The sequence below is a fragment of the Rutidosis leptorrhynchoides genome, chromosome 9, assembly GCF_046630445.1.
Source record: "Rutidosis leptorrhynchoides isolate AG116_Rl617_1_P2 chromosome 9, CSIRO_AGI_Rlap_v1, whole genome shotgun sequence".
NCBI lineage: Eukaryota > Viridiplantae > Streptophyta > Magnoliopsida > Asterales > Asteraceae > Rutidosis > Rutidosis leptorrhynchoides.
Genome location: NC_092341.1, coordinates 61,031,608 through 61,103,696, shown reverse-complemented (window position 1 = coordinate 61,103,696; position 72,089 = coordinate 61,031,608). Strand labels below are relative to the sequence as shown.

Sequence of the window (72,089 nt, the reverse complement as noted above, 5' to 3'; positions counted from 1 at the left end):
CACGGTCGAAGTCCAGACTCACTAATGCATCCTAACAAACTCGATAAGACACACTAATGCAAATTTTCTGGTTCTCTAAGACCAACGCTCTGATACCAACTGAAATGTCCCGTTCTTATTGATTAAAAACGTTCCATATTAATTGATTTCGTTGCGAGGTTTTGACCTCTATATGAGACGTTTTTCAAAGACTGCATTCATTTTTAAAACAAACCATAACCTTTATTTCATAAATAAAGGTTTAAAAAGCTTTACGTAGATTATCAAATAATGATAATCTAAAATATCCTGTTTACACACGACCATTACATAATGGTTTACAATACAAATATGTTACATCGAAATCAGTTTCTAGAATGCAGTTTTTACACAATATCATACAAATATGGACTCCAAATCTTGTCCTTATTTTAGTATGCAACAGCGGAAGCTCTTAATATTCACCTGAGAATAAACATGCTTTAAACGTCAACAAAAATGTTGGTGAGTTATAGGTTTAACCTATATATATCAAATCGTAACAATAGACCACAAGATTTCATATTTCAATACACATCCCATACATAGAGATAAAAATCATTCATATGGTGAACACCTGGTAACCGACAATAACAAGATGCATATATAAGAATATCCCCATCATTCCGGGACACCCTTCGGATATGATATAAATTTCGAAGTACTAAAGCATCCGGTACTTTGGATGGGGTTTGTTAGGCCCAATAGATCTATCTTTAGGATTCGCGTCAATTAGGGTGTCTGTTCCCTAATTCTTAGATTACCAGACTTAATAAAAAGGGGCATATTCGATTTCGATAATTCAACCATAGAATGTAGTTTCACGTACTTGTGTCTATTTTGTAAATCATTTATAAAACCTGCATGTATTCTCATCCCAAAAATATTAGATTTTAAAAGTGGGACTATAACTCACTTTCACAGATTTTTACTTCGTCGGGAAGTAAGACTTGGCCACTGTTAATTCACGAACCTATAACAATATATACATATATATTAAAGTATGTTCAAAATATATTTACAACACTTTTAATATATTTTGATGTTTTAAGTTTATTAAGTCAGCTGTCCTCGTTAGTAACCTATAACTAGTTGTCCACAGTTAGATGTACAGAAATAAATCGATAAATAGTATCTTGAATCAATCCACGACCCAGTGTATACGTATCTCAGTATTGATCACAACTCAAACTATATATATTTTGGAATCAACCTCAACCCTGTATAGCTAACTCCAACATTCACATATAGAGTGTCTATGGTTGTTCCGAAATATATATAGATGTGTCGACATGATAGGTCGAAACATTGTATACGTGTCTATGGTATCTCAAGATTACATAATATACAATACAAGTTGATTAAGTTATGGTTGGAATAGATTTGTTACCAATTTTCACGTAGCTAAAATGAGAAAAATTATCCAATCTTGTTTTACCCATAACTTCTTCATTTTAAATCCGTTTTGAGTGAATCAAATTGCTATGGTTTCATATTGAACTCTATTTTATGAATCTAAACAGAAAAAGTATAGGTTTATAGTCGGAAAAATAAGTTACAAGTCGTTTTTGTAAAGGTAGTCATTTCAGTCGAAAGAACGACGTCTAGATGACCATTTTAGAAAACATACTTCCACTTTGAGTTTAACCATAATTTTTGGATATAGTTTCATGTTAATAATAAAAATCATTTTCTCAGAATAACAACTTTTAAATCAAAGTTTATCATAGTTTTTAATTAACTAACCCAAAACAGCCCGCGGTGTTACTACGACGTCGTAAATCCGGTTTTACGGTGTTTTTCGTGTTTCCAGGTTTTAAATCATTAAGTTAGCATATCATATAGATATAGAACATGTGTTTAGTTGATTTTAAAAGTCAAGTTAGAAGGATTAACTTTTGTTTGCGAACAAGTTTAGAATTAACTAAACTATGTTCTAGTGATTACAAGTTTAAACCTTCGAATAAGATAGCTTTATATGTATGAATCGAATGATGTTATGAACATCATTACTACCTTAATTTCCTTGGATAAACCTACTGGAAAAGAGAAAAATGGATCTAGCTTCAATGGATCCTTGGATGGCTCGAAGTTCTTGAAGCAGAATCATGACACGAAAACAAGTTCAAGTAAGATCATCACTTGAAATAAGATTGTTATAGTTATAGAAATTGAACCAAAGTTTGAATATGATTATTACCTTGTATTAGAATGATAACCTACTGTAAGAAACAAAGATTTCTTGAGGTTGGATGATCACCTTACAAGATTGGAAGTGAGCTAGCAAACTTGAAAGTATTCTTGATTTTATGAAACTAGAACTTTTGGAATTTATGAAGAACACTTAGAACTTGAAGATAGAACTTGAGAGAGATCAATTAGATGAAGAAAATTGAAGAATGAAAGTGTTTTTAGGTGTTTTTGGTCGTTGGTGTATGGATTAGATATAAAGGATATGTAATTTTGTTTTCATGTAAATAAGTCATGAATGATTACTCATATTTTTGTAATTTTATGAGATATTTCATGCTAGTTGCCAAATGATGGTTCCCACATGTGTTAGGTGACTCACATGGGCTGCTAAGAGCTGATCATTGGAGTGTATATACTAATAGTACATACATCTAAAAGCTGTGTATTGTACGATTACGAATACAGGGTGCATACGAGTAGAATTGTTGATGAAACTGAACGAGGATGTAATTGTAAGCATTTTTGTTAAGTAGAAGTATTTTGATAAGTGTATTAAAGTCTTTCAAAAGTGTATAAATACATATTAAAACACTACATGTATATACATTTTAACTGAGTCGTTAAGTCATCGTTAGTCGTTACATGTAAGTGTTGTTTTGAAACCTTTAGGTTAACGATCTTGTTAAATGTTGTTAACCCAATGTTTATAATATCAAATGAGATTTTAAATTATTATATTATCATGATATTATCATGTATGAATATCTCTTAATATGATATATATATATACATTAAATGTCTTTACAACGATAATCGTTACATATATGTCTCGTTTAAAAATCATTAAGTTAGTAGTCTTGTTTTTACATATGTAGTTCATTGTTAATATACTTTATGATATGTTTTCTTATCATAGTATCATGTTAACTATATATATATACATCCATATATATGTCATCATATAGTTTTTACAAGTTTTAACGTTCGTGAATCACCGATCAACTTGGGTGGTCAATTGTCTATATGAAACATATTTCAATTAATCAAGTCTTAACAAGTTTGATTGCTTAACATGTTGGAAACATTTAATCATGTAAATATCAATCTCAATTAATATATATAAACATGGAAAAGTTCGGGTCACTACACATGCCACCGGTAACAACGAGACGACGTGCCCGAGCAAAAGTGCATATCGGCACCGGTCTCCTTCGTTTATCACCATGAATAATTAACTCTCCCCCACTTGGGGTCTTCACCCGAATAGATTTTTCATGGCATGCAATATCGGCTCTATTATGATCGAGCCAATCCATACCAACTGTAGTGACCCGGAAATTTCCGATCAAATTTAAACTTTAATCTTTAAATGTTTCCGACACGATAAGCAAAATCTGTAATGTTGAGTCACGAAAAGTTTGAAAACTATATTCATGTAATCAATTACCCTTTGACCATGTCTGACGATTCACGAATAAAAATGTGTAAATAGATATGTATGTGTATGTACATATGTGTGATTATTAAACTAAGAAATATTAATAAAACATTTAATGGTTTGATTGATACGAAAATAAGTTATGAGATTATTAGGTGACTTGAAAACATTAATAAAGTACTTGAGGATTAATACTTTACATAAATGTATTTTGTTTCTAAGTTTATTATAGATATCAACGAGATTAAAAGAAGATATCAAATGATTGATTTATCAGATACATTAAATTATGATTACGAGTCTCTGTTATGAGGTCCACTTTGAATTAGAAAACTCTTACTTCTAACGGTATTCGGAAATAATGGTGAAGTGATCTTCAAATAAGAACAAGGTGTCACTTATCGAGAGTTAGACAAAAGTTAGTGGAGAATTGAATTTCATAATACATTGATTGATCTATTTTCAAACGTGTTAAAACTTTTTTTTGATATAATAGAGCTGGTTATTAAAATATATTTATTTAAATAACGTAGGTTGGTATTTCTATTATTAGTCATATATATAGAAAACCTGCGACTTGTATTTAGAATATATGTTTTCTAGATTCATTAAGCACACGATAGTAACACTCTCTTAGTGATGCGGTTGATATTTAAAAACGTTAGTGCATAAAGAAATTGGATCTATTTAAAGCCTTAAAGAATAAACAAAACGTGTTATAATATCTTCTAAACGATTATAAAACAAACTTTGAAATATAATTGATTTTGAAAAGTTAACTAATATGTTATTAGATAAATTTTAAATATATATCTATATTTTAAATTAGTAATAAAATGTTTTGATTTTAAACTAATATTAATAAATGGGCTTTGATAAATAACAAGATTATGAATTATAAAAGGAAATGACCAAAACACTCAAAAGATTAAGTTACACTTTGAGTGAGTTAGTTTTTAATTAATTTAAGTCTAGTTATTAATAAAGGTACATGTCACAAAACGTTTAATTTAAAATAAAATATTTTGACAAACAACGAGACTTTGATTTAAATAAGTAAATGACCACAACGCTAAATTTTATAAGTGATATTTTTATAAAGATAAATTATTGATAAGTAAGTCTAATTTTTGTAAAAGGTACACGTCACGTAACGTAAAAGGCTAGTTTTCTACACGCATGAAAATGCGCTCGAAAAACCGAAAGTGGTACATAAGTCGTGAGACCACGACCGTGTCATTTTTGTAAAAATTATATTTTTACCATGAGCGTAAATATAATATAATATTTAATTAATTATAAAGATTAATTATATTATATATAAAATAATATATAAATTTCATAAGAGTGATACGTAAATGGTGTGAATTGTAATAGGAAAAAAAAACGAGGTGTCGGCAAGCATTTAAAATGGATACCAGCTGTAAACCTTTGTCAAGCGACCACTTGATTAAATAGGATTTCACAAAAGTTATAAAGGTTGATCATACGCTGGCCAAATCTATTCTATCTATATCTCGATCTCACACACATATATACAGAATATATATTATATATTATTATTATTATTAAGATTATTATTATTAATCTTATTATTATTATAAATATTAATCTTATTATTATTATTAGTAATATTCAATATACATAAAATACTACAACGGAGTCACGAGTGGATTATTTCAAGACGAGTTTTGCGAGTAGGATAGGGCTAAGGAAATTATGGGTTATAGCTATGGAGGTGATGGGTATGGTTCATGGGTATGCTCGTGAGGTCAATTTATTATTTATCATCTCTTTTGCGTCTACGTACCTTTCCTGCAATATTGAATCTCAATATTGATACGTGAGTACTCGTAAATTAATTTTTACATATTAATAGTGTATCCCTGACTAGTGCTCGAGAAAATAGGATTATGCATGTTTGTACTTTTGATATTGCCTTAGATAGGTTATGTTGAATCTTAAATTAGTTACACATGCGGGTGAGATAAGATATAAGATATGCATGTCCTTGAAAAGCTAGCGAAAAATTGAGAACTTTTCTTTTAGATATCAAATGGTTTTGACAGATGGATTAGAAGTTATCGTCAAATGAATTTTTGTATTATTATTAAAAAATGATTATTATTATCGTCGTTATAACTTTTATCTAATTATTATTATTATTATTATTATCATTATCTATAAGAAGTAGTATCATTAAAAATTGTTATTTTATTATTATTACTATCGTTAAAGTTATATTATTATTATCATTACATAGATATTAGAATTACTATTATTATAATGTTTATTATTTTTAGTATTATTATAATTAGAACTAATATTAGAACACCTAGTTATTATAATTATTATTATCATTAACACTAAAACAATATAAAAGACGATTAAAAGCTAATAAACGAATAAATTAGGAAATAATGAGTATGAGTATCATGATGAAATTTAAAGATATTGAATTAAATAAAATTATCATCTTTCATTACTTTTATCACTATTATTATTAAAAGTATTATATTTAATAAATAAATAAAAATATATCATTTTTACAAAAATCATTATTCTTAATTTGAATATCATTGTTAATATAGAATTTCATTAGTAATAAGAATTATCATATTGTTATAATACCTTTTTCGTAAATATAAATATTGTTATTATTATTAGTATAATAATAATAATTATTAATACAAAATAATACAACTTTTACTTATTATTATTATCAATGTTATTTTATCAAATAAAAATGTAATACAAATAATATATAAATACCTTAATAAAACCTATCATAACAGTTTATGATATTCAATGAACTATATAAATTTTATTATCTAAGATATATAAAAGTATATTTTATTATATAAATTTTAATATAAAGTTTATTTATTATTTACTCTAATTAAATCTTTTAAAAATATTTAAAAATATAAAACGACGATATTTGAACTATATAATCATCATGTATAAATTTTGGAAATCATTTTGAGTTAAATTGACTTTTGTTGACTTCTGCATATTAGACTCGAGCATTAGGATGGTGGTACACTAGGACATAACCTAAATTGTTAAGACAAATATTGACCAACATATAAATGTATATAATTAATATAGGTTCGTGAATCCGAGGCCAACCTTACACTTGTTCAATGATGTTATATGTATTTTTACTACGAAATACAGTATGGTGAGTTTCATTGATCCCCTTTTACTCTCTACATTTTTGGGGCTGAGAATACATGCAAATGCTTTAGTAACTGTTTTACAATAATTATATGCGTGAGTTTCATTTGCCTTTTTACCCTTTATATTTTTGGGCTGAGAATACATGCGCAATTTTTATAAATGTTTTACGAAATAGACACAAGTAATCGAAACTACATTATATGGTTGAATTATCGAAATCGAATATGCCCCTTTTTATTAAGTCTGGTAATCTAAGAATTAGGGAACAGACACCCTAATTGACGCGAATCCTAAAGATAGATCTATCGGGCCCAACAAGCCCCATCCAAAGTACCGGATGCTTTAGTACTTCGAATTTTATATCATGTCCGAAGGAGGATCCCGGAATGATGGGGATATTCTTATATGCTTAATGTGAATGTCGGTTACCAGGTGTTCAATCCATATGAATGATATTTTTGTCTCTACGCATGGGACGTATATTTATGAGAAATGAAAATCTTGTGGTCTATTAAATAATGGAAATGATTATTTATGTTAAACTAATGAACTCACCAACCTTTTGGTTGACACTTTAAAGCATGTCTATTCTCAGGTACGAAAGAAATCTTTCGCTGTGCAATTGCTCATTTAAAAGATATTACTTGGAGTCATTCATGACATATTTCAAAAGACGTTGCATTCGAGTCGTTGAATTCATCAAGATTATTATTAAGTCAATTATAGTTAGATATTATAAAATGGTATGCATGACGTCCACTTTCGATGAAATGAAATATTGTCTTTTCAAAAACAAATGCAATGTTTGTAAAATGTATCATATAGAGGTCAAGTACCTCGCGATGTAATCAACTGTTGTGATTCGTTTATAATCGATATGGACTTCATCCGGATGGATTAGGATGGGTTTTCACAGTTGGTATCAGAGCAGAGGTCTTAGCAAACCAGGTCTGCATTAGTGTGTCTAACTGATAAGTCGTTAGGAGGCATTAGTGAGTCTGGACTCCGACCGTGTCTGCATATCTAAAGTTTTGCTTATCATTTTTGTCAAAAAAAAAAAAAAATCATCTACTTATCATCCTTAGAAAATTACCTGCTTATCATTCCTAGTCTAGACACATATTACTGCATTGATTGCATGAATAGTGTATAGATAAATTCATATCTTAGCGTATCTGACAATTCATATCTTAGCGTATCTGTTACTGTAGACCTTGCCTGATATCTCTCGTAAATTTCTCCTTAATTTAAGGGATCCTGGTACTATATATATCTATGTAATTTATGCATTGAGAATATCATCCAACCATCAATTGCTGTCACTAAATTCTTTGTACCAAAAACCTTTCCTGAGATCGCGTAAGATGGCCTCTACGAATCGACCAAGTTCCTCTAACTCCGAAGACAGCGTGACAGGAGCACACCAACCAATCAACTACCGTGATTACTGGAGAAAATGGGGGTGGGTTCGTGACATACTCACCCTATGGAAAAGGGAAGAAGGTACTCCATATCATGAATCGAATCTACCACCTAACCTTAGAGTACTCGACCCGCTCACCGGCGAACCTGTTCGCAACACCGTTTATACCCTTTTTGCCAGAATTTTTCGTCTTGAGACTACCATTAACGGAACTAGAGAAGATATCCAATCACTACCTCACACTGATAACCAACCAGGGTTAGTAGAAGAAGTTAAAGAACTCCGAGCTCGAGTGTTAACTTTAGAGAGCACGGTACACAGTTTGCAAGCACCAGCAGTATCACCAACACCAGTCACATCACCAACCTTAGCACCAACAGCATTAGTACCACCAACAACAACATACGCATCACCAGCTTCAACATCTCATTCTGTACCTCGAGTATAATCGTCATTCTATATGATGTTCTACTTCATTTATCTTCGTTCGACATGATGATTATGTAAACTCTAATGTTTTAGAGATTATATATTCTTGTTCAAACGGTAAATCAAATAAATTTAATAACATATTGACTCATTAAATCCATGATTACATCTGAAGAAAATATATATGTATATATATTTTCATAAAGATTGTTATTAAAAATTCTTGTGTACAAACTGGTAATGGTGAAAATATTTTAACGGGTAGGTAATACCCGAGGAATATTTAGATCTCACATTAATAGGTTACACTGTACATTCTTTGAAGCCAATTCAACGGTCATTTATTATCCTACTTACATCCACCGATATACGAACCTGATTCACCGCAGAATAACCATATCCATCCAATTTCATATTTGGATTTTGATTTATCAAAAATCAAGTGGCATAATGAAGGAAACATTCGACAAAATAAAATTTGTTAGAAACAAACAAATTAACTATGAGAAATTTTGTTAAGAATCCACGCTAACTGTTCCGAGCTAATTGTTCCCAGCTAACTAATTACACTTTATTTATCGCAATTTAATTATCACAATTTACATTCTCACAATTTTATTTATCGTCATTTAATTTCTATATTTATTTTATGCACTTTAAATATCGGGTCACGATACGTATTAATTAATTCGAATATTATATATTAAACTATATATGAATTATTGAATTGCTAACTGTGGACTATCAACTGAGGACTACCAACATTGGACAATTAAAATGAATTAAAATATTGATTATAACATATGAAACTAAACAATTCTTCAAGTTTGCCACTTGATTTCATTTTAAACCTCATTATATCTCGACAATTACAATCTGCATTCAAACCTTTCATGATTCTTGAAAACACCTCAATCAATAGGATGAATCAACTGCACTTCATCTACGGAAGGAAAGATTTATGCATATAGTTATGCACCAGAGAAACTCTCAGCAACTGAGTAAAAGTTTAACACGTAGCCGCGTCAAATCCTTTGGCATTTATTAGCAAAAATAACTTTGCGACCCCTTTTCAAAGTAGCAAATTTTGTCACAGCTCCAGCAAGTCAACTTCGACTTTTCATTCGAAGTAGCCTTACTATAATCATGAGATATACAATTACCCTTTTGATAATGGAGAATTCTTTTATATTCCACCATATTACCAGAAGACGTACCAACAACCTCGTTGTTTTTGGCTTAAATCTCTCTGACAAATCATTATAATTATTCATTGAAACCTTTTCATATACTCATCCGCATCTTGTAATGAGAACTGCCATAACAGTTACCGAGAATCAGTAATCAGTACTTTGAAAACTCACAGCATATCTACATCAACAGTTATATGTATGACATTTATCTCTTAGAATTATGATCTCTTATTCTGAAATTCTGAGAAGCACTCAGTCACAAATCAATACTCTGAATGTTGAAAAAGTTGAATGAAGCAACAGAAACCATAGACAACCGTAAAACGACCTTAATCATCGAAAGTTTGATGATAAAGAATAGTATGTTGGAAAAACTCAGAAAAGTTGGAACTAGAAAACGGATTGAGCTAACCACGAAGAAGACCAAGGACAAATACAAGGACCATACCCTGTATTCAAAGAATCCGGATAATTATGGATCCGTTGAAATCTTTAGAGAATATCTTGCTCCAAAGTCATGTTAAAATCTTGCGGAAAATCTTTCTCCATCAACCATCAAACTTAGAAATTCCAAAATATCATCATCAATATCTTTGATATTTCTGAGGATATTTTCATAAATATTCTCGCCCAAAATTATATACCTCTTCGTGCTTCCCGTGTATCATTATATTGGAAACATTCAATAGAAAAATTTAGTACCTGAAGGCGGATTATGCGAAACTATGAAGGAAACCGTGGACAAATCACAAAGAATAAGTTTGACTTCAAAGAATCTAAATGATTCAATATCTGCTAAAGTATTTAGCAAATATCTTGCTCGTTACTCTAAACCCTTGCAGACAATAGTCTCCATCATTCTCTGATCTTAGATATTCAAAGATATTATCGTATCTTTCATAATAAATATTCTCCATATTTTTGAAGATATTTTCATAACTATTCTTATCTGAAATCATTAATCTATTCGTACTCTCAGTGTTACATCATATAGAAACTGTTAGTTTCTATATTCTGTAAACTTTCGAGTTTAAAATATGAATGTTATTGAAGTAATGTTGGGACCTGATGCATGAGTTAGTATAATATAATGACACTTGATCAACGTGATTATATTACAGTAAGTCATGCTGAGTTTCTAATGAAACGTGATGATTCTCAGTACCATCATCATGTGCCATGTTACATAACTCTTTCATTCTACTTAACTCCTGAACAAATCAAGAAAATGTATTCTTGATGGTTCTATCTTCCGTGATGTTGATAAATTTGAAAATCAAATCGTGCTATCACGTTCCTTCCTGCTTAGAATATTATAATCATTCGAAACACTATAACTACGAATTCTGGACCATTATTCGCTTGACTTGAAGTCGGGAAGAGAAAACAAAAGCATAGAGCTTTGAAATATAAGGGAAGATATAAAACCCAACAACAACCCAGAAATTACAAACCGTATATATCAATGCATATAGCAACATAAAGACACGGGAGAACTAAAAACACTATAAACCTAAGGGTATAGTAGAAGTAAATAGATTCTTCTGGTGGCAGATTAAAAAGAAGAATGACAGATATGAAAGTTAAGAGGATATCAAGGATCAGGATGGGATGGAGCATATTGGTAAATACTTTAAAGTATGAATCAAGAGAGAAAGAATAAAAGGCATGAGTTGTGGAAGATAAGGAAAAGAAGGGGGTGGATTTATTGTGAAATATCCGACAGATCAATCGAAACAGATTATTGTATTTAATCAAAGGAGATCCTGATTTCCTTAATCGCCGAAGAACCAAATCTTATTACAAAGATTTTCTTTAAAATTCCGCGAATTCCGAAAATCAATCGTAGCTACGTCATCGACTAAAACGATTCTATATTTACTCATATCACACTCTTGCGATAGTTTCACTTATACTTTTCACATAATCGAATTGGGTTAGCTATATTACTCAATGATGATAAAGCTCTATGTATCAGCTTATATTCGTCATAATAACATTTTTACTGTTAGCCATGACAACCTCTATCAAATTTTGGGACGAAATTTATTTTAACGGGTAGGTACTGTAGTGACCCGGAAATTTCTGATCAAATTTAAACTTTAATCTTTAAATGTTTCCGACACGATAAACAAAATCTGTAATGTTGAGTCTCGAAAAGTTTGAAAACTATATTCATGTAATCAATTACCCTTTGACCATGTCTGACGATTCACGAACAAAAATGTGTAAATAGATATGTATGTGTATGTACATATGTGTGATTATTAAACTAAGAAATATTAATAAAACATTTAATGGTTTGATTGATACAAAAATAAGTTATGAGATTATTAGGTGACTTGAAAACATTAACAAAGTACTTGAGGATTAATACTTTACATAAACGTATTTTGTTTCTAAGTTTATTATAGATATCAACGAGATTAAAAGAAGATATCAAATGATTGATTTATCAGATACATTGAATTATGATTACGAGTCTCTGTTATGAGGTCCACTTTGAATTAGAAAACTCTTACTTCTAACGGTATTCGGAAATAATGGTGAAGTGATCTTCAAATAAGAACAAGGTGTCACTTATCGAGAGTTAGACAAAAGTAAGTGGAGAATTGAATTTCATAATACATTGATTGATCTATTTTCAAACGTGTTAAAACATTTTTTTGATATAATAGAGCTGGTTATTAAAATATATTTATTTAAATAACGTAGGTTGGTATTTCTATTATTAGTCATATATATAGAAAACCTGCGACTTGTATTTAGAATATATGTTTTCTAGATTCATTAAGCACACGATAGTAACACTCTCTTAGTGATGCGGTTGATATTTAAAAACGTTAGTGCATAAAGAAATTGGATCTATTTAAAGCCTTAAAGAATAAACAAAACGTGTTATAATATCTTCTAAACGATTATAAAACAAACTTTGAAATATAATTGATTTTGAAAAGTTAACTAATATGTTATTAGATAAATTTTAAATATATATCTATATTTTAAATTAGTCATAAAATGTTTTGATTTTAAACTAATATTAATAAATGGGCTTTGATAAATAACAAGATTATGAATTATAAAAGGAAATGACCAAAACACTCAAAAGATTAAGTTACACTTTGAGTGAGTTAGTTTTTAATTAATTTAAGTCTAGTTATTAATAAAGGTACATGTCACAAAACGTTTAATTTAAAATAAAATATTTTGACAAACAACGAGACTTTGATTTAAATAAGTAAATGACCACAACGCTAAATTTTATAAGTGATGTTTTTATAAAGATAAATTATTGATAAGTAAGTCTAATTTTTGTAAAAGGTACACGTCACGTAATGTAAAAGGCTAGTTTTCTACACGCACGAAAGTGCGCTCGAAAAACCGAAAGTGGTACATAAGTCGTGAGACCACGACCGTGTCATTTTTGTAAAAATTATATTTTTACCATGAGCGTAAATATAATATAATATTTAATTAATTATAAAGATTAATTATATTATATATAAAATAATATATAAATTTCATAAGAGTGATACGTAAATGGTGTGAATTGTAATAGGAAAAAAAAACAAGGTGTCGGCAAGCATTTAAAATGGATACCAGCTGTAAACCTTTGTCAAGCGACCACTTGATTAAATAGGATTTCACAAAAGGTTATAAAGGTTGATCATACGCTGGCCAAATCTATTCTATCTATATCTCGATCTCACACACATATATACAGAATATATATTATATATTATTATTATTATTAAGATTATTATTATTAATCTTATTATTATTATAAATATTAATCTTATTATTATTATTAGTAATATTCAATATACATAAAATACTACAACGGAGTCACGAGTGGATTATTTCAAGACGAGTTTTGCGAGTAGGATAGGGCTAAGGAAATTATGGGTTATAGCTATGGAGGTGATGGGTATGGTTCATGGGTATGCTCGTGAGGTCAATTTAGTATTTATCATCTCTTTTGCGTCTACGTACCTTTCCTGCAATATTGAATCTCAATATTGATACATGAGTACTCGTAAATTAATTTTTACATATTAATAGTGTATCCCTGACTAGTGCTCTAGAAAATAGGATTATGCATGTTTGTACTTTTGATATTGCCTTAGATAGGTTATGTTGAATCTTAAATTAGTTACACATGCGGGTGAGATAAGATATAAGATATGCATGTCCTTGGAAAGCTAGCGAAAAATTGAGAACTTTTCCTTTAGATATCGAATGGTTTTGACAGATGGATTAGAAGTTATCGTCAAATGAATTTTTGTATTATTACTAAAAAATGATTATTATTATCGTCGTTATAACTTTTATCTAATTATTATTATTATTATTATTATTATTATTATCATTATCTATAAGAAGTAGTATCATTAAAAATTGTTATTTTATTATTATTACTATCGTTAAAGTTATATTATTATTATCATTACATAGATATTAGAATTACTATTATTATAATATTTATTATTTTTAGTATTATTATAATTAGAACTAATATTAGAACACCTAGTTATTATAATTATTATTATCATTAACACTAAAACAATATAAAAGACGATTAAAAGCTAATAAACGAATAAATTAGGAAATAATGAGTATGAGTATCATGATGAAATTTAAAGATATTGAATTAAATAAAATTATCATCTTTCATTACTTTTATCACTATTATTATTAAAAGTATTATATTTAATAAATAAAAAAATATATATCATTTTTACAAAAATCATTATTCTTAATTTGAATATCATTGTTAATATAGAATTTCATTAGTAATAAGAATTATCATATTGTTATAATACCTTTTTCGTAAATATAAATATTGTTATTATTATTAGTATAATAATAATAATTATTAATACAAAATAATACAACTTTTACTTATTATTATTATCAATGTTATTTTATCAAATAAAAATGTAATACAAATAATATATAAATACCTTAATAAAACCTATCATAACAGTTTATGATATTCAATGAACTATATAAATTTTATTATCTAAGATATATAAAAGTATATTTTATTATATAAATTTTAATATAAATTTTATTTATTATTTACTCTAATTAAATCTTTTAAAAATATTTAAAAATATAAAATGACGATATTTAAACTATATAATAATCATGTATAAATTTTGGAAATCATTTTGAGTTAAATTGACTTTTGTTGACTTCTGCATATTAGACTCGAGCATTAGGATGGTGGTACACTAGGACATAACCTAAATTGTTAAGACAAATATTGACCAACATATAAATGTATATAATTAATATAGGTTCGTGAATCCGATGCCAACCTTACACTTGTTCAATGATGTTATATGTATTTTTACTATGAAATACAGTATGGTGAGTTTCATTGATCCCCTTTTACTCTCTACATTTTTGGGGCTGAGAATACATGCAAATGCTTTAGTAACTGTTTTACAATAATTATATGCGTGAGTTTCATTTGCCTTTTTACCCTTTATATTTTTGGGCTGAGAATACATGCGCAATTTTTATAAATGTTTTACGAAATAGACACAAGTAATCGAAACTACATTATATGGTTGAATTATCGAAATCGAATATGCCCCTTTTTATTAAGTCTGGTAATCTAAGAATTAGGGAACAGACACCCTAATTGACGCGAATCCTAAAGATAGATCTATCGGGCCCAACAAGCCCCATCCAAAGTACCGGATGCTTTAGTACTTCGAATTTTATATCATGTCCGAAGGAGGATCCCGGAATGATGGGGATATTCTTATATGCTTAATGTGAATGTCGGTTACCAGGTGTTCAATCCATATGAATGATATTTTTGTCTCTACGCATGGGACGTATATTTATGAGAAATGAAAATCTTGTGGTCTATTAAATAATGGAAATGATTATTTATGTTAAACTAATGAACTCACCAACCTTTTGGTTGACACTTTAAAGCATGTCTATTCTCAGGTACGAAAGAAATCTTCCGCTGTGCAATTGCTCATTTAAAAGATATTACTTGGAGTCATTCATGACATATTTCAAAAGACGTTGCATTCGAGTCGTTGAATTCATCAAGATTATTATTAAGTCAATTATAGTTAGATATTATAAAATGGTATGCATGACGTCCACTTTCGATGTAATGAAATATTGTCTTTTCAAAAACGAATGCAATGTTTGTAAAATGTATCATATAGAGGTCAAGTACCTCGCGATGTAATCAACTGTTGTGATTCGTTTATAATCGATATGGACTTCGTCCGGATGGATTAGGATGGGTTTTCACACCAACCACGATATCAAAATGACCCAACGTCATCGGAATGAGATCAATATTAAAGTTCTCGGAACCAAACAAAACATTACAATTCTTACACACATCAACCACTAGCACCGTCTTGCCATCCGCTATTTCGACTTCTACCGGACGACTTAACTTAGCTAACGGTTTATTAAGTTTAGGCACAAATTTTGGAGACACAAACGATAAATTTGCACCACTATCAAATAGAATCCTTGGCGGATTAGAGTTAATCATGAAAGTACCTGAAACGACTTCATTGGATTGCTTGGCTTCGTCATTTGTCATCAAATAATTACGTCCCCTAGCCGACCCAGCCGCCTTCTCTATTCTCTTAACTTGATGATTTCGGAGTTCGGGACACTCCGACTTTCGGTGCCCTTCTTGTTGACAATTAAAACATGTGATCACATTAGTACGCGGTTTTGGGCAATCACGAGAGTAGTGACCTTTTTGCCCACAATTGTAACATGTGGTCACGTGAACACTAGAGGCACCTTTCTTTACACTACCAACACTTTCGGATGCTCCCCTACTCTTCTTGTTCGAAAAATTAGAAGCTTCAAACTTTCATTTACTCGGCGCATAACTAACCGGACTCGGAGCTTGCGCTTCAAACCCTTTCGCCACCTCCAAAAGCTTAGCCAAAGTCTCAACTTGACCAATACTAATTTTACCCTTCAAATCGTCTCTAAGGGTCGCATGAAAGTCTTCCATTAACAATTGATCATTCCCCACATACTCGGGGCAAAAACGCGCCTTAGCGAGAAAGTTGGTTTTGAGAATGTTTAGGTCCAAAGACCCTTGACGTATGTTCCTTAACTCGTTGCGCAATTTGGAAAGATCCGCTTGCGTACGATATTCAAGGAAAAACTCTTTCTTGAAATCCGCCCAAGATAACCCTACAAAAGCCGCATCACCCACCATATCAATTTTACCATCGAGCCAATCTTTAGCATGACCCCTCAACAAACTAGTAGCAAGTCTAGTCTTCTTCTCGGGTGGGCACTCGGTCGTGCGAAAATAACCTTCAACATCGGAAATCCAAGCCGCACTCTTCATGGGGTCGGGATCCCCGTGAAAGTGAGGAGGCTTAGTCGCCAAGAAGTTCTTATAGCTAAACTCCAACTCTCCCACATTTTGAGGTCTAGGAAACCTCCTTTCCACTTCTTCTTTAACGTCATTAGTCATCCGTTCTTGAATCATATCAACAATTTGTTCTGAAACCGACTCTTCGAATAACCGAAACATAGTTTTCTAAAGCGGTCTCGATCTTGGTAGTCATCTCATCTTCCTCTACATGAGAGGGACCACCATTGTCATTCGTATTCGTTCCCTTTCTCGTCTTCATTCTAAAGGTTAAAAATGGATTAGACATCGTCAACAATTTCATACACATATATATACCTATGCATATGACCGCACGCACACCACATCTAGCTCGATACTTGTCGCACATCCTTACTTGACTTGACTTGCAACCGTAATAGTGGTCGCGATTCACTATTACGCTCACATGCCATGCCATGCTCAAACGTATCACAACCATCTTTCTCGATGTTCAAAACAATATCACATGATTAGTAACATAATAATATAGCATAGTTAGTCCACCTATGCATCAAAGAACTAATCAAACCCCGCACTGACCCGTAGTCCTACAAGTCCCGCGTAAAATTCTGCAACACAAAAGTCTAAGTCTAGGCGCCTATCTCAAGTCACCTAAATCTCTCAGACCATGCTCTGATACCACTTGTAACAACCCAACCCGCAATCCATACGATAATTTTTTTTTTATATACAACACAATTACACGCTAAATAGATATGTAGCCTATTACACGAGTTCCATTTAAAACGCACAACATTTAGTTGTTTACAAAAGGCACGTGGCCACGAATAAAGTTTTGTACAAGTTTGGCCCATTACAAAATGATAGTTTACAATCCAAACGACACTTCAAGCATGGTTTGGGACTAAACTACCCAAAACGTTGGGCCCACATCAAAACTCCAACAAAGCATCATCACGGAACTCCTAATGTCCGATAACCCCCTTGCCCTTAACTGCGCCTGCATCTAAAAAGATAAACAATGAGAGGGTAAGCTAACGCTTAGTGAATGCAATAATTATACATATACATATATAATACACCTACTTACAAGCACTTACACAAATACCTCATACACGCTAACAATATACATAGCATACCATCGCAAGTATAACTCTAAACCCTTCAAGGTCACAAACTAGAACAAACCATCGCATATATATATAACCCAAATGATATAATATACTACAAGACAACGCGTAATTAAAGTTAACCAACACACAAGGGAATGGTACTTCGAATTTCCCATCGGTGTTCATAACGACCGTTAGTGTACAACGAAATATATCACTAACCCCAAGGCGACACGAACAACGAAATATCCGTTTAAGAAATCGTTAGTGTACAACGAAATATATCACTAACTCTTGGGCAATTTGGACAACGAAATATCCATCATTAGTGTACAACGAAATATATCACTAAATCTTGGTGGTATAAACACATATACCCGGCCCCATCCCCCGACCTACAAATAGATACATTATATACACACATGTATAATCATTCCACTCACCTCAAGACTCTTGTGGAAGCTAACCGAGCTTGCAAACCTTCAATGTAACGTACCTATTACATTATGCATTTATTAACATACAAACTAGTTGAATTAAATGCCAACCACAACCCTTGAGCATTTAATGACCCGTTTGCATTAAAAGACTCAACTACACCAAAACCGCCCATTAATGGCCATGCCTCGTCATAAATCACTAAAAGCTAGTGATTAGGGTTTAATAACATCAACTAACATAAACTTGGTGTATTTCATAACCATTTCGCCCGATTAGGTCAACTAGTGCTCTTTTGACTCTTTGACTCACAAATCAAGTCAAACTTACATAATAACAACTCTTTCATCATTTTAAAAGTGCATTAATGACTAACAACATCATTTAGCACTTACAACCTCAAATCACAAGACCAAACCCTAGATAATAGCTATTTAGGGTTTCCTTTAACAATCCAACCCAAAATCCACCCATTTAACCCTCAAATGGGTCACACTAGTTCCATATGAACCAAACCCTAGCTTAAATTAGATAAAACTCAAAACATAGAGTTAAGACTTACCAAGACTATGAACGTGTAGCTAGAGATACGATGAACAACTTTAATTCTCGCTTCTAGGATGGATTCACAAAACTTCACCTTCAAATCTCAAGATTAATCTTAGTGGGTTTTATGTTTTGGGAGGAAAATGTGAAAGAAATTGGAAAAGAAAATAAGAAATGAAGATAAGTGGTGGATATTAAAGCTCCAACCAGATCTACATGTAAAAAGACCAATTTGCCCCTAAACCCTATTAAATTTGAGCTGAATTCGGAGTCTGAACTGCAGACTTGCCGCGGCGCGGCAGCTTTGTCACGGCGCAACATAAAGAAGGAAAAAAGACCCCTCTTAACTCAAGTTCTGAACTGGATTTGCTTTGTTTGTCGCGGCGCGGACCCGTTTGTCGCGGCGTGGCGTTCGCCTGTTCCTGGTCACTTCGACAACAAATCATAATACAAGGTTTCAAACACAAACACAACAACTTCCACCCTTCCTATGCACGTCTAAACCTCAACCTTAAGTCTCACACGACTTGAGGCCAATCACGACACATTCATATACACGTATACGCACGCATTCGAATATACCCATATATATATATATATACATATATATATATATATATATATATATATATATATATATATATATATATATATATATATATATATATATATATATATGTATATATATATATATATATACACATATACATATATGCACTCACACCTAACTAACACTTTAGTTCATTTAATCACATAACGAGTAAGTTATAAGCGTACTATTGATTAAGTACATACCTTTAGACGTGCACGGGAAAACAGGGTGTTACATATCTTCTCAGAATTTGAAGTAAAAGCTGTTTATTGCTGGGCGTGTTTAATTTCAGATGAACCAATTTCTTGAAAGGACCCGTTCATATACATTATAAACGATTCACAATAGTTGATTACATCGCGAGGTATTTGACCTCTATATGATACATTTTATAAACATTGCATTTGTTTTTAAAAGACAAACTCTCTTTACATCGAAAATTAACAGGCATGCATAACATTTCATAATGTCCAACTATAAATGACCTAATCTGTGATTTACTTAATAATAATCTCTACTGAACTCAACGACTTGAATGCAACGTCTTTTGAGATATGCCATGAATGACTCCAAGTAATATCTTTAAAATGAGCAAATGCACAGCGGAAGATTTCTTTAACACCAGAGAATAAACATGCTTTAAAGTGTCAACCAAAAGGTTGGTGAGTTCATTAGTTTATCATAATCATTCATTTTCATCATTTTAATAGACCACAAGAATTTCATTTCCAGTTCTCATAATATACGTCCCATGCATAGAGACAAAAATCATTCATATGGTGAACACCTGGTAACCGACATTAACAAGATGCATATAAGAATATCCCCTATCATTCCGGGAAATCCTTCGGACATGATAAAAATGAATTCGAAGTACTAAAGCATCCGGTACTTTGGATGGGGTTGGTTAGGCCCAATAGATCTATCTTTAGGATTCGCGTCAATTAGTAGATCGGTTTACTAATTCTTAGGTTACCAAGCAAAAGGGGCATATTCGGCTTCGATCATTCACCCATATAATGTAGTTTCAATTACTTGTGTCTATTTCGTAAAACATTTATAAAAATTGCGCATGTATTCTCAGCCCAAAAATATAAAGGGTAAAAAGGCAAATGAAACTCATCATATTGTATTTCGTAGTAAAAATACATATAACGTCATTGGACAAGTGCAAGGTTGGTCTCGGATTCACGAACCTAAATTAATTATATATATATATATATATATATATATATATATATGTGTTGGTCAATATTTGTCTAACAAATTAGGTCAAATCATAGTGTGCCACAATCCTAATGCTCGAGACTAATATGCAAACGTCAACAAAAGTCAATTTGACTCAAAATGATTTCCAAAATTTATACATGATTATTATATAGTTTAAATATCGTCGTTTTATATTTTTAAATATTTTTAAAAGATTTATTAGAGTAAATAATATAATTCATTTATTAATAAATAAAATTTTTATATTAAAATTTATATAATAAAATATACTTATATATATATATATATATATATATATATATATATATATATATATATATATATATATATATATATTAAGTAATAAAATTTATAGAGTTCATTTAATATCATAAAGATAATATGATAGATATTATTAAAGTAATTTTATTACACGTAGTAAAATATGTTTGTATCACATATTTATTTGGTAAAATAATATCTATAATAATAGTAAGTAAAAGTTGTATTATTTTGTAATAATAATAATTATTATTCTATTAATAAAAATATCAATATTTATAATTACTAAAATGACATTATGATAAAATGATAATTCTAATTATGATAACTTTAATATTTACGATACTTTTTAATATTATCTTTAAAATAATAATTCTATTTAAAATGATAATAATAATGATATTTTATAATAACAATGACATTTCTATTAAAATGATAATTTTTGTTAAAATAATAGTTTTAATACTAACGATACTTTTAATAATAATAGTAATGATAGAAATAATAAGAACGATAATTTTATCTAAATCAATATCATATAATATTTTAATTTCATCATGATACTCATACTCATTATTTCCTAATCGTTTCGTTCAATAGTTTTTAATCGTCTTTTATATCATTTTCATAATAATGATAATAATAGTATTCAAAATAATTAGGTGTTACTAATATTAGTTTTAATTACAATAATACTAATAACGATAATTACTATGACATTATTAACGATAATACTAATAATTATTTTAATGATAATATAATAATAATAATAATAATAACAATAACCACTTTTAAATAATGATATATATATTAATAATGATAATAATAATAATAATAATAATAATAATAATAATAATAATAATAATAATAATAATAATAATAATAATAATAATAATAATAATAATAATAATAATAATAATAATTAGATAATAATAATACTAATTATAACTTTAACGATAATAACGATAGTAATAATAATAAAAATAACAATTTTTAATGATAATTCCTTTTATTGATAAAGATAATAATAATAATAACAATAAGGTAAAACTAGAACGACGATAATAACGACGATAATAATAATCATTTTAATAATAATACCAAATTTCAATTGACTATAACTCCAAATCTGTTCATCGAAACCATTCGATATCTAAATGAAAAGTTCTTAATTTTTTACTAGCTTTCCAACGACATGCATATCTTATACCTTATCTTAACCGCATAAGTAACTAATTCAGGATTCAACATATCCTATCTAATAGCAATATCAAAAGTACAAGCATGCATAATCCTATATTCTCGAGCACTAGTCAGGGATACACTATTAGTATGTAAAATTTAAATTATGAGTACTCACGTATCAATATTGAGATTCAATATTACAGGAAAGGTACGTAGACGCAACGGAGATGATAAACACTAAATTGACCTCACGATCATACCCATGAACCATACCCATTACCTCCATAGCTATAACCCATAGTTTCCTTAGCCCTATCCTACTCGCAACACTCGTTTGAAAAGTACACGAGCAGCACTTCATCGTAGTATTTTATGTATAATACTAATAATAATACTACTAGTAATAACACTAATACTCATAATAATATTTTTGGATTAATAATAATAATTAATAATAAAATAAATAAATTACATACGGAGTAATATGAAAGATCAGAGAAAAGAGTGTGCACACTGAAACAATTCGTCGAACTTTAAACACTTGTGCCACCAACACTAGCCATGCGATTGCATGGATTTGGTGTGGCTACACCATGCGATCGCATGGAGCCATCTTACAGCTCATTTCCATTATTTAAGGGCTGCCGACACATTTAATTATTATTATAATTAATTGATTATTTAATCTATATAATTATTTATATAATATATTATATTTACGAGCATGGTAAAAATGTAATTTTTATTCCAATGTCTCGTACGTTGTCACTCGACTCATGTTCCACTTTTGGTTTTTCGAGCGCACTTTCGTACGTTTAGAAAAATAGCCTTTTACGTTACGTGACATGTACACTTATTAATAATTTGACTTTACTCATCAAAAATTTACCTTATGATAAATGTAACCTATAAAATTGAGTGCTGTGGTCATTTGCTTCTATAAATCAGAGTGTCGTAGTTTATCAAAATGTATCATTTTAAATCATCTGTTAAAATATTATATTTTGTTACTTGTATAATATATATATATATATATATATATATATATATATATATATATATATATATATATATATATATATATATATATATATATATATATATATCCTTATTAAAATATATATTTGTTCATATTGAAATATGTAATAATACAATATTTAGTTTTTCAAAACTAATTATATTTTTAAAGTCATTTTGGAATCGTTTAGATAGTAGAAAAATATTATATGAATCACGTTTACATTTTTGAAACGCTTTATCTACTAGTAATTTATAATATAAACTTTATTTAAATTCTTCAAAAGTCATATACAAATTATCCTATAAAACGTCCTAATTAATAAAGTTCTTTTTAAACTGAAACATTTTTATACATTTAAATCAAATATGATAACTTTGTTTTTTCTAAAACTATATATATAAAATAATCATTTTATTAAAAGGTTAAAATAGAAGAAGTTGTTTTATCGTAAAAATGTTTTAGAAAAGTAAGATTAAATATACTTTTAATAGATTTCAAGTTTTAACGTTTGTTGGTGCCACGTGATATAACGTCTAAAGGTTAGATAAACATATAAAATCATTTTAATGTAACACGTTAATTTACTTAACTTGTCGATATCCATCTTCTAAGTTATCTATATTCTACAATTTTACTTTCACGTTAATTAATATACAAGTTTAATAGTTTATCTTATCAAAAGTCACGAGACAATTATTGTAAAGCATAAATTGAAAATCAAACGGGAATCTCCACTAACCCTTGTCTAGTTTCCGTTAATTGACACTTTTGTTCCTTCTAATAAATCACTTTACCAATTATTCCGAATACCGTTAAAAAGAATAGATTTCTCAAATCATAGTGGACCTCTTAACAGAGACTCGTAATTATAATTCAATGTATCTAATAATTCAATCATTTGACATCATCTTATAATTCCATTGATAACTATTAGAATATATTTTGAAACAAATACTTTTATATAAAGTATTATACGTCTAATACTTTGTTAATGTTTTCAAGTTATAATATATACACATATACATATATAATCATGTTCGTTCATATAATGGTTCGTGAATCTTTGGAATTTGGTCGAGGTTAAATGAGTGTATAAACACAGTTTAAAATTCTTGAGATTCAACTTACAAACTTTGCTTATTGTGTCGGGAATATATATAAAGATTAAAGTTTAAATTTGGTCGGAAAATTCCAGGTTGTCACATTTCTGGAGCCTTATACTTCACAGGATTCTGAACAGTCTCTAACCTCTTCAACCTTTCTTGAAATTCTAACTCCTTTGCCTGAAGCTTAGTAACAAACGCACTCAACGAATTATCCATGATAGCAAAGGACTTCTCAATCTCAACAATCATTGGATCCCACTTAATTGGTAACCCCTCACGAAAGCATTGGACAAGCTTCTTAGTCGAAAAAACAATATCAACACGTTTGAGTTCAGTTAACCAGTGACGATATCTAGCAACAGCATCTTTTAAAGATTCATCGGGCTGAACGGCAAAATTCTTCCACTCTTTCTTCAGAACCTTGCCTTTTGTTTTTCTATATTCGGCTGTCCCTTTATTACCACTCTCTAGAGCATTCCATAAAGCATAGGTTGTCAAATGTGTTTCAAACTGATGGAATATCTCTTTAGACAATGCTTGAGTAAGATGGTTGTATGCTTTACACTCAAGATTATAGTCCTCAAGCTCAGTTGCAGACAATTCCATGGGTGTCTTGGTTTCTCCATGAACCTTAGTCGGAAAGACATATTCAACCTTCAAGAAATTATATAACCTAGAGTCTATGCCGTTTAACGAAATCAAGAACCTAGGCTTCCATTCTGCAAAATCATCCAAAGATTCCAGTCTAGGTACCCTATATGAGCTACCAATCTCATTTTCTGTCTTCAACAAGTGATGGAGACCTGACGACGAATCACCAACAAGAGCTGATTGCATTTCAGGAGATTCAAACGCATCTGACATTGTAACCGTACAGTTGCACGACACGGTTGCAGAAGTTTATACGGTTGCAACACACGGATGCAAGTGATGTGACACGGTTGCAAGATACACGGTTGCAAAGTGTAACCGGATAAGATTGTACGGGTGTAAGGTATAACCGGACGGATGCAGAGTGTATCCGTACGGTTGTGATGTTATAGGGTTGTGATTTAAGAGGATGGAGATTACACGGATGCAAGACGTATCCGTACGGTTGTGGTATCCGGATGGTGTACCCGTGCGGTTACAGTGTGCAACCGTACGGTTGAATGCTTAGTCGAATCTGGGCAGAAAAACTGCACAGAAACTAGGGTTTAAGGTTTTGGTCGATCTAGCACTCAATCTTGAGAAAAACCAGCGTATGTTTGACGTCCAAAATAAAGTTTTAGACCAGACTAACACGTTTATTTCAACAAAAACACGAATTAACACTGAAAAGTCATGATTCAAATGGGTTTTTGACAAAAACACTAAAAACACAATTTCTTAACAAAGTTTGACAAAAACCAATCGTTTAATCAGTCACACAACCTCTGAAACCACTTGTAGGATCGTGTAAACAGGATTAAACGATCTTAGATTCAATAACGAGTGCGAAAAATCTCGTTATTGGGTTTTATACTCAAAACTCAATGAAAACCTTTGATCTTAATGATAAAATCGACTTAGATATGTTAAAGATCGACTATATTGAAAGCTAGAGCACCAGGGAATCGGATTGTACGTGTAGTATATGCTAGGATTCATAACCCTAACAATGACCATGAAATCCCCTTTAAATATACATAGCACGTTGCAACCGTGCGGTTGCACCTTGCAACCGTGCAGTTGCCTGTCTAACCGTACGGTTGCATCCTGCAACCATGCGGTTGCATACCACCAGAGAAAGCTAAACGATTAAGCTTATTAACTTGATCATAATGAGCTCGGGGACTAATTTATGCACCAACAATATACTTGATACAAAATCCTAAAAAAAAAATTGTTTTGTTATTTTGTTATACTCTATAAACATTTTATATTTTATAGAGAAAAATAATGGTTTTATTTTTTTTTTGAAAAGCAAGTAACGTTTTTTATTAATGTATCAAAAAATTACAAAGCCCTACAAACTGTACAATATATTGAATCAAAAGGAGAATAATACATACAAATTCATGGCAATGGGGCCATTAAACACCACGGAACTTGAAAAAACAAGTTGGGAAGAGGCAACCAAACAGTACCGCAAGTGCGATGACAAAGTTGGCACCAACTACCCATTTAACCAAGTGAGAAATGAAGACCCGTGCCATGAATGTACTACGAGGAAACCGAGGGGGCTATTGATTCCGATTAGCCAATGCCTGATCTTTGATGATTTGAGGAGGTGTAGTATGAGGGGTTGACTAATCATTGGTGCCACTCAATTTTTGATTTTTTATATCTTTTGGATAACCAAGCGAATGATTGTGTTTGGATTTCGGATAGGATTGTGGCAACACACCAATCTTTTTTGCTAAAGACCTTGAGATTTCGGTATTTCCAAATGATGTAAGATGAGGCCCATTAGTGGCTTTCCAAATGGAAGCGCCATTTTGCAATATAGTGAATGATTGGGCATTTGTGGTTACGTCAAGGATGTTGGTGAAGGTGTTAGTGGGAAGGTTCCACTAGTGTAGGATTGAGTTCAAGACATTTGACGTTGCCGTGCAATGAAATAGAATATGTTCAATGCTGCGTTTGTCGAGCTCTACGCGAGTCGGGATTCTACCATTTACAACCCTCCAAATGAAAATATTGATTTTTTGAGGTATGAGTTTGTTTCTAGGTGTTTTCGTGATGGTGGACGGGTTGTCAAGCTTTAAGTTGTCAAGAATGGAGGCTAAAGCTTTTGTTGTAAAGATGCCGGATTGATCTAAGGACCATTTCCAAGTGTCGGGTTTGTCAGAAAGGCTGATGGATGCTAAAAGGTTATTTGGTTCCGTTAATTCGTTGAGATTACGGCCGTTAGGTGTTCGAGACCAATTCCATGAGCCGGTTGTTATCGAGTTGTTTGTTGTGAGGTGTTCCGCCACTGAGACGTTTTTATTGTTTTCAAGCATGTAGAGTCTTCACAATTGAGTACAAAATTTTTCCGTTCCGCACCAATTGTCATGCCAAAATTTGGTGTTGGTACCGTCACCGATGTTTTTGATTATCGAGTTTGTGAAGTTAGCTCCGAAATTGTACGCAATTGTTTCTGCTTTGATGATTTCATTCCAAATTGTGCAACCTAAAACAATTCTAGAGAAAACATTAGTACAAACCCCCTCCCCGTAAATGCTCGATATGATTTTGACCCAAAGTGCGTTCTTTTCGTTAAAAAATCTCCACCACCACTTACATAGTAAGGAAATGTTTTTCCAAATTAAGGATCCGATGTTCAGCCCACCTTTTTCATAAGGTATGAGGATATGTTCCCATTTATCCAATTGATTTTTTTGTCCGCATCCGAACCGCCCCAGAAAAATTTACTTTTTTTTTGTTTCTAGTGTGTTAATTATTTTAATGGGTGCATGAAATAGGGAAAAGTAGTATAAAGGGATACTGGTGAGAACGGATTTAATTAAAGTTAGTCTTCCACCGTATGAAATGGATTTTGCTTTCCAATCCGAGAGTCGTTTATCGAATTTTTCAATGATTGATTGCCAATTGGATGCTTTTGTGGAGGGAGTACCGATGGGTAGTCCTAGATAGGTGAAAGGAGTTGAACCGGCCGAGCAATTAATATAGTTAGCCATGTCTTCTACGTCTTTTTTGAAACCCCAATTCCATATAGGTTACTTTTTTTAAGATTTACATTTAGACCGGATATATTTTCGAAGCATTTTAGTAGTTTAGAGACATTTTTTTGCGTTGCGTTTGCTCCATTCATCAAAGAAGATTGTGTCATCCGCATATTGGAAATGGGACACCACAATTCTGTCATGGCTGACGCCAATACCGCGAAATCGGTCGTTTGCGATTGCACGCTTTACGAGGATGTTGAGGCCTTCAGCCGCGATGATGAAGAGGAAGGGAGAGATTGGATCTCCTTGTCGAATGCCCCTGCCGGGGGAATATTCCTTGGTTGGGGATCCATTAATGAGTATGGAGATGGAAGATGAGGAAAGGCAAGCTCGGATAAAATTGATCAATTTGTCGCCGAATCCCATGCATTTCATGGTGTCGAAAAGAAAATCCCATTCAATGCAATCGAATGCCTTTTTGATATCAACTTTGAAAAGAGGCCTTTTGTTTTTTTCTTTTGAGTTCGTCGATTATTTCGTTTTCAATCAAGACACTGTCGAGGATGTTTCGACCTTTCAAGAAAGCAGTTTGTTCGATACCGATTATTTTGTGAATAACTTTTGAGATGCGGTTGGAAAGGATTTTCGTGAGTATTTTATAATAACTTCCGAATAACTTTTGAGAAACATAATGGTTATAAGATGTTTGTATCTGGAGGTAGGGGTGTTAGGTGTGGATCGTAGAGAACTGAGCCAAACTAGTTCGATTTATTTTTGTACCAAGTTTCAATTTATAGTAGAAAGTCGGATTGAAGATCAGACTATATATTTTCGGCTCAGTTATTTTTGGTGATATTTTCGTGTTCATTCCCCTTCGAACGGAAGATCGAAAATCTAAAAGAATTTAGACCGAGGAAATATCGTACAGAAATAATTTGGTTTAGTTCAAGACTGGGCGTTGAAAAAAAAGATTGAGCTTTGAAAGTTTGAAATTGAGCTACTGAATTCAATTATTCATGAATATTTATAATATTTATAATTTATATGCATGATAGATATTTTTAAATAATATTAATATATAGCAGTGATATTATTAGATTTTTTCATAAAAAAATGAAGCATATATATACTATTAACATTTCTTATCTTTAGCGGCAACATTGTCGTCGCAGTAAACTTGGTTAAGTCTTTTTTATTATGGAGAGAAATTAGATTTTTTAAGAAACTTTTTACGACGACATTGTTAATGCAAAATAGAAAGTCAATTTTTTTATATACTTTGCCAAAACTAATACTAATAAACTTTAAAAAATAAAATTCAAATGTAGTATTTGGTATAAAAAAAAAAAGTCATGAAAGTTGATTTTTGTCCTTTTTTATTTATTTAGCAACGATAATATGTCTGTCACAGAAAACTTCGCATAAGGTTAATTTTCTTGTGTGATTATATATATAATACTCCCTCCGTTCTATTACAAGTGTCTCACTTATTTTTTGCACACAAGTTTAGGAAATCCCACTAACTCCCTTCCCCACTAATCAGAAATATTCTCTCTCCAGAATAACTCTTCTCATTGGTTGAAATACAAAGTGGACACTTGAAATGGGACATTCCAAAATAGAAACGTGGACACTTGTGGCGGGACGGAGGAAGTAACACATAAAAATCTGTAAAATTAATTTTTTTCCACAATTCTGTAATTTTTTTTATTCTTGTTTGTTTACTTTTTGATATTTTTGTTATTTTCCTATGTATGTATGTCTAACAATGTTCTCTGTATATCATCATCATCATTATGTTCATACTCGAGTATTCCCTCGGGCCTCGGTTTAATCGACAAGTTTCAGTAAACAATCATCCTAGTCGTATTTGTATTTTGCAACTTTTGTGCATATGGAGCAAAATTTGATTAGTTTCAAGACTTAAGGGGGGTTAAACTGCACAATTAGCATATACTAGAGATAACGTACCTACTAGTAGTAATTTTAGTTTATCATATAAAATGGGTACACAATCAATTTTTATTCATACACAATAAAATATGCTTTGAATTATTATACTGTACAACATAATAAAGTATGTTTGGTTGTGTATGGATAAAAATTGTTTGTCAGAATCAGTTCCGAAAATTTTTATACTTAAAACGAGGTGATAAAATGTCCTTAGCTCTAACAAATATTATAAGCATTTTAAAGAAAAAAAACTCTTTGAACTTGTTAGAATGTTAGTGGATTTTTTTTTTTTTTTTTTTTTTTTTTTTGAGGCAATTGATTATTATTTTTGGGTCTATTGTGTTTCGCTTTTGCTACTCCCGTTGTATTTCTCTAATTCACATATTTCTCAAATCTCCGACTATATCTTTATATATAAAAAATTGGACACCTGAAAACCTTGTGGCCCGAATAGTCGATCACCTTGTTTTCCGTTCGGACCTCCCCCATAAGTTGTGTTACTTGTGTACTAGATAAAACGAAGTATAAATGTTGAGGGAGTTACATAAAACGAAGTATAAATGTTGGAGGGAGTTACACTGATTTATATGAATATGAAAAATATCGTATATATGCAAATTGATCGAACATGTATTTGTATTTGTCACAACTCACAAGGACTAAATACATGTCTGATTGAAATTAATTAAAGTGTAAGAACTTAATAGTTTTAACTCTTCGATCCGATTACCGTAAATAATACTAATCGAGATGGCGATCTGGATATAGTTGTTAAATAAGTCCACCATCGTCTCGTGTACTAGATTAATGACCAATGGTTTCCACTTTCCATAGGTTTTATGTTCTAGAAACATGCCTGTAACCATAAGTAATTAATTGTGACTTGAAAACTATTGTTGTTCGAGTATCATGCCACCGTGTGTTTAGTGAGGATTAGGGTTTTGTATTTATAGTGAAAAACCTTAACCGAGGATATCTTAATTTGGCCCGAGATCCTCTATAACTATTTTCCTTAATCATCGATCATTTAAGTAGGAATGGATTGACACCACTTTAAGATAAGATCGTTTCTAATATAAACTAGTGAAATGACCCGTGAAATCACGGGTTTGTTTAAACGGAACAATTTAATGATATATTTTAGGTATTAATTGATTGTAAATGCTAGTCATTTAGTTTAATGACCCGTGAAACCACGAATTCCTATTAAGAAACTTGTCGTTACTTTTACAAATAAACATGAAAAGAAGATTGATTAAATAATAATTATATAAACATAGTATTATCATTAAACTTTATAAAAATGTAGTATTAGCGCCAAGAAATTTCAAACCTGGATTACATTATATTGCTTCTTTCATAATTATATACAGTTAGATAATAGCCCATTTCATTAGCTCGATCTTTATAAAACACTCCATGATAAGTACATAGACTTGACCCAACTTATAGGTTCACCAGCCCATTTGGGTCACTTTCATTGCATACTTCCATTTAGGTCAATTTTGATTGCAAATTCTATATGGTTCTCAGCTTCACTAAAAGCCTTGAAGGCCGGTAGAGTATTCACCACTTGTCTTCCCTAAGCTATATGCTTTGGAAACTGCAGTTGTTAGTGATATGAAAATTGATGCTACAAACTCAAGTCTCCTTAAGGAAAAAAATACTATATAAAACATTTAAGAAAATACAAAAGGCAACATTAAACCACAAAAGACAATACTAATACTAATATACACCATAGTAGCGTGTGAATATGAGTAGTAATGGCTTATAACATTACACCAGTTAATTCCATATAAAAAGAAGTCATACAACATAAAAGTATAAGAGTAAGAAAGAATCATACTTCTTACGTATTCCTGATTAATTTATGTTCTTTCCATGAAATATTTACCTTTACTCCTACAACGAATCAAACCTTTGACTAAAAAAACAATCATGACATTAGAGGTGACAATTTTGACACACTTACTTATGAATGGGTTCAAATTACCAAACGACCCCTTCTTTTAACTTATGTTCAAACCTCAAAGACCCTTTTGTTACCATAACCAAAACAATATTGACAAATATATGAAGTCGTGATATCAGTATCAAATAAAGACAATGATCCACAAAAAATGGAACTCTCACATAAGCTTATAATTGTTGTCATGCATTTATATTATCTATAGCAAATAATGAACTTTGATCTCAATCACATGAACTCGGGAAGATATTTACCTGAATGGAAGAAGGTTGGCGTCACTTTTATCTCCTCTGTAACAGTACTTGTGAATTTGACAAGCATCCATAATGATGATATAAAGACGTTCAATACATGAAAATGTTATATTAAAAACTGCACAAACTAACTCTTATAAAAAGTTGACATGGACACCATATATATGGGCCTTGTCACACAATATAATACATGTGAATAAAGGTTAAGCACGCATTAACAATAATCGAGCTAAATATTGGTATGCAATAACCATACCAATAACAGTAGGAATAACATGCATAATGTAGATTTGAACACAAAATATTATCACTATGTAATATGATCTTGTATATTGAAAAAAGCACAATACTAAAGGGTCAATACTAACAAAACGATACAGATTATTAGTAATTTAATACGACCATAAAACTAAACAAATGATTAAGAGGTTATACCTTTGCAAAAATGAATCGGAAGTGGGGGATGTGTCTCGTAGATATATCACCTGGAGAATAAATAAGTAGGTCAAATGAAACACTAACAGAGAATAGCGCACGCAATATAGGAATGCCAAAAATCTAAAAACTCACATGGCTACAAAAATAATTAGAAAAAAACTAACATGGGTCAAGATTTATATATTCAAAACTAAATTAAAAGTAGCATGCTAGTCTATTTTTTTACAAAAAGTTGAAGAATAAATTGAATTCACAGACTGGGATAATGTGTTCTTATCTTCATCCCCATGCTTTAAAGAACCAACTTCAGTCTTTTTAACATATCCCCTTGCCCTTCATCTCCATGCTTTAAAAAATATTAGAGTTTATTAGCATGATTAAATTTTTCCAAGCCTACTTGGAAAATTCCTAAGCAATATGCACCATGTCTAAAAGCACACAGAAACACACACATCTGAACAGTTTTTATATATGTACAAAAGCACACAATTTGGGCTAGTTGTTTTGTTTAGCTAAATTTTGAAAGCGTTATACATCTAACGACATTAAAGTAAGTCATACATACATGACGGAGACCTTTTAGACCTGCTTGTGAACTTGAAACCAGGAACCCTATCGATGAAATGTATGGGTCTTGCCATGAATATCTGGGTCTTGCCGTAAATCTGTCCAATTTAATCTGTTTCTTGCCAAGGGTCCTTGTATAAATCGAAAATCTATTTTTTTTTTTTAATAAAATGGAGATGATGGTTAAAGAAGATCAGTCCAAACCTGCATAAATCTAAAAGCGGAAAAGAAAAAGAATTACTCAAACAAAATTTTTTTATAAGAGACACAAAAGTTATTTTTTGTTTACAATCTAAAAAGAAGCTAAAAACGAAATCTAACCTCATATTGAAAAATCCATCTTACTACCTATAGGACCCAAAAGAATCGATCGAAAGGAAAATTCAACATGCCAGATACATCCTATCTGTAATTTTCTTGCAGTAAAACAATCACAATTGAATATGAAGAAATAAGAGTCAACAAAACTAAAATAGAGAGTAATTAATGGTCCAACAATAAATCGAAGACAAAGAAGTTAGTATATAAACTAAACATAATGAAAAATTCAACTTCAACTGAATAGATCAATTAAACCAAGCAAACCACAAGTTCAGTCGAAGAAACCCTAAGTTTAGTTTTCAGATGACCTGTTCTATGCATCTGTAAATACAGAAACGATAAAGATGAGATTTTGAAATTTTAGTGACAAACACCCAATTACATATTTATGATTAATACTTTTAGAACAAAATTGAATCACAACAGATCTATTGATACAAATGATAGATATAATATATACCTCAACAATCCAAATAAAGGAATCAAGCTCCTATTCTGATCGTTCTTTGCTCATCTCACGAAATCATCAAACCCTAGAATAAGAAACTAACAGATGGGAGATGATTAAGATCGAGAAGAGGGAGATGAAGAGCAGCGATGCATCCTTGTACCTGGAACAAATCGTCTCGTTGAGTTTGAATTGATTCGTCTGGCATAGGGATAAGCGATGAAGTAAACAGGCGATTTTTGGAAGAAGCAAGAGGCGTGCAAGATATAGAAATATTTAATAAATTCTTAATTAGGTAAATTAAAAAAATAAAAATTGTATTATGACATCAAGGATACTTGAAAATTTTTCTTTTTAATTTTGATTTATTTTATTTTTAAGCTTAAAATAGTGTTATTTATGACATCATCATTTTAGCAATATAATAGAATTTATAGATTATCGTGTTTACGCACACCATGCAAAGATGCGTCTCGAGCCTTATCAAATGCTAATATAAATTAGCATCATACTTAATGAGTAAGCGTGCGCACACACGTGATACGCAAAAGCACTTTATCGCGGATGTACGCGTATCATTATTAGATATAATTTTTAATTTTTAATTTATTGTAAGCGGTGGAGATTAATCATCATTATTTTAATTATTATTATAAGGACAAATTACATATTAGTAACCGAAATTAGAATAAACTAGAATAAGGACAGGCCCGCTTCACTGAGTCAAAGTGAGTTGCTACTGCCAGGATGATTATCGCTATAAAAAATTATATGTTCCTCGTTAAAATATCTCATACCGTGATTAACAAAATAAATAAAAATTAACAAAAAAAAGGCTCAGTCAAACCTAACAAATGCGCATAATATTTATTTTCAGAATTTAACAAATAAAATACACAAAATTGATTTGTTTAAATTATTTGTACAAAAGAAAAATTGATAAACAAAAGTAGATATGTAACACCCCATTTTTCAGTTACATGTTATTTTGGACGTCATTTGAGCTACAAGGTATGTAACCATATATTTTGACCCCAAATAAAGTTTGAGTTAATGTTTTAGAACCTTACCATTGGAAAGTATACCTTATTACATTTCCAACAATATTTGATTCATAAAAAATGGAGTTACTGTCTGAAAGTTACGACCAAAACAAGTTTCACAAATATGCTGAAATGGGGGACATTGCGGGCGCGAGATTTGTAGTGACCCGAACTTTTCCATGTTTATATATATATTAAATGAAATTGATATTTATATGATTAAGTGTTTCCAATATGTTAAGCAATCAAACTTGTTAAGACTTGATTAATTGAAATAGGTTTTATATACACAATTGACCACCCAAGTTGACCGGTGATTCACGAACGTTAAAACTTGTAAAAACTATATGATGTCATATATATGGATATATATATATATAGTTAACATGGTATTATGATAAGTAAACATATCATTAAGTATATTAACAATTAACTACATATGTAAAAACAAGACTACTAACTTAATGATTTCGAAACGAGACATATATGTAATGATTATCGTTGTAACGACATTTAATTGTATATATATCATATTAAGATATATTAATATATCATAATATCATGATAATGTAATAATTTAACATCTCATTTGATATAATAAACAATGGGTTAAGAACACTTAACAGGATCGTTAACCTAAAGGCTTCAAAACAACATTTACATGTAAAGTCTAACGATGACTTAACGACTCAGTTAAAATGTATATACATGTAGTGTTTTAATATGTATTTATACACTTTTGAAAGACTTCAAGACACTTATCAAAATACTTCTACTTAACAAAAATGCTTACAATTACATCCTCGTTCAGTTTCATCAACAATTCTACTCGTATGCACCCGTATTCGTACTCGTACAATACACAGCTTTTAGATGTATGTACTATTGGTATATACACTCCAATGATCAGCTCTTAGCAGCCCATGTGAGTCACCTAACACATGTGGGAACCATCATTTGGCAACTATCATGAAATATCTCATAAAATTACAAAAATATTAGTAATCATTCATGACTTATTTACATGTAAACAAAATTACACATCGTTTATATCTAATCCATATACCAACGACCAAAAACACCTACAAACACTTTCATTCATCAATTTTATTCATCAAATTGATCTCTCTCAAGTTCTATCTTCAAGTTCTAAGTGTTCTTCATAAATTCTATAAGTTCTAGTTTCATAAAATCAAGAATACTTCCAAGTTTGCTAGCTTACTTCCAATCTTGTAAAGTGATCATCCAACCTCAAAAAATCTTTCTTATTTACAGTAAGATATCTTTCTAATACAAGGTAATACTCATATTCAAACTTTGATTCAATTTCTATTGTTAGGAGATAACCTGCGAAAATAATCTCACACACACAATAGCCGAAAAAATAAAACACATAAAATAATAAAGACACGAGAATTATAGTGGTTCATTTTCGATGTGAAACCTACATCCACTTTGGAACTAGAGAGTATTATTAATTTGGAGGTGATAATTTACAAGTACAATGAGAGAGTATTTATAGAAAAGGATTAAGCAAAACCCTAATCTAAGTAACCCTAAAATCGGCCCAAACAAATTAGGGCTGGCCAAACCCTAACTTGGTCATCAAGTAATCTACCGATTAAAGAAGCCTACACCTCAACAATCTCCCACTTGGAGGCTTCGAATATCATCGATCTGCACTCTTGTACTTTTGTAATGCAAGACTCAACTCATCTCTTCTCTCTCTAGTTCCTGCCTTCTCTTCAATGTTCCTGAAGGCCAGTTGAAGCTATGCACAGCTTCAACTTATCCAGCGTTACTGGTTTGGTGAACATATCTGCTGGATTCTTTGAACCTGGAATGCTCTCCAGATTAAATGTTCCCTTGCTTATCCGTTCTCTGATAAAGTGATACTTCATGCCAATGTGCTTCGTCTTAGCATGATAGACTGGATTTTTTGCTAACTTGATTGCGCTCTCATTATCACAATATAAGACAAATTCTGTCTGTTTGCTTCCCAGTTCTTTCATGAATGTCTTCAACCACACTAGTTCTTTACTGGCTTCAGTCAAGGCCATGTATTCTGCTTCAGTAGTAGATAGAGCCACGCTCTTTTGAAGCCTAGACATCCAACTCACTGCTGTTCCTCCTATAGTGAATACATACTCGGTGGTGCACTTGAAGGTATTATTGCATCTACCCAGATCTGCATCAGAATAACCCCTGAGAGTAGTATCCCTGCCCTTGAAACATAACCCAACTTTGGGAGTACCCTTTAAATACCGCAGTATCCACTTCACTGCTTCCCAATGTTCTTTCCCTGGAGCTGACATAAAGCGACTAACCATCCCAACTGCATGTGCTATATCAGGTCTTGTACACACCATAGCGTACATTAAACTACCTACTGCAGATGCATAAGGAACCTTAGCCATTTCTGCTTTTTCTACTTCAGTTTTAGGAGACTGATATTTAGAAAGCTTTAGATGACTTCCCAACGGTGTATTTCTTGGCTTTGTAGACTCACCATTCATTCTGAACTTTTCAAGAACCTTCCGAATATATTTTTCTCGAGATAAAGAAACTGACCCATCTTTATTCCTGCATATACTCATACCGAGAATCTGCTTAGCTGGCCCAAGATCCTTCATTTCAAATTCTCTAGATAATTGCTTCTTCAAATTGCGTATTTCAACCATATCAGAACCTGCAATTAACATATCATCGACATAAAGAAGCAATATAATATAGGAGCTCTTGAACTTCTTCAAATAACAGCAATGATCTATAGAACTTCTCACGAATCCTGTCTTCTCCATGAAATTATCAAATTTCAAGTACCACTGTCTGGGAGCTTGTTTCAAACCATACAAGCTTCTCTTTAGATTACACACAAGACTCTCCTTTCCTTTGACACGAAACCCCTCTGGTTGAGACATGTAAATGTCTTCTTCGATGTCGCCATGCAGGAAGGCTGTTTTAACATCCAACTATTCTAAGTGTAACTTCTCGGTTGCAACCATACTTAGAACCAATCTGATAGTCGTCATCTTCACTACTGGAGAAAAGATTTCAGAATAGTCGACTCCTTTCTTTTGTTGAAATCCTTTGACAACTAATCTTAATTTGTATCGTTTAGAACCATCCCCTTCATCCTTGACTCTGAAAACCCATTTATTCTGTAAAACCCTTTTTCCTGGTGGTAACTTGGTCAACTTCCAAGTTTGATTTTTCAATAAAGATTCCATCTCGCTTTTCATAGCCTGCTCCCACTGGAACGAATCTTTCACCTTCATTGCCTCAGAATAACTTTCTGGTTCCCCATTTTCTGTCAAAAGAAGATAGTTTACTATTGGACTAAACCTAACTGGTTGTCTCGTGACTCGTGTAGATCTCCTGACCCAATTAGACTGGTCAGATTGTGGTGGGGACTGTAGGGTCTGCTCATCATCAGACTCTGAGCTCCCACTATCTGAAGTCTGCTCGTGATCAGACTCAGAGCTTTCACTGTTAGGAACTCCCACTGGAACTTCAGTTTCATCCTCTGGAGTTTCCCTTTCATCTTCTCTAGTTATCTCTGTATCAACCTCAAATTCAACTGATTCTTTTTCTTTTGGTGTTGAGTTGAAATCCTTGTACAATTCTGCTTCATTGAAGGTGGCATGTTTACTTCTGATAACATGTTTTCCCTTGTTATCCCATAACCTGTAACCCATGTCGTCTCCCCCATAACCAATTAACACGTACTTCTTTGCTTTTACATCAAGTTTGTCACCATCTTTATTAATATCATATGCACTGCACCCAAAGATTTTTAGATGCTCATAACTGATTGCTTTACCTCTCCATTCTTCTTCGGGTATTTTGAAATCAAGCGGAGTTGATGGAGAACGGTTGATCAAATAAGCGGCAGTGCTTACTGCATCAGCCCATAGAGTCTTTGGTAGCCCACAATTAAGTCTCATGCTACGTGCTCTCTCATTTAAAGTACGATTCATTCTTTCTGCAACTCCGTTTTGTTGTGGAGTACCTGGAACCGTCTTGATCATCCGAATGCCATGATCAGCACAATAGTTAATGAATTTGGTGCTGATGTACTCTCCTCCATTATCCGACTTCAAGCATTTTACCTTCAAATCACAAGATAATTCAACAGCAAATTTCCATTTCTTAAAAGCTTCAAATACATCAGATTTATTTTTAAGAAAGTAAACCCATACCTTGCGTGTTGAATCGTCAATGAAAGTAACATAATAGCGTGCTCCTCCCAATGAAGAAACAGGAGTAGGCCCGAACACATCTGTGTGTACTAGCTCCAACTTCTGAGCCTTTAAGGTTCTGCCTGCTTTTGCAAAGGTGACCTTCTTCTTCTTTCCTAGAACACATGACTCGTAAAAGTCCGATTCAACTCTCTTTAGACCAGGAATTTTACCATTAGACACTAGCATTTTTATTCCTTTGTCACTCATGTGACCTAAACGTTGGTGCCACTGACTGGTTAAGCTACGATCATTGGAAACTGCATTTACTTCATTAGCTGGAACTTCTGCCATATAAAGAGTGCCTCTCTTCTTACCCTTGGCTATTACTAAGTTCCCCTTTATTACTTTCCACTAACCTTCACCAAATAGCACACTATATCCTTGATCATCAAGCTGTCCAACAGAGATTAGTTTCTTCTTTAGGCCAGGAATAACTCAGACATTTTCCAAGGTCCAATTAGTACCCAAAGAGGTCTTTAACTCTAAGTCTCCAATCCCTGTAATGTCAAGACAATGATCATTAGCCAAACGAACGTTACCAAGGTTACCTGTTCGTAGATTCTTCATCAAATGTGGACTTGGGGTAGCATGAAACGATGCTCCTGAATCCATAACCCATGCATCAATTGTATTCTCAATGCAGTAAACAAGGACGTTATCATAATCATCTGTTGCAACTGCAGCATTAACTTCCTTTGGCTTTGATGATGTTACTGAAATGTCCCGTTCTTATTGACTAAAAACGTTCCATATTAATTGATTTCGTTGCGAGGTTTTGACCTCTATATGAGACGTTTTTCAAAGACTGCATTCATTTTAAAAACAAACCATAACCTTTATTTCATAGATAAAGGTTTTAAAAAGCTTTACGTAGATTATCAAATAATGATAATCTAAAATATCCTGTTTACACACGACCATTACATAATGGTTTACAATACAAATATGTTACAACAAAATAAGTTTCTTGAATGCAGTTTTTACACAATATCATACAAGCATGGACTCCAAATCTCGTCCTTATTTAAGTATGCGACAGCGGAAGCTCTTAATAATCACCTGAGAATAAACATGCTTAAAACGTCAACAAAAAATGTTGGTGAGTTATAGGTTTAACCTATATATATCAAATCATAATAATAGACCACAAGATTTCATATTTCAATACATATCCCATACATAGAGATAAAAATCATTCATATGGTGAACACCTGGTAACCGACATTAACAAGATGCATATATAAGAATATCCCCATCATTCCGGGACACCCTTCGGATATGATATAAATTTCGAAGTACTAAAGCATCCGGTACTTTGGATGGGGTTTGTTAGGCCCAATAGATCTATCTTTAGGATTCGCGTCAATTAGGGTGTCTGTTCCCTAATTCATAGATTACCAGACTTAATAAAAAGGGGCATATTCGATTTCGATAATTCAACCATAGAATGTAGTTTCACGTACTTGTGTCTATTTTGTAAATCATTTATAAAACCTGCATGTATTCTCATCCCAAAAATATTAGATTTTAAAAGTGGGACTATAACTCACTTTCACAGATTTTTACTTCGTCGGGAAGTAAGACTTGGCCACTGGTTGATTCACGAACCTATAACAATATATACATATATATCAAAGTATGTTCAAAATATATTTACAACACTTTTAATATATTTTGATGTTTTAAGTTTATTAAGTCAGCTGTCCTCGTTAGTAACCTACAACTAGTTGTCCACAGTTAGATGTACAGAAATAAATCGATAAATATTATCTTGAATCAATCCACGACCCAGTGTATACGTATCTCAGTATTGATCACAACTCAAACTATATATATTTTGGAATCAACCTCAACCCTGTATAGCTAACTCCAACATTCACATATAGAGTGTCTATGGTTGTTCCGAAATATATATAGATGTGTCGACATGATAGGTCGAAACATTGTATACGTGTCTATGGTATCTCAAGATTACATAATATACAATACAAGTTGATTAAGTTATGGTTGGAATAGATTTGTTACCAATTTTCACGTAGCTAAAATGAGAAAAATTATCCAATCTTGTTTTACCCATAACTTCTTCATTTTAAATCCGTTTTGAGTGAATCAAATTGCTATGGTTTCATATTGAACTCTATTTTATGAATCTAAACAAAAAAGTATAGGTTTATAGTCGGAAAAATAAGTTACAAGTCGTTTTTGTAAAGGTAGTCATTTCAGTCGAAAGAACGACGTCTAGATGACCATTTTAGAAAACATACTTCCACTTTGAGTTTAACCATAATTTTTGGATATAGTTTCATGTTCATAATAAAAATCATTTTCCCAGAATAACAACTTTTAAATCAAAGTTTATCATAGTTTTTAATTAACTAACCCAAAACAGCCCGCGGTGTTACTACGACGGCGTAAATCCGGTTTTACGGTGTTTTTCGTGTTTCCAGGTTTTAAATCATTAAGTTAGCATATCATATAGATATAGAACATGTGTTTAGTTGATTTTAAAAGTCAAGTTAGAAGGATTAACTTTTATTTGCGAACAAGTTTAGAATTAACTAAACTATGTTCTAGTGATTACAAGTTTAAACCTTCGAATAAGATAGCTTTATATGTATGAATCGAATGATGTTATGAACATCATTACTACCTTAAGTTCCTTGGATAAACCTACTGGAAAAGAGAAAAGTGGATCTAGCTTCAATGGATCCTTGGATGGCTCGAAGTTCTTGAAGCAGAATCATGACACGAAAACAAGTTCAAGTAAGATCATCACTTGAAATAAGATTGTTATCGTTATAGAAATTGAACCAAAGTTTGAATATGATTATTACCTTGTATTAGAATGATAACCTACTGTAAGAAACAAAGATTTCTTGAGGTTGGATGATCACCTTACAAGATTGGAAGTGAGCTAGCAAACTTGAAAGTATTCTTGATTTTATGTAACTAGAACTTTTGGAATTTATGAAGAACACTTAGAACTTGAAGATAGAACTTGAGAGAGATCAATTAGATGAAGAAAATTGAAGAATGAAAGTGTTTGTAGGTGTTTTTGGTCGTTGGTGTATGGATTAGATATAAAGGATATGTAATTTTGTTTTCATGTAAATAAGTCATGAATGATTACTCATATTTTTGTAATTTTATGAGATATTTCATGCTAGTTGCCAAATGATGGTTCCCACATGTGTTAGGTGACTCACATGGGCTGCTAAGAGCTGATCATTGGAGTGTATATACCAATAGTACATACATCTAAAAGCTGTGTATTGTACGAGTACGAATACGGGTGCATACGAGTAGAATTGTTGACGAAACTGAACGAGGATGTAATTGTAAGCATTTTTGTTAAGTAGAAGTATTTTGATAAGTGTCTTGAAGTCTTTCAAAAGTGTATGAATACATATTAAAACACTACATGTATATACATTTTAACTGAGTCGTTAAGTCATCGTTAGTCGTTACATGTAAATGTTGTTTTGAAACCTTTAGGTTAACGATCTTGTTGAATGTTTTTAACCCATTGTTTATTATAACAAATGAGATATTAAATTGTTATATTATCATGATATTATGATATATAATATATCTCAGTATGATGTATATACAGTTAAATGTCGTTACAACGATAATCGTTACATATATGTCTCGTTTCGAAATCATTAAGTTAGTAGTCTTATTTTTACATATGTATTTCATTGTTAATACACTTAATAATATATTTACTTATCATTTAACATAATTAACCAAGTGTATCAATATCTTAATATGATTCATATGTACCTAGTAAGACGTTGTTATAACGATAATCGTTATATATATCGTTTTCGAGTTTCTTAAATTAATAGTCTCATTTTTATGTATATAACTCATTGTTAAAATACCTAATGAGATACATACTTATAATAAAAACATGTTAACTATATATATAACCATATATATGTCATCGTATAGTTTTTACAAGTTTTAACGTTCGTGAATCACCGGTCAACTTGGGTGGTCAATTGTCTATATGAAACATATTTCAATTAATCAAGTCTTAACAAGTTTGATTGCTTAACATGTTGGAAACATTTAATCATGTAAATATCAATCTCAATTAATATATATAAACATGGAAAAGTTCGGGTCACTACAGTACCTACCCGTTAAATAAATTTCGTCCCGAAATTTTAAGCTGTTGAAGGTGTTGACGAATCTTCTGGAAATAGATGCGGGTATTTCTTCTTCATCTGATCTTCACGCTCCCAGGTGAACTCGGGTCCTCTACGAACATTCCATCGAACCTTAACAATTGGTATCTTGTTTTGCTTAAGTCTTTTAACCTCACGATCCATTATTTCGACGGGTTCTTCGATGAATTGAAGTTTTTCGTTGATTTGGATTTCATCTAACGGAATAGTGAGATCTTCTTTAGCAAAACATTTCTTCAAATTCGAGACGTGAAAAGTGTTATGTACAGCCGCGAGTTGTTGAGGTAACTCAAGTCTGTAAGCTACTGGTCCGACACGATCAATAATCTTGAATGGTCCAATATACCTTGGATTTAATTTCCCTCGTTTACCAAATCGAACAACGCCTTTCCAAGGTGCAACTTTAAGCATGACCATCTCTCCAATTTCAAATTCTATATCTTTTCTTTTAATGTCAGCGTAGCTCTTTTGTCGACTTTGGGCGGTTTTCAACCGTTGTTGAATTTGGATGATCTTCTCGGTAGTTTCTTGTATAATCTCCGGACCCGTAATCTGTCTATCCCCCACTTCACTCCAACAAATCGGAGACCTGCACTTTCTACCATAAAGTGCTTCAAATGGCGCCATCTCAATGCTTGAATGGTAGCTGTTGTTGTAGGAAAATTCTGCTAACGGTAGATGTCGATCCCAACTGTTTCCGAAATCAATAACACATGCTCGTAGCATGTCTTCAAGCGTTTGTATTGTCCTTTCGCTCTGCCCATCAGTTTGTGGATGATAGGCAGTACTCATGTCTAGACGAGTTCCTAATGCTTGCTGTAATGTCTGCCAGAATCTTGAAATAAATCTGCCATCCCTATCAGAGATAATAGAGATTGGTATTCCATGTCTGGAGACGACTTCCTTCAAATACAGTCGTGCTAACTTCTCCATCTTGTCATCTTCTCTTATTGGCAGGAAGTGTGCTGATTTGGTGAGACGATCAACTATTACCCAAATAGTATCAAAACCACTTGCAGTCCTTGGCAATTTAGTGATGAAATCCATGGTAATGTTTTCCCATTTCCATTCCGGGATTTCGGGTTGTTGAAGTAGACCTGATGGTTTTTGATGCTCAGCTTTGACCTTAGAACACGTCAAACATTCTCCTACGTATTTAGCAACATCGGCTTTCATACCCGGCCACCAAAAATGTTTCTTGAGATCCTTGTACATCTTCCCCGTTCCAGGATGTATTGAGTATCTGGTTTTATGAGCTTCTCTAAGTACCATTTCTCTCATATCTCCAAATTTTGGTACCCAAATCCTTTCAGCCCTATACCGGGTTCCGTCTTCCCGAATATTAAGATGCTTCTCCGATCCTTTGGGTATTTCATCCTTTAAATTTCCCTCTTTTAAAACTCCTTGTTGCGCCTCCTTTATTTGAGTAGTAAGGTTATTATGAATCATTATATTCATAGATTTTACTCGAATGGGTTCTCTGTCCTTCCTGCTCAAGGCATCGGCTACCACATTTGCCTTCCCCGGGTGGTAACGAATCTCAAAGTCGTAATCATTCAATAATTCAATCCACCTACGCTGCCTCATATTCAGTTGTTTCTGATTAAATATGTGTTGAAGACTTTTGTGGTCGGTATATATAATACTTTTGACCCCATATAAGTAGTGCCTCCAAGTCTTTAATGCAAAAACAACCGCGCCTAATTCCAAATCATGCGTCGTATAATTTTGTTCGTGAATCTTCAATTGTCTAGACGCATAAGCAATCACCTTCGTTCGTTGCATTAATACACAACCGAGACCTTGCTTTGATGCATCACAATAAATCACAAAATCATCATTCCCTTCAGGCAATGACAATATAGGTGCCGTAGTTAGCTTTTTCTTCAATAACTGAAACGCTTTCTCTTGTTCATCATTCCATTCAAATTTCTTCCCTTTATGCGTTAATGCAGTCAAGGGTTTTGCTATTCTGGAGAAGTCTTGGATGAACCTTCTGTAGTAACCAGCTAGTCCTAAAAATTGGCGTATGTGTTTCGGAGTTTTTGGGGTTTCCCACTTTTCAACAGTTTCTATCTTTGCCGGATCCACCTTAATACCTTCTTTGTTCACTATGTGACCGAGGAATTGAACTTCTTCCAACCAAAATGCACACTTTGAAAACTTAGCGTACAATTCTTCCTTCCTCAATACTTCTAACACCTTTCTCAAATGTTCACCGTGTTCTTGGTCATTCTTTGAGTAAATAAGTATGTCATCAATGAAAACAATGACAAACTTGTCAAGGTATGGTCCACACACTCGGTTCATAAGGTCCATGAACACAGCTGGTGCATTAGTTAAACCAAACGGCATGACCATAAACTCGTAATGACCGTAACGTGTTCTGAAAGCAGTCTTTGGAATATCATCTTCTTTCACCCGCATTTGATGATACCCGGAACGTAAGTCAATCTTTGAATAAACAGTCGAGCCTTGTAGTTGATCAAATAAGTCATCGATTCTCGGTAGTGGGTAGCGGTTCTTGATGGTAAGTTTGTTCAACTCTCGGTAGTCGATACACAACCTGAATGTACCATCTTTCTTCTTGACAAACAAAACAGGAGCTCCCCACGGTGATGTGCTTGGTCGAATGAAACCACGCTCTAAAAGTTCTTGTAATTGGCTTTGTAGTTCTTTCATCTCGCTGGGTGCGAGTCTGTAAGGAGCACGAGCTATTGGTGCAGCTCCTGGTACAAGATCTATTTGAAATTCAACGGATCGATGTGGGGGTAATCCCGGTAATTCTTTCGGAAATACATCAGGAAATTCTTTTGCGACGGGAACATCATTGATGCTCTTTTCTTCAGTTTGTACTTTCTCGACGTGTGCTAGAACAGCATAGCAACCTTTTCTTATTAGTTTTTGTGCTTTCAAATTACTAATAAGATGTAGCTTCGTGTTGCCCTTTTCTCCGTACACCATTAAGGGTTTTCCTTTTTCTCGTATAATGCGAATTGCATTTTTGTAACAAACGATCTCTGCTTTCACCTCTTTCAACCAGTCCATACCGATTATCACATCAAAACTCCCTAACTCTACTGGTATCAAATCAATCTTAAATGTTTCGCTAACCAGTTTAATTTCTCGATTCCGACATATATTATCTGCTGAAATTAATTTACCATTTGCTAATTCGAGTAAAAATTTACTATCCAAAGGCGTCAATGGACAACTTAATTTAGCACAAAAATCTCTACTCATATAGCTTCTATCCGCACCCGAATCAAATAAAACGTAAGCAGATTTATTGTCAATAAGAAACGTACCCGTAACAAGCTCCGGGTCTTCCTGTGCCTCTGCCGCATTAATATTGAAAACTCTTCCACGGCCTTGTCCATTCGTGTTCTCCTGGTTCGGGCAATTTCTAATAATGTGGCCCGGTTTTCCACATTTATAACAAACTACATTGGCATAACTTGCTCCGACACTACTTGCTCCGCCATTACTCGTTCCGACACCATTTGTTCCTTTCGTTCTATTAACCCCTGGTCCGTAGACCTCACACTTCGCCGCGCTATGACCATTTCTTTTACACTTGTTGCAAAATTTGGTGCAGAACCCCGAGTGATTCTTTTCACACCTTTGGCATAGCTGCTTCTGATTGTTGTTGTTGTTGCGGTTATTGTTGTTGTTGGGATGATTGTTGTAGTTGATGTTGTTGTTGTTGTTGTTGTTGTTGGGCCGTTTGTTGTAGTTGCGATTGATGTTGCGATTGTTGGGATAATTGTTGCGATTATTGTTGTAATTGCTGTTGTTGTTGTATTGGTGATTCTTATCACCGTTTTCCTCCCACTTTCTTTTGACTTGCTTCACATTGGCCTCTTCAGCAGTCTGTTCTTTAATTCTTTCTTCAATTTGGTTCACGAGTTTGTGAGCCATTCTACATGCCTGTTGTATGGAGGCGGGCTCGTGTGAACTTATATCTTCTTGGATTCTTTCCGGTAATCCTTTCACAAACGCGTCGATCTTCTCTTCCTCATCTTCGAATGCTCCCGGACACAATAGGCACAATTCTGTGAATCGTCTTTCGTACGTGGTAATATCAAATCCTTGGGTTCGTAACCCTCTAAGTTCTGTCTTGAGCTTATTGACCTCGGTTCTGGGACGGTACTTCTCGTTCATCAAGTGCTTGAATGCTGACCACGGTAGTGCGTACGCATCATCTTGTCCCACTTGCTCTAGATAGGTATTCCACCATGTTAACGCAGAACCTGTGAAGGTATGCGTAGCGTACTTTACTTTGTCCTCTTCAGTACACTTACTTATGGCAAACACCGATTCGACCTTCTCGGTCCACCGTTTCAATCCGATCGGTCCTTCGGTTCCATCAAATTCCAAAGGTTTGCAGGCAGTGAATTCTTTGTAGGTGCATCCTACACGATTTCCTGTACTGCTAGATCCAAGGTTATTGTTGGTATGTAGCGCAGCCTGTACTGCGGCTATGTTTGAAGCTAGAAAAGTACAGAATTCCTCTTCATTCATATTCACGGTGTGTCGAGTAGTCGGTGCCATTTCCTTCAAAATAGTTAAATGGAACAAGTTAATCATACAGAATATTAAGAGTAGTTAATAGTATTTCGTAGCATAATATGAACTCATCTATAAAAGCTTTTTCTTCATATTAGCGTTTTATAAGTTTAAATTCGGGTAGTACCTACCCGTTAAGTTCATACTTAGTAGCTAATATACAATTCAACTACTACAATTCTATATGAAAAACTGATTATAATAATATTTCGCGTTCAAACTTTTATTCAATATTTTACAAACTTACAATACCGTTTATTTTACATAAAGCATGAAATATAGCACACAATAACTTTGACACAAGATAGTTGTGAAGATAATTCTAGCTAGTACACAAGTCGTTCAGCAAAGGCAATAAAGACACGTAATTCATACGTCCAGAAACAAGTCATGCATTCTGGTTTTACTAGGACTACTTCCCATCCTTGGTCTTGTGCAACATAACCGTTATGGCCGTTGATAAGACAGCGTGTTGTAGCGTCGTCAAAGGGACGAGGGTTACGTAATGTCCAACAGTCCCGTAATAATCTAAAAACCTCATTTCTTACCCCAATTACCGACTCCGTCACTTGTGGAAACGTTTTGTTTAATAGTTGTAGCCCGATGTTCTTGTTCTCACTTTGGTGAGAAGCGAACATTACTAATCCGTAAGCATAACATGCTTCTTTATGTTGCATGTTAGCCGCTTTTTCTAAATCACGAAGTCCAATATTCGGATATATTGAGTCAAAATAATTTCTTAACCCGTTGCGTAAAATAGCATTTGGGTTCCCCGCAATATATGCGTCAAAGTAAACACATCGTAACTTATGGGTTTCCCAATGTGATATCCCCCATCTTTCAAACGAAAGTCTCTCATAAACCAAGACATTCTTGGAACGTTCTTCGAATGTCTTACAAACTGATCTCGCCTTAAATAGTTGTGCCGAGGAATTCTGGCCGACTCTAGACAAGATTTCATCAATCATGTCTCCGGGTAGGTCTCTTAAAATATTGGGTTGTCTATCCATTTTGTGTTTTTAAACTGTAAAATAGACAAGAGTTAGATTCATAAAAAAAAATACTTATTAATACAAGCAATTTTTACATATATCATAAAGCATACGAACACTATATTACATATATTACACCACACGAATACAACTATCTTATTCCGACTCGCTCGTTTCTTCTTCTTCGGTTTTGGTTCGTTTTGCCAAGTTTCTAGGGATATATGATGTTCCCCTAATACGAGCCGTCGTGATCCACATTGGTTTAGAAAAACCTGGTGGTTTAGAGGTTCCCGGGTCATTGTTACAACTTAAGGACTTCGGGGGTTGACGATACATATAAAGTTCATCGGGGTTGGAATTAGATTTCTCTATTTTTATGCCCTTTCCCTTATTATTTTCTTTTGCCTTTTTAAATTCAGTTGGGGTAATTTCTATAACATCATCGGAATTCTCGTCGGAATCCGATTCATCGGAGAATTGGTAATCCTCCCAATATTTTGCTTCCTTGGCGGAAACACCATTGACCATAATTAACCTTGGTCGGTTGGTTGAGGATTTTCTTTTACTTAACCGTTTTATTATTTCCCCCACCGGTTCTATTTCTTCATCCGGTTCCGATTCTTCTTCCGGTTCCGATTCTTCTTCCGGTTCCGACTCTTCTTCCGGTTCCTCTTCGGGAACTTGTGAATCAGTCCACGAATCATTCCAATTTACATTTGACTCTTCATTATTATTAGGTGAGTCAATGGGACTTGTTCTAGAGGTAGACATCTATCACATAATATCAAACGCGTTAAGAGATTAATATATCACATAATATTCACATGTTAAAAATATATAGTTTCCAACAAAATTTGTTAAGCAATCATTTTTCAAGTAAACACGGTCGAAGTCCAGACTCACTAATGCATCCTAACAAACTCGATAAGACACACTAATGCAAAATTCTGGTTCTCTAAGACCAACGCTCGGATACCAACTGAAATGTCCCGTTCTTATTGACTAAAAACGTTCCATATTAATTGATTTCGTTGCGAGGTTTTGACCTCTATATGAGACGTTTTTCAAAGACTGCATTCATTTTAAAAACAAACCATAACCTTTATTTCATAGATAAAGGTTTTAAAAAGCTTTACGTAGATTATCAAATAATGATAATCTAAAATATCCTGTTTACACACGACCATTACATAATGGTTTACAATACAAATATGTTACAACAAAATAAGTTTCTTGAATGCAGTTTTTACACAATATCATACAAGCATGGACTCCAAATCTCGTCCTTATTTAAGTATGCGACAGCGGAAGCTCTTAATAATCACCTGAGAATAAACATGCTTAAAACGTCAACAAAAAATGTTGGTGAGTTATAGGTTTAACCTATATATATCAAATCATAATAATAGACCACAAGATTTCATATTTCAATACATATCCCATACATAGAGATAAAAATCATTCATATGGTGAACACCTGGTAACCGACATTAACAAGATGCATATATAAGAATATCCCCATCATTCCGGGACACCCTTCGGATATGATATAAATTTCGAAGTACTAAAGCATCCGGTACTTTGGATGGGGTTTGTTAGGCCCAATAGATCTATCTTTAGGATTCGCGTCAATTAGGGTGTCTGTTCCCTAATTCATAGATTACCAGACTTAATAAAAAGGGGCATATTCGATTTCGATAATTCAACCATAGAATGTAGTTTCACGTACTTGTGTCTATTTTGTAAATCATTTATAAAACCTGCATGTATTCTCATCCCAAAAATATTAGATTTTAAAAGTGGGACTATAACTCACTTTCACAGATTTTTACTTCGTCGGGAAGTAAGACTTGGCCACTGGTTGATTCACGAACCTATAACAATATATACATATATATCAAAGTATGTTCAAAATATATTTACAACACTTTTAATATATTTTGATGTTTTAAGTTTATTAAGTCAGCTGTCCTCGTTAGTAACCTACAACTAGTTGTCCACAGTTAGATGTACAGAAATAAATCGATAAATATTATCTTGAATCAATCCACGACCCAGTGTATACGTATCTCAGTATTGATCACAACTCAAACTATATATATTTTGGAATCAACCTCAACCCTGTATAGCTAACTCCAACATTCACATATAGAGTGTCTATGGTTGTTCCGAAATATATATAGATGTGTCGACATGATAGGTCGAAACATTGTATACGTGTCTATGGTATCTCAAGATTACATAATATACAATACAAGTTGATTAAGTTATGGTTGGAATAGATTTGTTACCAATTTTCACGTAGCTAAAATGAGAAAAATTATCCAATCTTGTTTTACCCATAACTTCTTCATTTTAAATCCGTTTTGAGTGAATCAAATTGCTATGGTTTCATATTGAACTCTATTTTATGAATCTAAACAAAAAAGTAAAGGTTTATAGTCGGAAAAATAAGTTACAAGTCGTTTTTGTAAAGGTAGTCATTTCAGTCGAAAGAACGACGTCTAGATGACCATTTTAGAAAACATACTTCCACTTTGAGTTTAACCATAATTTTTGGATATAGTTTCATGTTCATAATAAAAATCATTTTCCCAGAATAACAAATTTTAAATCAAAGTTTATCATAGTTTTTAATTAACTAACCCAAAACAGCCCGCGGTGTTACTACGACGGCGTAAATCCGGTTTTACGGTGTTTTTCGTGTTTCCAGGTTTTAAATCATTAAGTTAGCATATCATATAGATATAGAACATGTGTTTAGTTGATTTTAAAAGTCAAGTTAGAAGGATTAACTTTTATTTGCGAACAAGTTTAGAATTAACTAAACTATGTTCTAGTGATTACAAGTTTAAACCTTCGAATAAGATAGCTTTATATGTATGAATCGAATGATGTTATGAACATCATTACTACCTTAAGTTCCTTGGATAAACCTACTGGAAAAGAGAAAAGTGGATCTAGCTTCAATGGATCCTTGGATGGCTCGAAGTTCTTGAAGCAGAATCATGACACGAAAACAAGTTCAAGTAAGATCATCACTTGAAATAAGATTGTTATAGTTATAGAAATTGAACCAAAGTTTGAATATGATTATTACCTTGTATTAGAATGATAACCTACTGTAAGAAACAAAGATTTCTTGAGGTTGGATGATCACCTTACAAGATTGGAAGTGAGCTAGCAAACTTGAAAGTATTCTTGATTTTATGTAACTAGAACTTTTGGAATTTATGAAGAACACTTAGAACTTGAAGATAGAACTTGAGAGAGATCAATTAGATGAAGAAAATTGAAGAATGAAAGTGTTTGTAGGTGTTTTTGGTCGTTGGTGTATGGATTAGATATAAAGGATATGTAATTTTGTTTTCATGTAAATAAGTCATGAATGATTACTCATATTTTTGTAATTTTATGAGATATTTCATGCTAGTTGCCAAATGATGGTTCCCACATGTGTTAGGTGACTCACATGGGCTGCTAAGAGCTGATCATTGGAGTGTATATACCAATAGTACATACATCTAAAAGCTGTGTATTGTACGAGTACGAATACGGGTGCATACGAGTAGAATTGTTGACGAAACTGAACGAGGATGTAATTGTAAGCATTTTTGTTAAGTAGAAGTATTTTGATAAGTGTCTTGAAGTCTTTCAAAAGTGTATGAATACATATTAAAACACTACATGTATATACATTTTAACTGAGTCGTTAAGTCATCGTTAGTCGTTACATGTAAATGTTGTTTTGAAACCTTTAGGTTAACGATCTTGTTGAATGTTTTTAACCCATTGTTTATTATAACAAATGAGATATTAAATTGTTATATTATCATGATATTATGATATATAATATATCTCAGTATGATGTATATACAGTTAAATGTCGTTACAACGATAATCGTTACATATATGTCTCGTTTCGAAATCATTAAGTTAGTAGTCTTATTTTTACATATGTATTTCATTGTTAATACACTTAATAATATATTTACTTATCATTTAACATAATTAACCAAGTGTATCAATATCTTAATATGATTCATATGTACCTAGTAAGACGTTGTTATAACGATAATCGTTATATATATCGTTTTCGAGTTTCTTAAATTAATAGTCTCATTTTTATGTATATAACTCATTGTTAAAATACCTAATGAGATACATACTTATAATAAAAACATGTTAACTATATATATAACCATATATATGTCATCGTATAGTTTTTACAAGTTTTAACGTTCGTGAATCACCGGTCAACTTGGGTGGTCAATTGTCTATATGAAACATATTTCAATTAATCAAGTCTTAACAAGTTTGATTGCTTAACATGTTGGAAACATTTAATCATGTAAATATCAATCTCAATTAATATATATAAACATGGAAAAGTTCGGGTCACTACAGTTACTGGCTTAGTGAACTGGTTTCTGAAGTGTCCAGTCTCCTGACAATTCCAACATTTAATATCATTCCTCGTTCTCGACACACTCCTCCTTCTTGACTTTGACCTACCCCTGGTAGTGTTACTTCTGCCGTTTCTCCTACCCCTCTCTTCTGTGCTCAACAAGTTTCCTGATGGTTCTCCTGAACTCTTTCTTCTTATATCTTCTCCAAGAATAAAATCACGAATGCTCTCAAACTTGAGCTTTGATGACTCTGTAGATCCACTGATAGCTGTGACTGATCCTGACCAGCTTTCAGGTAATGAAGATAATAATAGAAGAGCTTTGACTTCGTCATCGAACTTGATATCAACTGACAGTAACTGAGAGATAATATTGTTGAAGTTATTAACATGATTTGTTACTGAAGCGCCTTCTTTCAACCGGGTGTTTACCAACTGTCTGATCAAAAACACCTTGTTAGAAGTAGACGGCTTCTCATACATATTTGCTAAGGTCTTCATTAAACCATGTGTAGTGGTTTCGTTCACAATGTTAAAGGCAACACTTTTTGTCAGCGTGAGCCTGACAACAGCTAGGGATTTCCTGTCAAGCGTCTTCCATTCATCGTCTTTCAATTTTTATGGTTTATTCTCATTCAAAGCATCTATCAGATCCTTCTGATATAACAAGTCTTCAACCTGCATCTTCCACCACCCAAAATCTTGCCCATCAAACTTATCGATTTTAATCCTTCCTTCTTCTGCCATTGTAAAAGCTTTATTAGATCTAGTGGACAGCAGCAAAGAAAACACTCCTGTGAAACAGTAGCAGCTGTGATGACCAGAAAAAAATGGCGGCAGCCGTGATCTGCTGCAGGGGGCTTAATCGTAACAGCAGCAGCTGTTGGTGACGGCTAGGGTTTGACTTGTAAACGGCTGTAATCAGCTATGGTTCTTGAGCAGCGGCTGTTAGAACCAAAAAACATAGCAGGTCTGGATCAGCTGTTAGGGCTGCTATAATTAATGGCTAGGGTTTAACTTAGATTAAAAAAACATAGCAGCAGCAGATCGAACTGATCTGTAACAGCAGCAGTAGTAGACTCGGTCTGTAAAGCAGCAACAGACCTGATGCAATCGGATGCAATCGACTAGTGTTTAGAACCTTGGCTCTAGATACCAGTTGTTAGGAGATAACCTGCGAAAATAATCTCACACACACAATAGCCGAAAAAATAAAACATAGAAAATAATAAAGACACGAGAATTATAGTGGTTCAGTTTCGATGTGAAACCTACATCCACTTTGGAACTAGAGAGTATTATTAATTTGGAGGTGATAATTTACAAGTACAATGAGAGAGTATTTATAGAAAAAGATTAAGCAAAACCCTAATCTAAGTAACCCTAAAATCGGCCCAAACAAATTAGGGCTGGCCAAACCCTAACTTGGTCATCAAGTAATCTGCCAATTAAAGAAGCCTACACCTCAACATCTATAACTCTAACAATCTTATTTCGAGTGGAAATCTTACTTGAACTTGTTTTCGTGTCATGATTCTGCTTCAAGAACTTTCAAGCCATCTAAGGATCCTTTGAAGCTGGATATATTTTTCTCATTTCCAGTGGATTTATCCACAAAACCTGAGGTAGTAATGATATTCATAACATCATTCGATTCATATATATAAAACTACCTTATTCAAAGGTTTAAACTTGTAATCACTAGAACATAGTTTAGTTAATTCTAAACTTGTTCGCAAACAAAAGTTAATCCTTTTAACTTGAATTTTAAAATCAACTAAACACATGTTCTATATCTATATGATATGCTAACTTAATGATTTAAAACCTGAAAACACGAAAAAACACCGTAAAACTGGATATACGCCGTCGTAGTAACACCGCGGGCTGTTTTGGGTTAGTTAATTAAAAACTATGATAAACTTTGATTTAAAAGTTGTTATTCTGGGAAAATGATTTTTCTTATGAACATGAAACTATATCCAAAAATCATGATTAAACTCAAAGTGGAAGTATGTTTTCCAAAATGGTCATCTAGACGTCGTTCTTTCGACTTAAATGACTACCTTTACAAAAACGACTTGTAACCTGTATTTCCAACTATAAACTTATATTTTTTCTGTATAGATTCATAAACTTAAGTTCAATATTAAACCATAGCAATTGGATTCACTCAAAACGGATTTAAAACGAAGAAGTTATGGGTAAAACAAGATTGGATATTTTTACTTGTTGTAGCTACGTGAAAATTGGTAACAAATCTATACAAATCATATCCTAGCTAACTTATATTGTATTATACATGTATTCTAATATATTATATAATCTTGGGATACCATAGACACGTATGCAAATGTTTTGACATATCATATCGACCCATCTATATATATTATTTGGAACAACCATAGACACTCTATATGCAGTAATGTTGGAGTTAGCTATACAGGGTTGAGGTTGATTCCAAAAATATATATACTTTGAGTTGTGATCTAGCCTGAGACGTGTATACACTGGGTCGTGGATTGGGTCAAGATAATATATATCAATTTATTTCTGTACATCTAACTATGGACAACTAGTTGTAGGTTACTAACGAGGACAGCTGACTGAAAATATTTAAAACATTAAAACGTATTAAAAATGTTGTAAATATATTTTGAACATACTTTGATATATATGTACATATTTGTTATAGGTTCGTGAATCGACCAGTGGCCAAGTCTTACTTCCCGACGAAGTAAAAATCTGTGAAAGTGAGTTATAGTCCCACTTTTAAAATCTAATATTTTGGGATGAGAATACATGCAGCTTTATAAATGTTTTACAAAATAGACACAAGTACGCAAAACTACATTCTATGGTTGGATTATTAAACCGAATATAGCCCTTCAAGTCTGGTAGCCTAAGAATTAGGGAAATGGCCCCTAATTGACGTGAATCCTAAAGATAGATCCATTGGGCTTAACAACCCCCATTCAGGTTATGGATAGTTTAGTACTTCAAGATTATTATACAGACGAGAGGTTCTGTTTTGAGGATATTCTATGCATTAAGTTAACGTCGGTTACCAGGTGTTCAACATATGAATGATTTTTATTTCTATGCAGTTTGCGAAATGCCTGATAAGAGATGTGTTATAAAAATGAAATCTTGTGGTCTATTATTATGATTTAATAATATGTAGGTTAAACCTATAACTCACCAACAATTTTGTTGACGTTTTAAGCATGTTTATTTTCAGGTAATTATTAAGAGCTTCCGCTGTTGCATACTAAATTAAGGACAAGATTTGGAGTCCATGCTTGTATAATATTGTTTAAAAACTGCATTCGAAGACTTATGTTGATGTGTAATATTATTGTAAACCATTATGTAATGGTCGTGTGAAAAATGCTATATTTTAGATTATCATTATTTGATAATCGTCGTAATATTTTAAAGGTTATGGTTTGTTTTAAAATCGAATGCAGTCTTTGAAAAACGTATCATATAGAGGTCAAAACCTCGCGACGAAATCAATTAATATGGAACGTTTATAATCAATATGAACGGGACATTTCAAGATTTACCTCGCAGTCGCGAGATTCCGCCAGGAATTCAGCTATTTTGGGTTGTAAGCTCGCGGTCGCGACCCCAGACCTCTCGGTCGCGAGGTTGGTCAGACAGGGGTCATTTTAAGTCGTTTTAAGGGGTTTTTGATGGTTGTTTTGGTCCTTTCACTTTGGGGTCGGGTTTTTGGCCACAAAACTGACCCAAGGCTCATCTAGAACTCATTTCTTATCCACATCTTCATCCTTTCACCTCCAACTTAGAGTGAGAAAGTTCTAGAGAGAGGAAGCTTCAAATGGGGAAGAAGAAGGTGATTCTTGCCCAATCGGGGGTGATTCATGTTGCTTGTTGGTGTTGCTAACTACTAGAGCTCAATTTGGTGTTAAGGTAAACACTTAATCTGAATTTTGTTTACTAATTCCACTTCTAGTTAGGGTTTGTGCTAGTTAGGGTTATAAACCCCATTTCCTGTTAAATTTGGGGGTTTTTATAACACCCCGTCAAAAATCCCTTTAACGGAATGTTAACTATGGTCCCATTGTTTGGCTTGACTTCTATGTAATAGCAATATTCTACAGCGGAAGCAATTAATATCTGAGAATAAAACACGCAAAACGGGATCAACAATAATGGTGAGTGAATCTACAGGTTTTAGGTAAACAATACAGTACGTTTAAGAAATAACATTTCGAAAACGTTTATTAGTGGAAGACCACCAAGGTTTAACATTAAAAGTTTGCATACAGCAATGTCAAGAGTTAACCGTTCGTAATCAGCGATGTCGAGTTTCAAAAGTGTGTGACATCAAAAATAGTTTCACTTCATGTATTTTAGACATTACCATGTCTAGTTTCAAATGTTTGTATACCACAGTTTTAAATAACGTTGTATAGTATCTGAAAACATTATTCAGAAAATAGTTCAAGTTCGTTGACCACGAGATTTCAAAAGTACAACTCCAAGTTGCGAAACGTATACATAATCCATGAGCACCTGAATACTAGCAATGACCAAGTATAGAATCCACTATACTTCCTTTACCCCATAAAATGTTATACACTTGACCATGTGTATTTAAGGTTCAAACTAAATGCACCACAGTGGATCCGTCCATCTAAATTGTGCTTACACCGAAGGTATTAAAAGTATTCAAGCTAGGGGCTTTGTGATCAAACTCAATATGTATATATAGTACTCGTGTTAACATAAAAGCATTTGAAAATGTAAGTACAATAGCGTGTATTCTCATCCATGAAAATATATAAAAAGCGGGACTGTAGACTCACCTTTGAATAAAGCTCGGATTGAAAAGTGGACAAATAACTTGTACGGATTATAGCCGAGTAATGCAACCTAAGTATACGTATTTAGGTTGGTCAATAAATATGTCCTAAACAAATGTGGTTTCATAGTATAAGTTGTCTTATTGCTCGACTCGACGCGTTTCAAAGTAGAAGTTCAACTAGTTCATGCAAGTCAAGCAAAGTCAACCAAAGTCAAACCAAAAGTCAAACTTGGTCAAAGTAGTCAACTAAGGTCAACATTAGTAGGTTCATGTCAAATATTGGTCAACATGTCAAACCTAAGTCAAACAACACGTTTTAGATCATAATTAGTCAATACACAATGTCAGTTTATCGTCATGCATAAAGTTCATGTACACGTAGCAAACTTCGCCTAATATCTTATAGCACAAATTCATGCAAACATGAAAAACTTCAGATCATAAGTATACTCAAAATCGATTCTAAAAAGTCCGGCCAGGGTCTCATACGATGTCTATAAGTCAGGAATCAGAAGGGGTACATTTATGGTTTGCCAAATCAGTTTCTGACCGCGCACTGATCTCGTATTGGCTATAATCGGAGCTAGGGACATGCAATTGATACAAGGTCAGTGGCTATGGTTCAAGGACAAATCAAGCTAACACATATCAAAAGATGAGAAATTTTTGTTTAGCCAATTTGTACAGTTTATTCATGCAAGTTGGATGATCAGTTTTCAGCTTAATTCAGAAATTACACAATCTATGGCCCTATTGTGCCCAATGCATAAGGTTTCAGAGATTGAAATTAACTAACCATATGTCACATATCATGTTAAGATTCATTTCCCAGAAGAATACTTGCTAATTCAATAAACACAAACCACAGAGTATAAAACAGAGAGCAAGTTGCTGTTTCGATCCTAGTTTAGCTAGTCACATTCGCACGCGATTATCCGAAGATATATACAATTAGACTATGATATCTACATGAAAAGTGAAGTAGTTTTTGTGTAAATTTCAAATATGCAAAGCTTTAAATCTAGAAGTTAACACATTTTATCATACAAGGCTGTTTTCATGCAGGTGCTGTATAATTCCACGTTTTCATTCGTTTTAGCATACCTCAAGTTATACATAAGAAATCGACATGATATCCTAGTGTAAACTGAGTATTTTTAAATTACCTATCCAATGGTATTAAATTCACAAACCAATTCGTGATCTATCAAACCCAGATTTCCGATTACACAACAAAAACACAACGTTAATTTCAAATGGTCATAACTTGATCATCCGGAAACGAAATCAAGTGAATCCAAAGCCTAAAATTAATATTTTTTCACAAGGAATCTAATTATCACATAATATCATGCAATTAAAAAATTAAAATTATTGTATACCTCATAAACAAATTCGGGTTTCATGCTAATCAACACAACCGGACAAATTAACGCATCAAATATTAATCACACATCAAGACTTGAGCAACAGACAACCTAGATCATGAAAGCTTAATAAAAATCTGATTTTAAAGATTAGGGTAAGCTATTTATACCTTTGATCGCGAAAAGAACAATACACACGCGTAGAGGATAACACGAATTGCAACTTTGATGTTCAAGGTTTTATCAAAAATTGAAACATTGATGTTGCTAGGGTTGTTGATGGTCGACGAACAGGAGGGAGGCCAGGGAGTCGACTGGTGCAATTTTTGTGAGGGTTTACACTGCATTAGGTTTTACTACTTGTATTTATATTAACCCTAGTATTACAATTTAGCACATAAGCCCCCCAAGTTGCAAAGTTTAAAAATAAAAGGGGTGGGATTGGGGGTTTCGGCCGAATGGGACGCAAGAAAACATCCCGGGCTCTCATTTTACAAAAGCGTGTTGTCATGGTCCGTTTCTAGTGCCGTTTAGACATACCGAAAGCCTGGAACGCTAAACCGATCGTTAAAAATCAACCAAACGTTTAATTTATTAAAAACCCAATAAATTAAATATTTTTAAAAAGTTAATAATTATTAAAATAAACCCGGGCGTTTCGTTGCTCAAAAGCAGTTATCAAAACCGTTTCATTTTTATCGTATTTCTATATCCGAAATATATTTTCAAATTAATATTAACCCATATTAATTATTGTAACCCTCCAAGGATCAAGTATGTATTTATTACACATAAACACATAAATGTCAAGTAATCGCCGTTAAATAAACTAACAGAAGGTTAACGAAAGTGACGGAAAAAGCAGGGTTGTTACATTACCCACCTGTTATTGAAAATTTCATCCCGAAATTTTAGTGATCGTCCGCTGAAGTAGTTTCCTCCGGAAACAGTTGCGGGTACTTTTGTCTCATTTGATCTTCACGCTCTCATGTGAACTCTGGTCCTCTTCTCGCGTTCCACCGAACTTTAACGATGGGAATTCTACTTTGCTTCAACTGTTTGACCTCACGGCCCAAGATTTCGACAGGTTCTTCAATGAAATGAAGTTTGTCGTCGATACGCAGTTCCTCTAAAGGAATAATCAAATTCTCATCGGCTAGGCACTCTTTAGGTTGGATACGTGAAAAACATCGTGTATACCACTGAGTGCTTGTGGCAGTTCCAATCTGTAAGCTACCGGTCCAACCCTTTCAGTTATCTCGAACGGTCCAACCCTTTCAGTTATCTCGTATAACACCCTTCCAAGGTGATACTTTAAGCATGACTTTGTCACCAACTTGGAATTCTATATCCTTTCGTCTAACATCGGCATAACTCTTCTGACGACCCCGAGCCGTTCTCAATCATTTCTGAATCTGTAGGACTTTCTCCGTTGTCTCCTGAATAATCTCAGGACCTGTCAACTGACTATCCCCCAATTCGCTCCAACATACGGGAGATCTATCCTTCCTTCCGTACATGCTTCAAAAGGTGCAGCTTTAATGCTAGCATGGTAGATGTTATTGTATGAGAACTCAGCTAGTGGTAAGTACTTATCCCATCCGTTTCCGAAATCAATGACACATGCTCGCAACATGTCTTCAAAAGTTTGAATAGTTCGCTCGCTCTGGCCATCTGTCTGAGGGTGATATGCTGTACTCATATCTAAACGGGTCCCCGTTGCTTTCTGTAATGACTGCCAAAATCTGGAAGTGAATCTGCTGTCGTGATCGAATATAATAGATATAGGCACTCCATGCCTAGAGATGACTTCCTTAATGTAGACTTGAGCCAACTTCTCCATTTTATCAGTTTCTCTTATCAGTAAGAAGTGTGCAGACTTAGAGAGACGATCCACGATAACCCAAATAGTATCGTAACCTCCCACCGTTCTCGGCAGTTTCGTGATGAAGTCCATTTTAATACCTTCCCACTTCCACTGGAGAATCTCTGGTTGAGTTATTAATCCTGATGGCTTTTGATGCTCAAATTTGACTTTAGCGCAAGTCAAGCACTTCCCGACATAGGTAGCAATGTCAGCTTTCAAATTTGGCCACCAATAAAATGCCTTCAAATCTTGGTACATTTTATCTGACCCCAGATGAATTGAGTATCTTGACTTGTATGCTTCCTCCAACACTAGTTCTCTCAATCCACCAAACTTTGGTACCCAGATTCGATTAGCAAAGTATCGTGTTCCATCCTCCTTGATGTCAAATTTCTTATCCATCCCTTTGATAAATTCGACATCCACGTTTTCTTGTTTCACGGCTTCCCGTTGTGCTTCGCGGATCTGTGATGTGAGATTCGTACGAACAACCATGTTAAGCGCTTTAACCCTGAAGGGTTTCTCTAGCTCTTTTCTGTTTAAAGCATCCGCCACAACATTTGCTTTGCCCGATGGTATTGAAGTTCGTAGTTATAATCATTAAGTAGTTCCATCCAACGTCGTTGTCTCATGTTGAGCTGTTTCTGATCAAATATGTGCTGTAAACTCTTATGGTCGGTGAAGATAGTAAACTTGGTTCCATACAGGTAGTGTCTCCACATTTTAAGTGCAAAGACAACAGCTCCTAGTTCAAGGTCGTGCGTAGTGTAGTTCTGCTCGTGAATCTTTAACTGTCGCAATCCATAGGCAATAACCTTGTTTCGTTGCATAAGCACGCAACCCATTCCTTGACGTGAGGCATCACAATAAACAACAAAATCTTCACTTCTCTCAGGTAGAGACAATATCGGTGCAGTTGTTAACTCCTCATTCAACAACTGAAATGCAGTTTCTTGCTGTTCTGACCACTCATACTTCTTGCCTTTATAAGTTAACGCGGTTAATGGTCGGGCAATCTTAGAGAATCCTTCAATGAATCTCCTGTAGTAACCAGCTAGACCCAAAAATTGCGGATCTGAGTTGGCGTCTTTGGAGTTTCCCAATTCTTAACTGACTCAATCTTTGCTGGATCGACCTGTATTCCATTGGCCCCTACAACATGGATAAGAAATTGTACCTCTGGTAACCAAAAGTCACACTTAGAGAATTTTGCGTAAAACTGCTCTTCTCTAAGCATAGTCAATATCGTGCATAAATGATGTTCGTGCTCTTCTTGTTCTTGGAGTACACCAATATATCATCAATAACACAATGACAAATTTATCTGGGTATGTCTTACACACACGGTTCATGAGATCCATGAACACTGCCGGTGCATTCGTCAAACCAACTAGCGTCACTGTAAACTCATAATGTCCCTAGCGTGTTCTAAACGCCGCTTTCGGGATATCAGCTTCTTTGACCCTCAACTGATGATAATCGGATCTCATGTCAATCTTCGAGTAACAACTAGATCCCTGTAGCGGATCGAATAAGTCATTAATCCTCGATAGCGGATATCGATTCTTGATTGTCAACTTGTTCAATTCTCCGTAGTCGATACACAACCTCATCGATCCATCCTTCTCTTTAACAACAAGACCAGAGCTTCAACTCGGAAATTCATGGCTATGTGACCCACCTTCTAGTACCTGTCACAAATTAGGGCATTACAACCCTGATGTTCTTCACTATGGGAAGCTCTTGTAGTTCCAAAGGTGCGAGTCCGTATATTGTACGCGTAATAGGTGCAGCTGCTGGCACCAAATCAATCTGAAATTTGACTTCACAGTGGGGTGGACGTGTAACCCCAGGACAATCTCTAATTGTCGGGACATATTCGAGTCTCTTAAATGTTGATTCATCTTTACTCCTATGTGCCAGAATTTCGAGACATTCTCATCTCATGTACTTCTGGACCTTCGAGTAATTAGTGTAACATGACGGTGTATTGATCTCCTCTCCGTACACCATTATCATCGGTGAAAGGAATTCGAATAGCCTTCAGGTCATAGCTGCCTCAGTTGTATCATCGGATGACCAGTTTGTTTTAACCATGAGGTTAAAACGTCCCAGTTTAATTGTTCTATAGAGTACACATTGTCTAAGGAAGGTGCAGGGTTATAAACGTTGCGACCAAATTCTCTAGCGTTAAAGCTTCTCTCAGCACCGGTGTTGACAGTATATATAAACATTATGGTTGATGAGTGAGAATGTGATGAATTTCATGGAAAATGAAAATGAACAAGGTGTAATGGCAACTCAAACAAGATCTGGTATTTAATCGTAAAGGGTTGGTACAAACTTCCAGACATATATGTCTCGCAGGAAATAGTTGAGGTGTAGTTCGCGTCGATGTGTTCAAAGTTGGTCGGTAATGTTTGTGGGTATAATGAAAATGATTGCCACTTAAGAAAAGTGCGTTAGTTCAGAATGAGAAAGGATACGGTGACAAGTAGTACTTACTAGTAGCAATGGGTGGTGGTGTTAGCGATAAGTAGCGATGTGTTGTGATAAGCAGTGATGATAGTAGTGACGTATAAGTTGTTAGATCGCATGCTCGCATCATAAGTATATATATACATGTATACCAATTGTACTCAATAAGGCATAATAGTTATCAGTCGGTAGACTCGTGTTGGGAAATAAAATCATGAACGGCGGGTGGCTGAATGATAGGTAAGTTGAAAGTCGGGTAGACAATATCTACTACGTATTGTGCGGGCTGTTATCAGGAATTCTTCCTCTGAAGACGTATCGAAAATGAGTTGTGATGCACGGTAGCGAGTAGTAAAGCGTGGAGGTGTTAGTAGTGACGAGTAGTACTTAGTAGTGGTAGGTAGTAATGAGTAGTATTGAGTAGTAGCAAGTAGCAAGGGGTAGCGGTAAGTAGTATTTAGTAATGAGAAGCAGTGAGAAGTAGTGATCAGTCGTGACTAGCAGTCAGAGGCGGCGTTGAGTAGTAGTTAGCAGCGATAAACAGTACTGAGTAGTGGTATGAAATGACGAGTGTGTTCAAGTAGTGTCTTTGTAGTGACAAGTAGTGATCGGTGGTAGCAGGCAGGGTCGAACAGTGATTAGTTGTGTCAAGATTACAAGTTATAGTACAATTAATTTGCACAGTGTAAGTTTCTACTCACATTTGAGATTACACGGTTTGTTTTCTAAACGTTGTTTATCCAAGTAACCTACTTGACTCGGCCCCAATTCCTTATTTTGTGATGTTAGAACTTCTATATGAGTTACCGTAATGTAATCCCGATCATTACATTACGCTATCTCACATTTCCATTCGACATCACTCCATAAGTTCAAGATGGCGTAGTCAACTTAATTTAGTTAAACCTCTCGTCGCGGGTACGTATGTGATTCGTAGTATAGCGTTTAGTTCAAGTCCATATCATATGGGTATAGGGTGTGTATATATGTGATGTAATGTGTAGCACTACATGTCGTATTGTGAAACAAATAGTGCATGTATGGTGTATAAAAGTCATCCAAGACACACGGCTATAGACTAGACTTCACTAATGCACCTTACGGTTAGACACACTAATGTATCCTAGTTCCCTATAGCCAAAGCTCTGATACCATCTATAACACCCCGTCAAAAATCCCTTTAACGGAATGTTAACTCTGGTCCCAGTGCTTGGCTTGACTTCTATGTAACAGCAATATTCTACAGCGGAAGTAATTAATACCTGAGAATAAAACACGCAAAATGGGATCAACAATAATGTTGATTGAATCTACATGTTTTAGGTAAAAAATACAGTATGTTTAAGAAATAACATTTCGAAAACATTTATTAGTGGAATACCACCAAGGTTTAACGTTAAACGTTTACATACAACAATGTCAAGAGTTAACTGTTCGTAATCAGCGATGTCGAGTTTCAAATGTGTGTGACATCAAAAATAGTTTCACTTCATGCATTTGTAGACATTACCATGTCTAGTTTCAAATGTTTGTATACCACAGTTTTAAATAACGTTGTATAGTATCTGAAAACATTATTCAGAAAATAGTTCAAGTTCGTTGACCACGAGATTTCAAAAGTACAACTCCAAGTTACGAAACGTTTATATAATCCATGAGCACCTGAATACTAGCAATGACCAAGTATAGAATCCACTATACTTCCTTTACCCCATAAAATGTTATACACTTGATCATGTGTACTTAATGTTCAAAGTAAATGCATCACAGTTATAAAGTAGGGTGAGGTTGTCAACCTAACGGATCCGTCCAACTAAATTGTGCTTACACCGAAGGTATTAAAAGTATTCAAGCTAGGGGCTTTGTGATCAAAATCAATATGTATATATAGTACTCGTGTAAACATAAAAGCATTTGAAAATGTAAGTACAACAGCGTGTATTCTCATCCCTGAAAACATGCAAAAAGCGGGACTGTAGACTCACCTTTGAATAATGCTCGGATTGAAAAGTGGACAAATAACTTGTACGGATTATAGCCGAGTAATGCAACCTAAGTATACGTATTTAGGTTGGTCAATAAATATGTCCTAAATAAATGTGGTTTCATAGTATAAGTTGTCTTATTGCTCGACTCGACGCGTTTCAAAGTAGAAGTTCAACTAGTTCATGCAAGTCAAACAAAGTCAACCAAAGTCAAACCAAAAGTCAAACTTGGTCAAAGTAGTCAACTAAGGTCAAAATCAGTAGGTACATGTCAAATGTTGGTCAACATGTCAAACCTAAGTCAAACAACACATTTTATATCATAATTAGTCAATTACACAATCTCAGTTTATCGTCATGCATAAAGTTCATGTACACGTAGCAAACTTCGCCTAATATCTTATAGCACAAATTCATGCAAACATGGAAAACTCCAGATCATAAGTATACTCAAAATCAATTCTAAAAAGTCCAGCCAAGGTCTCATACGATGTCTATAAGTCAGGAATCAGAAGGGGTACATTTATGGTTTGCCAAATCAGTTTCTGACCGCGCACTGATCTCGTATTGGCTATAACCGGAGCTAGGGACATGAAATTGATACAAGGTCAGTGGCTATGGTTCAAGGACAAATAAAAATAACACATATAAAAAGATGAGCAATTTTTGTTTAGCCAATTTGTACAGTTAATTCATGCAAGTTGGATGATCAGTTTTCAGCTCAATTCAGAAATTATACAATCTATGGCCTTATTGTGCCCAATGCATAAGGTTTCATAGATTGAAATTAACTAACCATATGTCACATATCATGTTAAGATTCATTTCCCAGAAGCATACTTTCTAATTCAATAAACATATACCACAGAGTATAAAACAGAGAGCAAGTTGATGTTTCGATCCTAGTTTAGCTAGTCACATTCGCACACGATTATCCGAAGATATATACAATTAGACTATGATATCTACATGAAAAGCGAAGTAATTTTTGTGTACATTTCAAATATTCAAATCTTTAAATCCAGAAGTTAACACATTTTATCATACAAGGCTGTTTTCATGCAAGTGCTGTATAATTCCACATTTTCATTCGTTTTAGCATACCTCAAGTTATACATAAGCAATCGACATGATATCCTAGTGTAAACTGAGTGTTTTTAAATTAACTATCCAATGGTATTAAATTCACAAACCAATTCGTGGTCTATCAAACCCAGATTTCTGATTACACAACAAAAACACAACGTTAATTTCAAATGGTCATAACTTGATAATCCGGAAACGAAATCAAGTGAATCCAAAGCCTAAAATTAATAGTTTTTTGCAAGGAATATAATTATCACATAATATCATGCAATTGAAAAATTAAAATTACTGTACACCTCATAAACAAATTCGGTTTTCATGCTAATCAACACAACCGGACAAATTAACGCATCAAATAATAATCACACATCAAGACTTGAGCAATAGACAACCTTGACCATGAAACCTTAATAAAAATCTGATTTTAAAGATTAAGGTTAGCTATTTATACCTTTGATCGCGAAAAGAACAATACACACGCGTAGAGGATAACATGAATTGCAACTTTGATGTTCAAGGTTTTATCAAAAATTGAAAAAGTGATGTTGCTAGGGTTGTTGATGGTTGACGAACAGGAGGGAGGCCAGAGATTCGACTGGTGCAATGTTTGTGAGGGTTTACACTGCATTAGGTTTTACTACTTGTATTTATATTAACCCTAGTATTACAATTTAGCACATAAGCCCCTCAAGTTGCAAAGTTTAAAAATAAAAGGGGTGGGATTGGGGGTTTCGGCCGAATGGGACCCAAGAAAACATCCCGGGCTCTTGTTTTACAAAAGCGTGTTGTCGTAGTCCGTTTCATGTGCCGTTTAGACGTACCGAAAGCCTGGAACGCTAAATCGATCGTTAAAACGCAACCAAACGTTTAATTTATTAAAAACCCAATAAATTAAATATTTTTAATTAGTTAATAATTATTAAAATAAACCCGAGCATTTCGTTGCTCAAAAGCAGTTATCAAAACCGTATCGTTTTTATCGTATTTCTTTATCCGAAATATATTTTCGAATTAATATTAGCCCATATTAATTATTGTAACCCTCCAAGGATCAAGTATGTATTTATTACACATAAACACATAAAAATCAAGTAATCGCCGTTAAATAAACTAACAGAAGGTTAACGGAAGTGACGGAAAAAGCAGGGATATTACAGTTTTAGTGTTGTTAGTGTATGTAAACCTAATGATTGTGGGTTTAGGGTTAGATGACAAATTTGGTCATGTTTTTGGGTGCTAATCACTAGATTGGAAGTTTGTGCGTAAATTTGATGTTCTTAAGAACATGTTTGTTGGTCAAAATGGGTGTTGATTTTGATTTGTTGTCAAATTAACTTTCGAGTCAAGTTTTGGTGAATCAAGTATGTAAATACTTGATTTAGGTGTTAATTGGTGTTTTGAAAATATAGTCATTAGCCGTTAGTGATTATGGGTGTTTTTGTGACCTGTGTCAAAATGGGTAAATTGAATTGGGTCATATTTGATGATGACACCAGTTTTGGTCAAATTTGATGTTTAAACACTTATGTTAAGCGTTAAATGATGTTTTTGGATGTAATTACTAGTGAGAAGTAATGTTGGGTTAAAATGATACTTTAAATAAGTCAAATGTGGCCAAACGCAATAAAACGACCCGTCCGTATTACTATAAATGCATTACGCTATTCATTAGTCCCATACCGAGGTATTTAACCTCTATATGATACGTTTTAGAAAATATTGCATTCGTTTCATAAAAAGCACACCATTATTATACATAATGCATGTTTTAAGCAATTGGGCGATTATTTAAGGAATAATCCCCATAATACATCGGTTTTCAAATGCTACACACGTGACATAACAGTCGAATATAATACATGACAAAAGTTTTATTGAATGCAACACTTTATTTAATTAAAAGCATGAGACTCCATGCACAGCTTGCTCAGATAATCCAACAGCGGAAGACTTTCTTAAGGACCTGAGAATAAACATGCTTAAACAGTCAACACAAAGGTTGGTGAGATATATAGGTTTAAAGCTATCATCGATATAAATATAGACCACAAGATTTCATAGTTATAAATATTTCAATAAATATATTCTATAAGTTGTTGAGCGCTTCGGTAACCATACTTAACCATTAATGTGGCATATTCCCTTTATTATAAAATCTCCCTACACTGTACCAAGTGTAGTAAAAACGAAGTACTATGCAACCGTTTACGATACTAGAGTTACTAGCCCGGTTGGGGTTGTCAAACCCGATAGATCTATCAATAGGATTCGCGGTTACATGTTCTTACAACATGTAAATATTAGTTACCAAGCTATTAGGGAAGATATGCAAAGTGGTACAACTCAACGTAGAATATATTTTAAGTACTTGTGTCCATGGCGTAAAACATAAACTGCATGTATTCTCATTCCAAAATATTTTTAGAGTTTAAAAATGGGACTATATACTCACGGTAGTAAAAGTATATTAATAATAAGTTTTCAACTTATTAAAAATATGGCCGTCGTCCTTGGATTCACGAACCTGTAACAAATATATATGTATATCAAAATGTAATACAACTATTATTCATATCATATCTTCAATCACATGTGATTGTTTAAGTTCATATTTTCAATCACGTGTGATTGTTTAAGTTTATATTTTCAATCACGTGTGATTGTTTAAGTTGTCAAGTTAGTAGTCCAACGTTAGTAGTCCACAACTAGTAGTCCACAGTTAGTAGTCCAAAGTTAGTAGTACATAGTATACACGTGTTGTATAAGACTCAATCATGACCCACAATACCGCTATTGTAGTTACACGTATTGTGTATGTGGTGTCTTTTGATTTATCCGACGTTTTGTGTAACCATGACATGTTAGAATACATGTATAATACAAGAAAATTTAGCTAGGATATGGTTAGTACAGATTTTAATGAATCAATCCCGTAATCAAATTATCCATTTCTAACCAATATTGTTTTGCCCATAATTTCTTCGTTATAAATCCGTTTTGAGTGAATCAAATTGCTATGGTTTCATAACGAACTGTAATTTGTGAAACTAAACTAAAAAAGTGGTGGTTTATAGTCGGAGTTACAAGTTATAATCCATATTTGAAAGAGGTAGTCATTTCCGTCGAAAGAACGACATCTTGATGACCATTTTGAAAAACATACTTCAATTTTGAGTTTAACCATGATTTTTGGATATAGTATCATGTTTATATGAAATATCATTTTCCTAGAAGAACAACTTTTAAATCAAATATTATGATATTTTTTAATTATCCAACCCAAAACAGCCCCCGGTTTTACTACGACGGCGTATGTCCGGTTTTACGGTGTTCTTCGTGTTTCCAAGTTTTAACTCATTAAGTTAGTATATCATATAGATATAAAACATGTGTTAAGTTGTTTTTAAAAGTTAAGTTAAAAGGATTAACTTTGTTTGCGAACAAGTTTAGAATTAACTAAACTATGTTCTAGTTTATAAACTCTTATATAGATAGCTATAGACATATGAATTGAACAAGAGTTGAAGTAGAGTTTTTACCTCAAGTTTAGAATGTAAAGTTGCTAGAAAGAAGTAGTAGAATAAAACTTGAGAGAGTTCTTGCAAGTGTGTGTGTGAAAATTGGAAGTAAAATTTGGAAAATGAATGTGTAAAAATGAGTTAGAAATGGTGCTTATTTATAGGCTTGAAAATTTGGTTTTTAGTAAAAATATCTAAGATAAGTTAAAATGTATTAAGTCATGGATGAAATATTAAATTGATTAGGTCATGGATGACATATTACACAAATAATTGCAGATTTCTATTGGTATATACCAATAGTAAATACTTCTAGAATCTGTGTATAATACGGGTAAAAATACCGTATGAATGCGAGTATAATTCTTGAGGAAATTGAACGAAAATACGATTTTAGCTATCCTTTATATGTATTGGTATATTATAAAGTGTATTTAATACTTGTAAGGATGTATTTACACTCGTAATACTTTATATGCAAATACATTTTAACATAAGTTAATTACGTCGTTTAAATAGTAACATATATATTGTTCAAAAACTCTTTAAATTAGTAGTACGAAAATATATATATATAATACTTTGTTAATATACATAATGAGATATTTAATTATAATATTTTTAAGTTAAATATATATAAATCCATATATATACACAATAATTAAACAATTAAACAATTAAATCAAGTTATGACGTTCGTGAATCGTCGGAATAAAAGGGTGACCAAAAGCTTGTGTAAAACTCTTTCCGGAGGTTCAAGACTTATTAAAATTCATTGTTTATCAAGTCAGAATACTTAAATCATGTAAATAGTATAATCAAGTAGTCGGAAAAATTCGGGTTGTTACAGTACCTTGTAACACCCCAGCTTAACATGACCACAATATTGTCCGCTTTGTCCGTAGGCGCACGGCTTTTTCTTGGCGACCACACACGAGAAGCACTTTCCCAGGAGGTCACCCATCCTGGTAGTGCTCTCGCCCGAGCACGCTTAACCACAACGTACTCGCACTTCTACTCAGCCTGTGATCCCAAAACGCGTTGTGTCATTTAAGCGTGAGTATTACTTTATAATCCCATGATCACTCATGTTCGTGGACGATGTGGGATTTGCCTAGGGTGTTACATAACTACCCGTTAAAGAAATTTCGTCCTGAAATTTGATCGAGATCGT

The 72,089-nt window shown here is 33.3% G+C and overlaps 1 long non-coding RNA gene across 1 annotated transcript; it reads right to left on the bottom strand.

Moving 5' to 3' along the window:
* Window positions 1–31,653: 31,653 nt before the first annotated feature.
* LOC139866440 (uncharacterized) lies at window positions 31,654–33,872 on the bottom strand. Its single transcript, XR_011765457.1, has 2 exons — window positions 33,251–33,872; window positions 31,654–33,039 (listed from the first exon to the last, which is right to left on the bottom strand). It is a non-coding gene; the product is annotated as an uncharacterized lncRNA (long non-coding RNA).
* Window positions 33,873–72,089: the final 38,217 nt, after the last annotated feature.